Source organism: Periplaneta americana, chromosome 1 (genome assembly GCF_040183065.1).
Source record: "Periplaneta americana isolate PAMFEO1 chromosome 1, P.americana_PAMFEO1_priV1, whole genome shotgun sequence".
NCBI lineage: Eukaryota > Metazoa > Arthropoda > Insecta > Blattodea > Blattidae > Periplaneta > Periplaneta americana.
Window position 1 is genome coordinate 106,331,406 of NC_091117.1, and position 72,089 is coordinate 106,403,494.

Below are 72,089 nucleotides of genomic sequence, written 5' to 3' on the forward strand. Positions count from 1 at the left end.
GTACTTTAAGCCAATTGTTGAGTAATTGATAAAAAATATTAAGATTCTAATGTACTGGTAATTGAATTGATAAATAGTAATGGGAAATGGAAATTGGAATGTGGGAATTATTGATGGCGTAAATGGTTGTACTTTAAGCCAATTTATAAAAAAATTAATCTGGCACACTTGTAAATTAAACACATACATTCTTCTCATATTATTCCAATGTAATACATTTTGAGTGGTTTGTTTAGCGTATTTAATTTAAGCCATACATTATTACCAACATTAAATTCATCAGAATGTGACATTATTATGATTTAGAGCAGTAATTGTAGCAGATAAATCAACGTAGATGTATATGTTGTGTAATGCATATGTGTGCAAATATTATGCAAGCTTGCTGAATCACTTCCGGCGACGATGCAATTGCTGAGTAATGATAAAAGCATGTTCTTTAATCACCTGCAACGTGTCATATTACACAAATATTGCATGATGCAAATAATATGCAAGCTGTTAATTCACATCCGGTGAAGACGCAAGTGCTGAATAATGGCCACCTTATTATTATTATTATTATTATTATTATTGTTATTATTATTATTATTATTATTATGGTTCCAATTTAATACATTTTGAAGTAATATTTATTGGATTGATTAATAATTTAATACATTTTGAAGTAACATTTATTGGATTTATTTTAAGCCATACATTATTACCGAAGCAGTTCGTAATATAGTAATTGCTTCTTCTTCTCATTATTATTATTATTATTCGTCATAAAGAAGATTAAAGTGCGACGTTATAAATATGTAATTGAAGTTGGAGTAATTGAAGTTGGAAATGGGGGGGGGGGATTTGATAAAATTCTAATGTAATAGTAATTTAATTGATAAATAGTAATGGGTAAGGGAAATTCGCAAGTGTTAATTGAAATTGAAATGGGGGAATTATTTATGTATGTTGTAACGTATATGTCACAAGATTACGATTTTCGACAAGGTGTAACGTATATGTCACAAGATTACGATTTTCGACAAGTTGTAACATATATGTCACAAGATTAAGATTTTCGACAAATTGCAACGTATATGTCACAAGATTACGATTTTCGACAAGGTGTAACGTATATGTCACAAGATTACGATTTTCGACAAGCTGTAACGTATATGTCACAAGATTACGATTTTCGACAAGGTGTAACGTATATGTCACAAGATTACGATTTTCGACAAGGTGTAACATATATGTCACAAGATTACGATTTTCGACAAGTTGTAACGTATATGTCACAAGATTACGATTTTCGACAAGTTGTAACGTATATGTCACAAGATTACGATTTTCGACAAGCTGTAACATATGTCACAATATTACGATTTTCGACAAGTTGTAACATATATGTCACAATATTACGATTTTCGACAAGTTGTAACGTATATGTCACAAGATTACGATTTTCGACAAGTTGTAACGTATATGTCACAAGATTACGATTTTCAACAAGCTGTCACATATATGTCACAAGATTACGGTTTTCGACAAGTTGTAATGTATATGTCACAAGAATGCCATTTTCGTATCAGTTGCAATGTTTATCACAAAGAAAGCGGGTGTGAGACTAACTTGTTCTCCGATTACATATAACAGTAGAGAATCTCGATATGATGGTATAAATCATTTGGTACAATATATCCCATTCAAAAGTCGGAGGGGATGTGTGCAAAAAGGGTGTAAGAGCGTTGTTCGAACACAATGTTCAAAGTGTCTTATTGGATTATGTATAAAGTACTTTTACTCATATCATATTTTTAAAAATGTAAGTATGTGTTACTTATTTCTTACTCAGTGCATTGTATTTATTTTTAGGAATAAATATATACGCACAATTTTATGTTGTTACTATTTTCTTTTACCAAGCACATCCCCATCCCCAATGACTAGGTTCAGTTTAATCATTGACATTCTCACAATCATCCTCAGGTGTTATCATACAAACATGTAATGAATCCACCGCTCCCAAATCAATAAGCTACCACTGGAATTATGTCATATTCTTGTAACATATATGTTTAGAATAATCTCAGCTTATACACCAATTCTTAAGGATTATTAATATTTGAAAACCTATATACCAATTCTTAATATTGGAAAAGGATTACTAATATTTGAAAGGAAAGTGTTATAGGTTAATAACCCATTCCCCATTTGGAACTCTAAACGAACCCAACCCTTTGGTTATGTGAGATGGAAATGGATGGTTAAGACATAAAAGAAATTACAGTGCAAAACTATTTCCAAAAGGAACATTTATTACAATTCGGACATTCTTCATAATCAAGCTTAACATTCACCACGCTTCATCATGGTCACTTTTTTTTACACTCAGAGCATTTAAATTGTGCGATTTCTTCTTCTTCAGCTCAAACCGAGACTGGAGATGCAGTATCATCTAAATTAAAATAAAAAATAAATATTGTGAGACATTATTAACGCTATGGCTGCTATTACATTACCAAAGTTTTTTTGACAAAGATCTTTTATAAAATATGTGATAGTGTAATAGTTGTATAAATTCGAGCGTATTATTCATCATCTTGCCCCCCCTCCCACCGCTGTCTAAACTTGTTCAATGTCAATTATTCCAAACTGCAATACTTCTTTCATTACACTTCTAAATAATTCACCTCATCATCCTGCCATATTACCTCCAACCGATATGTTTGTAGCTCTATATGATACAATTACATATAACTCCTCACACATTCACACTTATACTGATATAATTAAGCAATTGTTACTCACCTTTCTTTTTCTGAAACTCCAACTTGTGCATTTTCTTTCCATTACCTATCTCCACCTGTCCTTTGTATAGTAGAACAATGTCTGACTCATCATTCACCTTATTCAACAATGTGTCCGACATACTGCTAAATCGTTGTGGTAGAAAAACTGAAAATTCCTCTAGAATTGCGAGGATTGTTGCCCCGTATCGAGTTCTTTTCTTCTCCATGCTTTTTATTAAATATGGTTTTCCAGGTGTTAACTCTCCAATATTGTAAATCTCGTTCACGTATTCTCCGGTTCCCAAACGTGTAAGCATCGAGCAGGAATCCATTTTGATTTACTACTACATATCAATTTCATAGCCTTAATATAGGTGGCTATTATGCTACATAATCAAAAACATGTTTTTTTATCATTATTCAGCAATTTCATCGTCGGATATAAAATTAGCAACCTTGCATAATATTTGCACACATAGCAGATAGCTATTATTTACTTGTAATCAATACAATATTTGTGTAACATAAAACGCTATGAGAACAATCGCCGGATGTCAATTAACAGCTTGCATATTATTTGCATCATGCAATATTTGTGTAATATAACACGTTCCAGGTGCTTCAAAAACATATTTTTATCATTACTCAGCAATTGCATCGTCGCCGGAAGTGATTCAGCAAGCTTGCATAATATTTGCACACTTATGCATATGTAATTACATTACACAACATATACATCTACATTGATTTATCTGCTACAATTACTATATTACGAAATAATAATGTCACATTCTGATGAATTTAATGTTGGTAATAATGTATGGCTAAACAAACCACTCAATTTTACTTCAAAATGTATTACATTGGAATAATAATAAAATGAGAAGAATGTATGTGTTTAATTTACAAGTGTGCTAGATTAATTTTTTTATAAATTGGCTTAAAGTACAACCATGTACGCCATAAATAATTCCCCCATTCCAATTTCAATTAACATTTTATAAATTGGCTTAAAGTACAACCATTTACGCCATAAATAATTCCCCCATTTCAATTTCAATTAACACTTGCGAATTTCCCTTACCCATTACTATTTATCAATTAAATTACTATTACATTAGAATTTTATCAAATCCCCCCCCCATTTCCAACTTCAATTACTCCAACTTCAATTACATATTTATAACGTCGCACTTTAATCTTCTTTATGACGAATAATAATAATAATAATGAGAAGAAGAAGCAATTACTATATTACGAACTGCTTCGGTAATAATGTATGGCTTAAAATAAATCCAATAAATGTTACTTCAAAATGTATTAAATTATTAATCAATCCAATAAATATTACTTCAAAATGTATTAAATTGGAACCATAATAATAATAATAATAATAATAATAACAATAATAATAATAATAATAATAATAAGGTGGCCATTATTCAGCACTTGCGTCTTCACCGGATGTGAATTAACAGCTTGCATATTATTTGCATCATGCAATATTTGTGTAATATGACACGTTGCAGGTGATTAAAGAACATGCTTTTATCATTACTCAGCAATTGCATCGTCGCCGGAAGTGATTCAGCAAGCTTGCATAATATTTGCACACTTATGCATTACACAACATATACATCTACGTTGATTTATCTGCTACAATTACTGCTCTAAATCATAATAATGTCACATTCTGATGAATTTAATGTTGGTAATAATGTATGGCTTAAATTAAATACGCTAAACAAACCACTCAAAATGTATTACATTGGAATAATATGAGAAGAATGTATGTGTTTAATTTACAAGTGTGCCAGATTAATTTTTTTATAAATTGGCTTAAAGTACAACCATTTACGCCATCAATAATTCCCACATTCCAATTTCCATTTCCCATTACTATTTATCAATTCAATTACGAGTACATTAGAATCTTAATATTTTTTATCAATTACTCAACAATTGGCTTAAAGTACATTTTTACCCCCCCTCCCCCATTTCCAACTTCAATTACAAATTTATAACGTCACTTCAGCCACATCCTGTTTAATATACAAGTGTGCTAGATTAATTTTTTATCCATTTATGTCCCACATTCCAACACCCATTCCCCATTCAATTAAATTACCATTACATTAGAATCTTAAGAAAAAGAATGTATGTGTTTAAGTGTGATAGATTAATTCTTGGACACTCGCCGGATGTGACCTTGCATAATATTTGCACACATAGCAGTTTTCAAACATGTATGAACTTGTGTCTTTCACCTGAGAACAATTGCCGGATATGACTCAGCATTATATTTGCACACATAGCAACATTGATGAGATAAACATGTATGAACTTGTCATACCACAACTTCAATTACATACCTGCACGTGTGCATGACGTCACACTTTAACCTTGAACGCTTATGACGTAATTTAAGTTACGCCCCTTTCCTACGTCATAATTTAAGCCCCCCACATTGAGGAGATAAACATGTATGAACATGTCATGCCATTACATACCCGCATGACGTCACACTTTAACCTTGAACTCTTATGACGTAATTTAATTGACGCCCCTTTCCTACGTCATAATTTAAGCCCCCCACCCCCTCCTTGGCGTCATACTTTAAGCCCCGCCCCCTCCATGACGCCATGCTTTGGCCACGCCCACTATGACGTAATACTTTGACCACACTCACTCAAGCCTGTCACTCCCCTTGAGCCTGTCACTCCCTTCAAGCCCTAAAGCCTATTTAGCCTGTCACTCCTCGTCATTTGTATTCTACTAGAAATAAAATTGTGTTTGAAAAAGTGAGTGAAGAAAGAATGATGCTGAAACTGATTAGAAAGAGAAAAAGGAATTGGTTGTAAAGAATGATAGAAGACATTAGGATATGTGGATCATATGCGGAGACTAAGAGGAAGGCAGAAAATAGAAACGATTTGAGATTGCTGGGTTTGCAATGAAAGACCTGCCCATGGACAGAACACTTATGTATGTGGGTATGTTCAGAATGCCTGGAATATCGTGTCTAAGAACAGTCGCTTTTTGCAAAGACTAGTCGATTCCATGCCCACTCGACTGCAAGATGATCGAGATAAGAGGAAGATAGACTAAATATTGAATTGTGGCTTTTTGTTTTGTTTTTTTGAACGCTTAATTGTTTGAATGTTTTAAGGCCGACGCCAGTAAATTTGTTTTGTTTATGCCACTAAAGATATTTTTATTGAGAATAAAATCTTTTTTCTTACCATTTGCAGCCACAATATCATAATGATGAAGTCATGGCATAATATATTAATGAACCTGATGTTAATTACTAAAATAATCGTAAAAGAGAAAGGAGCCGTTATGTATAGTTTGTCTCTCTCAAAAACATAACAAAAAAGAACATAAAAAGCACGAGGTTGTAGTCGAACGCAGGACCTCATGGATAAGAGGCCTGAACGCTACCATTACGCTATCGAATCACAGAGAGAATACTTCAATTATAACTGTAGATATCAGGCAACGTGGTCCAACAACATGTAACATCGCCTGTCTCCGAATTATAGCGAAGATACCCGAAGGGAACTTTGTTCCAGGAGAGCGGCCACTTTTTCTTTTGACAGCTGTACATATGTATATGTATTCTCATACTACCGTACTCTATTCTAAATAGCAACGTTGTTACCTCTACACATCTCTGCCTTTCACTACCTGCAGCGAGTCAACAATCTATAGTATGTACTATAGATTGTTGACTTGCAGATTTGCATGTGCAAAGTAAATTTATTGTATCGATCCCAAGTCTCGAAGCCTGATTATCTCACACCATTCCATCATTGGTTGGTCATTGGATGATGAAGTTATAATAATGTGGAACTAAACGGAGTTTGGAAAATTGAGTTGAAAGAATATGGAACAGTTATTTTTAACACTTTCTGACCACAAAATGTTCAATTTTATGTCTGAAATTGATACAGAAGAGGAGTTAGAACAAGCTGGTTCTAAGCAGGCGATAAAATAAAAATAAAATACCTTTCAGGTTCATAATATTCTGTTCTTTATTCAGTTTACTTTTCATTTTTCCTTTTCTGTACTTAGCGTTTAAGTTCATGTCTCAGATTATTAAGGTATTTACTTGAATTCGTTGCACATTTGCTTTCAGAATTCTTAAAAAAAAAAAAAAAAAAAATACTTCTTCGTTCTAATGAGCGAACAACAATCGACTGTATCTGAACACAAAACAAACCGTCGGATCAGATAGGATAGGGAATGGGCATGGTTCCATTCTCGATGCGGAGAGCTGTACTAGATGCTCATTATTCCACATTAAAGAACTATTGAAAATATAACGACGGCTTCGTTAGTGCATCATTACGGGTAATGACCAGTTCCCACGTGGCGCTAGGGAGCACTCTCCTCCTCATCATCCCTCTTAAATAACGAGTTCCTACTTCCGTTTTTTTCCTATCGCGAAACGTTTGAAGATCCAAGTTGAAGTCGTGTTGCACTTGACATGCTCTTGTTTCATATGTCACAATTTTAATTATTTTCTTTTCGTTTCTACTTTCGTTACATATAGCATTATGAGTCGCAAAAATCTTATTTCATGATTTTCACGGCAATACAAGTTTTAGCGTCCCTGATGACGAAATCGTTTTGGGCATGCCTTCTGTCTTTCTCTCTGAATGTTCGTCCGTCCGTCTGTGTACAGCGATTTTCCTAAAACTATCGGACGGATTTTGTCCATATGCAGTATCTACGAGTAATTTTTTGTGGGAATGATCCACATGAAATACATAAATTTTATTAAAAAATCATTAGTTTTATTTGAACACAAAAATACAAAATGACGATGAATCCGAAATCTTACTGTAATGATTACTTGTTTTCTTTCTTCCATAAGATGAAGGAATAAATGAACTACATATTAAATCCTATGGAACATAAATTTATCTACGAATTCCATGTCCTGATAATGGTTGTTTACTTGTTTAGTCAACAGACCAAAGACAGGTCTGGACCTCACAAGTGATACGAAGACGGTACCACTAGACCAGGAGATAATGGAGTAGGGTTGCCAGTTCCTTTCCCCTCCATTGCATACATCGCCGACTATATAGCTACATGTTACACTAATCAGACTTCAAATGTATAAAAACAACAAAATTGTTTTTCCTCTGACACATATTGGGTGGTATTAATAAAAACGAAGACCTTACTTTGCTCATCTTCCTCATGAGTAAAACGAGCTTGCTTTTTCTGTGAGGAAATTCTGAAATGTCGTATTAATAAAAACTATCGGAGCTTGCTCTTACGTGACAGACCTTGCTCACGGAGTTTGCTTCACTTAGCTTGGGAATTCGTATCAGCAGAGTCGTCAAACGGGTTCAGTCCAGCCACAACAAGCGATACTGCCACGTGTATTTCGATCGAAAAGATTAGTGATTGAGCTATGAGTGACACAGAGGAAGACGTTGGGAAAAAGGGAGAAGATTTATCTTTGTTTATGGATATCATTAAAACATTTCCAGTTATATTTAACAAGTCAATGTTACCGGAATCGAGGCAAAAGAAATCTGCAGCACTTGCAAATATCAGAGAGAAGTATGAAAAAGGGTTTGGGGTGCCAATAACCGAGGCACAATTAATTAAAAAAGTGTCCAATATGAAAACCAGACTCAAAAAGAAGACAGATCTCAAGAAGACAGGCAACAAGACCATAAAGTTGAATGACTGGGAAAGAAAGTTGTACGAACTGATGGAGGGCGAAATGAATCCTGTTATCAACAGGGCGGAAGGTAAACAAAAACATTATTTTCATTTAGAATAGTGTAATAATAATAATGGTATTGACTAATAACAAATATGACAATTATCACATTCCTTTTTATTTACTATTTTTGTTTAGAACTTTTATCATTTTTCTGCTTAGTTGTAAAATAGTGTAGGCTACTTAAATTGTGGAGGTCTTATCGACTTGGCAACTTCATCCCCATTTTTAATTTTCCTGCTGACTTTTATTCTAGGAGGCGTTCCTGTGGTGTGATGCTTCCTGACGATTGGTTAGGTGACGAAGACGAACCAGAAACCTCTGCTTCTACATGCACGAATACGACGGTGCCCCAGCCCCCACCCCGCCGGAGAAGTAGCCCAACAATACTACACCAAAAGGAAACAGAGGAAACTCGACACCTATCCTTAACAGATTTGCAGAGGCTGGTGCTCGTGGAACAATTGGCGGCATTAAAGGAACAGAGGGCGTATTATAAAGAAAAGAGCGAAAGACTGTCTGGCAACTATCAAAACACATCTGATAACGCACAGAATATTGATAATACTTCTTTATTTGCAAGTTACACACAAATGTAATTATCTGTTCAGTTTCATTTCTACTTTAAATTACTGTTAGAAAAATAGACATTCTTTTTATGTTTTACAGAATTTTTCATCATTGTATCATGAAGTGTTCTGTACATTTCTTATTCCTTATATCGGTCTAAATTCGATTTTTATTAGACAAAATATGTTCACAGTCATATTAATTACCCCAAATAAAAGTGCCAACACTTAATGACTATAATTATTAGAATAAAAACTGAGGCATGAAAAATCTGAACTATCTAAGACTTCCGAAACATTTTCTATTTTTTTAAGCCTCCGGTCTCTAACGATATAGGCCTAAGCGTATCCAAAAGGGTTAAGTTATATCGCTTTTCTTAATAGTTAATGTCACACAGAAACTTTATAACATTGTACTGTTTCCAAAGTACATTAAGCCCACAAGAAACTTTTTTTTTTTTTTGACTGGGAAATCGATGAATTTGTATCGGCAACATGGTTTCGTTTTTGAACACAGGCTACAGTTTTAGTTCTCTCTACCTGTCATTAGAACGAAAAACACAGGTGAAATGATCTCGCCAACAAGACGAAAGGTTGGGGGTTGACGCGATAATAACAAGCAAATTATAGCTTTCCCACCTTCAAAATCTTGCTTTTGAGCTTATTGTACACTGTACAGTATATGAATATTACTGATCTGATCTGATACCGGAGGAAACATGACTTGAACACTTTAGATTGTTTAGAATTTCCAAACCTCAGTCACAAAATTATTCCTTCATTAATAGCTTATTCCTCAAACCAGTAAGTAATTAAGTAGACCTTGAAGAAACACACAAAAATTATTATTAAAAGTTTAATCTCTTTTCTGGTGCAAATACGTAAGAATACTTCTAAAGAAATAACATTATTATTATTGTTATTATTATTATTATTATTATTACTATTATTATTATTATCTCAGTTAACTCATAGTTCTTTCATGCTACATAATTATACGTTGATACTCTAGAACTAGATTACATCATTCACCGCGTATTTTTACTCAGCGCGCTTATCAACATAACTCAATATAGGTCGCTACTTCTACCACGTGTTGCTGCGACAAAGACGAAACTCTAGCTATGTACATGTTCAAAAATGTTTTGACTGTAATTGCTATAGGCTATGCTTACGTACATGGAGACGAATATATAAACCGAAAAGGACGACACACCTTCAATGTCCAGACTACTTGCAACAGTAAGGAATTATTCACAAGTGTTGATGCTTCCTGGCCGGGTTCAGTACATGACTCGCGTATATGGACCAATTCAGAAGTCTACAGAGTCATGGCAGAAAATCGAGCAGAGGCCTTGTTGTTGGGAGATTCCGGATACCCTATTGCTTCTTGGCTTATGACTCCTTTCGCGATCCCAATACTCCAGAAGAAATGACATATAACAACTGCTTCACCAGGGAACGCGTCGTAATAGAAAGTTGCTTTGGACAGGTAAAGCAGCGATTTCCCATCCTGGGGAATAAACTCAGACTTCCAACACGGAAGATACCTTCAGTTATCCTAGCATGCTGTGTTCTCCACAATGTGGCTAAGTATCTTAAAGACGAAGATTTCGAAATTGACGATCAGGTACATGAGGAGGATGACGTCATCATTCAAGAAGATGTGGCCCCACGTGTAAGACAACGCGGACAAGAGAGAAGAAATGCGATTGCCGTGTCGATACACAATGGTCATTAGGCCAGCACTTGGTGAAAGTTTAAAACAAACAGTCCTAGTGCATTTTCTCGTGTGTTGTTTTGTGCAAAGTTAACTATAAACAGGTGTGGCGGAGATGTGAATAAAAGTATTTTCGTTGACACTATAGACCAGTGGTGAGTGTAGTGACCAACTCAGCATAGCCTAAAGCAATTATAGTCAAAACATTTTTGAACATGTACATAGCTACAGCTATGAGTTAACTGAGATAATAATAATAATAATAATAATAATAATAATAATAACAATAATAATAATAATAATAATGTTATTTCTTTAGAAGTATTCTTACGTATTTGCACCAGAAAAGAGATTAAACTTTTAATAATAATTTTTGTGTGTTTCTTCAAGGTCTACTTAATTACTTACTGGTTTGAGGAATAAGCTATTAATGAAGGAATAATTTTGTGACTGAGGTTTGGAAATTCTAAACAATCTAAAGTGTTCAAGTCATGTTTCCTCCGGTATCAGATCAGATCAGTAATATTCATATACTGTACAGTGTACAATAAGCTCAAAAGCAAGATTTTGAAGGTGGGAAAGCTATAATTTGCTTGTTATTATCGCGTCAACCCCCAACCTTTCGTCTTGTTGGCGAGATCATTTCACCTGTGTTTTTCGTTCTAATGACAGGTAGAGAGAACTAAAACTGTAGCCTGTGTTCAAAAACGAAACCATGTTGCCGATACAAATTCATCGATTTCCCAGTCAAAAAAAAAAAAAGTTTCTTGTGGGCTTAATGTACTTTGGAAACAGTACAATGTTATAAAGTTTCTGTGTGACATTAACTATTAAGAAAAGCGATATAACTTAACCCTTTTGGATACGCTTAGGCCTATATCGTTAGAGACCGGAGGCTTAAAAAAATAGAAAATGTTTCGGAAGTCTTAGATAGTTCAGATTTTTCATGCCTCAGTTTTTATTCTAATAATTATAGTCATTAAGTGTTGGCACTTTTATTTGGGGTAATTAATATGACTGTGAACATATTTTGTCTAATAAAAATCGAATTTAGACCGATATAAGGAATAAGAAATGTACAGAACACTTCATGATACAATGATGAAAAATTCTGTAAAACATAAAAAGAATGTCTATTTTTCTAACAGTAATTTAAAGTAGAAATGAAACTGAACAGATAATTACATTTGTGTGTAACTTGCAAATAAAGAAGTATTATCAATATTCTGTGCGTTATCAGATGTGTTTTGATAGTTGCCAGACAGTCTTTCGCTCTTTTCTTTATAATACGCCCTCTGTTCCTTTAATGCCGCCAATTGTTCCACGAGCACCAGCCTCTGCAAATCTGTTAAGGATAGGTGTCGAGTTTCCTCTGTTTCCTTTTGGTGTAGTATTGTTGGGCTACTTCTCCGGCGGGGTGGGGGCTGGGGCACCGTCGTATTCGTGCATGTAGAAGCAGAGGTTTCTGGTTCGTCTTCGTCACCTAACCAATCGTCAGGAAGCATCACACCACAGGAACGCCTCCTAGAATAAAAGTCAGCAGGAAAATTAAAAATGGGGATGAAGTTGCCAAGTCGATAAGACCTCCACAATTTAAGTAGCCTACACTATTTTACAACTAAGCAGAAAAATGATAAAAGTTCTAAACAAAAATAGTAAATAAAAAGGAATGTGATAATTGTCATATTTGTTATTAGTCAATACCATTATTATTATTACACTATTCTAAATGAAAATAATGTTTTTGTTTACCTTCCGCCCTGTTGATAACAGGATTCATTTCGCCCTCCATCAGTTCGTACAACTTTCTTTCCCAGTCATTCAACTTTATGGTCTTGTTGCCTGTCTTCTTGAGATCTGTCTTCTTTTTGAGTCTGGTTTTCATATTGGACACTTTTTTAATTAATTGTGCCTCGGTTATTGGCACCCCAAACCCTTTTTCATACTTCTCTCTGATATTTGCAAGTGCTGCAGATTTCTTTTGCCTCGATTCCGGTAACATTGACTTGTTAAATATAACTGGAAATGTTTTAATGATATCCATAAACAAAGATAAATCTTCTCCCTTTTTCCCAACGTCTTCCTCTGTGTCACTCATAGCTCAATCACTAATCTTTTCGATCGAAATACACGTGGCAGTATCGCTTGTTGTGGCTGGACTGAACCCGTTTGACGACTCTGCTGATACGAATTCCCAAGCTAAGTGAAGCAAACTCCGTGAGCAAGGTCTGTCACGTAAGAGCAAGCTCCGATAGTTTTTATTAATACGACATTTCAGAATTTCCTCACAGAAAAAGCAAGCTCGTTTTACTCATGAGGAAGATGAGCAAAGTAAGGTCTTCGTTTTTATAAATACCACCCATTGTCAAGTGAGATGCACTGCCCGATAAGTAGAGATGAAACAATTCCTTCCATGGACACGAGGTTGCTTACGCTTCACCATACAGTGTGGATGTCTCTGAACTCTGCACAGCGGTCAGATGTAAATAAGAGCTGGTTTCAGACATACAAAGTACAGTAGGTTTGGTGGAACATATACGTTGCGCGCTACCTGTTCGGAACATTTGGAGTGAAATATAACCAACATAAAGTTGTTACTTTTGGTAATCCTCTGTAGAGTGTACAATTCAACTTAAGCCTTCATATATTATAATGACTTAATATAGGCTATAAAGTAATGACTAGAGCGGTGCAGACGGAGCACATGACAGACAGAATGGCATCATAGAAGGGTTCCGACGTTACTCGGCGTGTTCCCTGTGTACAAGCGACGGTCATGTACACGATGTGTTGACGTACAGACGACACAATAGAAATGACACAGTTCCCTAACGTTTCTGCAATTAATTTTCTACAGATACTTTAATAAGATATCAAAATTGCAAAACTAATTAACCATTTCATCCTAAACAAATAATATATACTTTACATGTATGATTTCATACAGAACGCAAACAAAATCACTGTTTATTTGTAACAGGTTCATGATATTCTATTCGCAAAAGAACTTGAACTATTGTTTTTTGTCTTTTCTTTTCCTTACAATGAGTGTGAGTTATTAATGCACATGTTATACGTTATCACTTTTCTTCCAAATATTGTTACAGTGCACAACAAATGACATTTGTAAGTTATTAACAGAAAACGATTATCGTCTCTGATAGCATGGCCTTATATGTGGAGAAGCTTCTTTCTATGTCTGTTGAAACAACTGGGGCATACGTAAAATCCTGTGCAACATTTTTTTAAACTTCTGTTAGTTCTTCAAAGGAATCCTTATCTTCAGAAATACTGTCACTAATCTTGCAAAGTTTATAATATCCACCATTTTTTTTCAACATATTTGTTATTTTCGCAGATATTATTTTAGCAATTTTATCGTCTACTTGAGTCACTTTCTTCCAGATATTTAGCAATAGGAAAAACTGATCAACCAGTTTTGTGCCAGACTTTTGTAAAGCTGTTATGCAATCACGAATAAACCCGTAATTCGATTCAATGTATTCCAATTGTTGTTTTATGCTTGAATCAACCAACAGATGTTGGGCTAGTGGTATTGCAAATGCATCTTTCACATCAAATGATTGAATAACATTCTGGACCTGGTCGAAATATTTACAGTAATAAATGCAGGCCTTCAATCAGGAATCCCATCGAGTAAGTATAGGAGAAGGAGGAAGAGATACACCAGGACATATCTTCTTGAATGCTTAACAAAACGCATCACACATTTCTTCATGGAACACGGATGAAGAACTATGACCCTGCTCACATTTTTCGCCTTTTTTTTTCAACTCCATGAGGGCACGTTTGTGTACATTCCTATTTACATGTCTTAGAATATTACATGCTCTATTTACTGAAACTGATATTTTACACAATTTGTAGAATAGTTTATCTTCGCTGCAACAAAAAAAAATATCACCATATTCGGAAATAAGTCTCTTAAACTTCGCCGAACGAATTTTCTCCCCCTTAGGCATCGTAATACTAGAACCGAACTGTTCTCATGGTCCTTCAGTATTGACGTTTGCTTTACTAAGCTGTACCTACTGCTTGCAGCTATCCTGTGTACTGCAGAATCAGACCTCTGCAGGTACACAAGGTGAATTTACAACCCTTGCCCTGTTGCCGTTGTGTCGAAAAACTGCTCCCTTTGCACTGCTCTAGTAATGACAATAACACTGCACTGGAGGTTAGAAATCGACTCGCTCACTTACTACCGCATTAGATACGTATTAAGGTCTTGCCACACAGAATGCGGGCTACCGCAGCGTCCTGCGATCCTAGCACGCAGCGGGAAGGACGCTGAACTGTTTTACACAATATTGCAGCATCCCCGTCACACACGCGCCGTTCTAACGCAGCGGGCTGGAGGAGGACGCAGCGGGCTAGTTTCAGTTTGTGTTTCGAGTCTGTTGCCCGTTGCGTTCTGCGTTCTAGTAGGAACATGGAGACTGAAAAACTCATAGAAGAGGTACGGAAATATAAATTTTTGTACGATCCCGGACATCTCGAGTACAAAAACGTTGTGAAGAAGGCGGAGAAATGGAAGGAAATAGGATTTGCCTTGAAGTTAGAAGGTAAGTGTATTATATACTTTGTATTTCAACATAGTTTTATTTATGTCGATATTACGTAATTTACGTAACACAGAAAATAGGAATCCAGTAAAATTAATAAGACATTTAGCCTACATACTAATAAAAGGAGTAGAAATCTAAGAATTAGGCCTAATAAATAATTTACATAATAATAGAAGCAGAAATCTAAGAATTAATTATTATTAAGTAATTCACATAATCATAGTAAGAGATAGAAATCTAATAATTAATAAGTAATTTACAGAATAATTGAAGCAGGAATCTACTATGTATAAATATTTTTATAATGAATCATTATTGAAATAATTGACAAAATGTTGTTGAACTTCCAAAGCAGCACTGTTTGCTCTGCGGTTACTTAGTGTTTGAGAAAGCAGAATCCACTCTATGTTATCATAGATTTCGCACCGTCCGGACGCTGGTGGCACATATGTCACTCATTGGTTTCAATGCCTTATAACTTTTTTGTAAATTGATTTTTGACTTATTTCTTTTCAGATCTGTATAAAGTAAACTTGGGAGACACACCATGGAGAGATTGAATCCTGAACAGCGCACGAAACTGATTGAACTTTATTTCGAGAATCAAAGGTCCATCATCCTCACTCAGAGAGCATACCGTCGGCACTTCCATGTGCGCCACTGTCCTCATCAGACTACAATTCTGCGTCTGGTAGCACGATTTCGGCAAAATTATTCAGTCTGCGATCGCCCAAGAACGGGTAGACGACGTTCAGTTCGAACTCCCGAAAACATTGAGCGGGTGAGGGACAGCATTAATGACAAACCTGAAACATCAACCCGAAGACGTGCCGCTCAGCTTGGCATGAATCGAAGGTCGCTGCAAAGGATTTTAAGGACTGATTCGAAATTGTTCCCATACAAACTGCAACTGGTGCAGAGAGTGTCTCTCGCAGATGCACAAGCCCGTCTCAGGTATGCAGTTCGCTTCCAAAACTTGGCGAGGGAACAACAGGACTTTCTCCAGAATCTGATAATGAGTGACGAAGCCCATTTCCACCTAAATGGTGTTGTCAACAAACAAAACTGCCGAATATGGGCACGGGAAAACCCCAAGGCCATCGTTCCGCGTGATTTGCATCCAATAAGATGTACGGTGTGGTGTGGTGTAACCTCAGAACGGATCATCGGTCCGTATTTCTTTGAAGAGAAAGGTGCTGTCGTAACAGTAACAGGAGAGCGGTATCACAACATGATCAGGGACTTTCTCAGACCAGCTGTGGCGAATAATGCTGCACACTGGTTTCAGAAGATGGAGCCACTGCTCACACAGCACGTGAAACCAGAGCACTGTTAACAGAACTTTTTGGCGAGCGAGTGGTATCCCGGTTTGCTGATTTCAACTGGCCATCACGTTCCCCAGACTTGACTGTCCCAGATTTTTTCCTTTGGAGATATTTGAAAGAACGTGTATACGTCAACAAACCAGCAACCATCGAGCAGCTCAAAGACAACATACGGGCCGAGATTCTTGAGTTGCAGTCAGCAATTCTTCGCAAAGTTATGGACAATACACTAAAAAGAGCCACTCTTTGTGAACTGCGAATGGCGGTCATTTGAAGGACATAATTTTTCATACCTAGTGTTTTCACATTTCCCAACAGTGCACTTCTCATCTCAGACAGGAATAATTTTGTGCATGCTCAAACAAAAAAGTTATAAGGCATTGAAACCAATACGTGACATATGTGCCACCCTTAAATAGATAGATACACAATAGCCACTCGAAATAGAAACTGAGCAGAATCCACTCTATGTTATCATAGATTTCGTACCGTCCGCACGCACTAGTATATCGCTGTACGTGTGTGTGACGTCTTTGATCGCAGTCTGCTGCGTTTTTCTGCAACGTCCTGCCCGCTGCGTTAGCCCGCATTCTGTGTGGCAAAGCCTTTATAGCTCCACAGTTCAGCACTGTTGCTGTAACAAAATGAATTGTAACAAAATGCAAGTGTTCCCTCATAGTACCTGTGTCACGCGCCAACTTGACGTCACGCCAATATAGTCTATGAACAACTAACCTTATCTCCGTACGCTCTGGGGAAGAATACGGTCCCTAGTCATAAGCAAACGGAAATAGAAGACGAAAATTGTGAAAATAATGATGTGACTTGCCCATGGTTGCCAGGTTGTATGTTTTTCCCGTATACTTACTTTTTCTGGATGCTAATGTGGCCTTACGTTTTTTATTCCCCTGTACAACACTTTCTTCCTTTATTTCGAATTTGGCGCTTGGTAATAGTAAAATACTGTGTAACAGTTTCTATTATGTTACTTATTTTATCGCTGGGATTTAGATTTTGAAAATATTTTCACGTTGGCACTATTGCAGAGATCACTCCATTGCTTACAATCGATAGTTCCAGAGATCACTCATTGCTGCAGTCGATACTGCTATCGATGTATGTAGTGTCGATAGTTGATTACTGACTGCATTGCTAAATATGGTGATTTTGTGTCTAAGTGGGTCAAATTCTTCACATTGGTGCCTCATCAGAAAGTGCCAAATATTTCCCGATTCATATGTTTCATACTGAGCATACCTGAATCGAATGCTTTTGTGGAACGAGTGTTTTCAATGATGAAGAACAAATGGACTGATGTGAGGAACAGATGCTCACCAGAACTGATAAATTCAGAGCTTCAGATTGTTATACATTTTGACATGTATTAAAAATGACAGTAAATTGCTAAATGAAGCTAAATCAGTTTCAAAATATGAAAGTGTCGTAAAAAGTAGATACTAAGACACAAAAATGTGAGTGTATGTACAATGGTTGTATCTGTAATCCTTTAATATGTAATTTTTAATAGAAATTAAGAGTCAATAAAAATTTCGATTAAATTTTCCTTTTTTATTTTGAAAAGTTGGCAACCCTAGACGTGCCTCTGGAATAATGATCTAAGGAGATCCGAAATCAGGAAAATTGAAAATATGGACATACAAAGATAAAATAGTAGCTCAAAATGTTATAACACAGACAGAAAAATGATTTTTTTTTCTTAATTTCGTACAACGACAAAAGAAAAGCGTGACATAAATGTTCACCCCCTCCATCCTTTCCTCACATTCAAATCGATATTGAAAATTGAAAACTGTCCTTTAAAACGGTGTAATAGGTCAGATCATAGGCACTGCATGCCTAAACTGAAGACTTGTGTTCAGAAGCAGCAGTGTCTTCCCCCTTTTTGCACCCCTCTCTTTTGCAAGTGAGGCCACGAACTGTTGTAACCCTCCAAAGAGATCACGCACTGTGATAGCGGACCCCGAGGGCTAATCAGAATTGCTGTCATCTGACTCTGTAAGGCGAGAAGCTGTTTCACCATTGTGATCACCAATCAACACCTTTGAGTTGGCACTCAATCATCAACAGCCACAGCTGGACACTCAATCCACAGGGTGAATCATAAGTACAGAAGTAATTCTCAGCGATGTGTTTAAATTTACTGTATACATGTCTATCTGCCAGTGGTTCTCAAACTTATTAGCACTGCGGAAGCCTCTATATAGATCAGAATTTTCGCGGACCCCTTCAAAGTCGTCAGTGGAATGATGGGTAGTTAAATTTCGAGGTTAATATATTAAGTGAATGTGAGTGATAACATTTGCTACGTTTTCCAAATTTGAATTAATATGAACGATATATTTGAATTAAAAGTGAAATTATATGAAAAGTAGATAGCATAGTTCATATTTAAAAAAATACTCCAATTTTAATACATTCATTGTAAAATATTCTTGTATTGAAAAGAAAAACATTAAGTAGGCTTACATTTTTACAAGTTTCCCTACTTGATAGAGAATGATGGAACTTTTTGGAGCATAAAATGACTTTATATTTAGGATCAATGTTAGTTATCTTACAGCAGAGTCCGTATAGGCCAGCTTCTGTCTGATGCTTTTCCAATTCACTGCGGGCTAAAGCAAGGAGATGCACTATCACCTTTACTTTTTAACTTTACTCTAGAATATGCCATTAGGAAAGTCCAGGATAATAGATAAGGTTTGGAAATGAACGGGTTACATCAGCTTCTTGTCTATGCGGATGACGTGAATAGGTTAGGAGAAAATTCACAAACGATTAGGGAAAACATGGAAATTTTACTTGAAGCAAGTAAAGCGGTAGATTTGGAAGTAAACCCCGAAAAGACAAAGTATATGATTATGTCTCGTGTCCACACCTGTGGAGTAACGGTCAGCGCGTCTGGCCGCGAAACCAGGTGGCCCGGGTTCGAATCCCAGTCGCGGCAAGTTACTTGGTTGAGGTTTTCTCCGGGGTTTTCCCTCAACCCAATACGAGCAAATTCTGGGTAACTTTCGGTGCTGGACCCCGGACTCATTTCACCAGCATTATCATTTCATTCAGACGCTAAATAACCTAGATGTTGATACAGCGTCGTAAAATAACCCAATAAAATAAAATAAAATTATGTCTCGTGACCAGAATATTCTACGAAATGGAAACATAAAAATTGGAGATTTATCCTTGGAAGAGGTGGAAAAATTCAAATATCTTGCAGCAACAGTAACAAATATAAATGACACTCGGGAGGAAATTAATTGCAGAATAAATGTGGGAAATCCCTGTTATTATTCGGTTGGGAAGCTTTTGTCATCTTGTCTGCTGTCAAAAAAATCTGAAAGTTAGAATTTATAAAACAGTTATATTACCAGTTGTTCTGTATGGTTGTGAAATTTGGACTCTCACTTTGAGTGAGGAACAGAGATTAAGGGTGTTTGAGAATAAGGTTCTTAAGAAAATATTTGGGGCTAAGAAGGATGAAGTTACAGAAAAATGGAGAAAGTTATACAACGCAGAACTGCACGCATTGTATTCTTCACCTTAAATCCAGATGTTTGAGATGAGCGGGGCATGTAGCAGGTAATGAGCGAATCCAGAAGTTAGTTGGGAGACCGAGACCTTTGAGGAGGCAGAGACGTAGATGGGAGTATAATATTTGAGGGAAGTGGGATATGATGATAGAGACTGGATTAATCTTGCACAGGATAGGGACCGATAGCGGGCTTATGTGAGGGCAGCAATGAATCTGCGGGTTCCTTAAAAGCCATCTGTTGTTGTTGTTAGTTATCTTTAATCTCAAGTCTCTCACTGCGTTTTTCGATTTCTTTTAATATTTTTCTTACACCAAAGAGTATTTTAAATATCTGCTTCCACGTGTAAGTCGTGGGAAACGAATTAAATGATCCAAGACTCTGAGAGGTCCTTATGTTCTGCATGGACTTTCAGCCAAAAATAAAAGGCAGACATTCACGTAAAAGTTTCTCCAAACTCTGTCACAGAATTACTCAATAAGCTCATTTTCCTCTTCTTTGGTGAAATTATGATGATAAAGAGAATTTGAAGCCACATAGTATTAGAATTAGGAACCGGAAAATAATATCGCAATTCATTTTTACTCCGTTATTATGTATGATGACCTTTAAGCAAGCGATTCATTACAGACAAAACTTATAAAATGTTTGTGGTTATTGTATTAAAACTTACACTCTTACAGTATTTAATAAATTTAATAACACATAAAAGCAGTTAACAAAATCTAACGACTTTATAAGTTGTAGCTTACTGTACGTAATCACAACAGTCAATGCGCTTGAGACATTATTGTTACACAAAAAAAAATCCTTCTTACAGTCGTATGCTGTTTAGTAACACACTAAGAACGGGTTCACACAACACCGAATCGGTCATTTGACCGAATCAAGTATTGTACCTTACACCGCAGTGTCAATACATTTTATAATTATATGATTTTTCTCACGAAACAGCTCTAAACCGTGTGCGGCAAAATCTCCGAATCGATCGCTGACGACATTCGGTTTTGTCACCGAGAGAGTCGATACGGTTAAAAAAAAAAAAAAAAAAAAAAACGGTTAGGTCGTCAGTGGCGCATGTATTGTAAATCTTACTTTCCCACGGGCAAAACAACCCAAGGCTACCGTCCAGAGATAAAGCTCATTTTCATACACTTGTGTTGTTGCTAGTCACTTGCGTAATACTTAATAATATATGAAATAAACACGGAATTGTTGAAACTCTAGTAGAAATAATAAACTAAATTGAAAAGAACTAATCTTATGCAGATGGCTAATGAAATGTTTCATTCTTGGGTAGCTCTTGTATAATCATTGCCTAGCTTAGACTTCGGAGAATAACGGACACCACATCGAAACTTGTCAGTCAGGTAATTTACCATATATTAACACAGTACAGTAGTTATTACTTATTCAGTGATACAATTTTCTTCAGAACTAATGTTCCTTCTCATAGTTTTGTTTTTTTGCCAAATCCTCTTCCACTCTTCTTAACAGATAATCAAAAGTAGACATCGACATTCAAACATAGTTTTAAAATGTCAATTCATCTCTCAATTGGCACATCAGGGTGTGATAGGATCCCCAATGAAGCTTCTCTATCACAATAAGGTGTAACCAGTGTCTCCTATTGACACTATGACCAAAATGATACCAGTACATAAGGAGAAACGTATTCACGTCCATCTTGTGAGCTGGCGAATGCGTCACAATACGGTATAAAAGCCGAATCGTGTGAACACTAGCTACAAGTTGTATCGATTAGGTGAAATAGCCGATACGGTTAAAATACTATATTGTGTGAACGTGTCCTAAGGCTGTCGACAACAATTTTATTGAACGAATTTATAAGTTGTAGCAAGAAAGAGCAATGCGCTTGTGACATTGTTGCCACATAAAAAAATTACACTCCTTCTGAAGGAATAAAAAAATTTCCCTATCCAGAATGAGCTTGGGGAACCCCGGGTGTCCGCGGACCCCACTCTGAGAACCGCTACTATAAGCAATATAGAATTCGATGACCTTATACAATGATATATTGTTAAAAAATAAAGAATAATAAATTGAACATAATTATCGTGTTTGATTTCACAATATGTAGGCCTAATAATTTATCTGTATACTTGTACGTCTAATATAAATGACTAAGGCCAAGTGGTTCGTGCATTTACATATTCTTTTTCATTGGCTCTAATTAATGACTGATTAATCATCTTCACGAATCGTCAACATTTAAGCACAGTAAACCTGATTTTAAGTTGAATATATTTACATATTTTGGATTTCTTTTGGAAATGTATCATATTTTGATGATACTTGTATTATTATGGTATACGAGTATTTTCACGTTCAAGCTCATTAAAGCAGATTTTATGTTGCATTAAAATGCAGGGTATCTCATATTTTTATTATTAATATTTTTACTGCATATTTAATTCAATTTAATTTTTGTCACAACTGTACTGTAGACTCTACGTGAGAATAGACCTATTTTTTAGTGTTCGGGTGGAGAAAAACCGGGGTCTCAGTGACTTTCAGCTACTCAGTCGGTAAGGAGTGTAATTTTTTTATGTGGCAACAATGTCACAAGCGCATTGCTCTTTCTTGCTACAACTTATAAATTCGTTCAATAAAATTGTTGTCGACAGCCTTAGGACACGTTCACACAATATAGTATTTTAACCGTATCGGCTATTTCACCTAATCGATACAACTTGTAGCTAGTGTTCACACGATTCGGCTTTTATACCGTATTGTGACGCATTCGCCAGCTCACAAGATGGACGTGAATACGTTTCTCCTTATGTACTGGTATCATTTTGGTCATAGTGTCAATAGGAGACACTATGAGTTACTCAGTGTGTTCTTTGGAACAAGAACTTAACTACAAATATTAAATTTGAGATACAGAGCATCACACATTTTAGATCCTGTGTAACAGCATTGCGCAGAATGACGTTCAAATGTTTAGAGGGCGCTGTGTTTGTTGGAGGAAAATAATATTTTGTCACGAGGGAGATGTGTTATTAAGGACGCAATATGTGCTGGAAACGAAAAATCGACGTAACGTACGTTAAGTTGTTATCCGAGACAACGCCTCAATTATTGTAGTGTTTTCCGTGTGCCGAAAAGTTCTCACTCAGTTTGTTGTATTTGTTTCTCTTGTTCTCAAGTTGTTCAAATACTCCTAAACCAAAACCCAGTAAATGATCTAGACTAAAAGCTATACAAATGAATTTATGAGTGTCGTAACTACAGATGGTCGAATACTGTCGTTCAGTATGCCCCAGTATCGTCTTGCAACGTTCAGCGAAAATCCAAATTTTGAACACCCAAATGTTTTTGGCTTTTGATTTTTTTTATTTTATTTTCTATTTTTTAGAAATATTTTCAAACCCAACTTTTTAGTAGAAGATCTCAATTTTTAAACTTCCTTTTTATATTATTATGATGTACCGAAGTACATACATATGATATTTCCGTGCAGAAATTCTGCGTCATCATATGAAGAAAGATGAGTGGAACACATGTATCGACATTGTGCCATTGTCATACACATATATGACGCAAGTGCATGAGGGTAGGCCACTAGAGGGAACCCAAGAGGTGGAACGTGAACTGAAAGAATTCGATCCGACATCGGGATGGGAATCTGGTGTGGCTTAGTGGATAGAGCGTCAGCACGTAGAGCTGAAAACCCGGGTTCAAATCCCGGTGCCGGAGAGAATTTTTCTCTGTTCCACTCATCTTTCATCATATGATTCATTATCCATAAGTTTAATTAAGGACGATGAAATAAAAAATAAACGTGAATAATTTTAAAAGGAACAATTATTGAAAGTACAATTTTCAAATTTTAATGTTTTAGTGGTCCGGCTGAGCTACGAACGCATTGTATAAAACCAGTAACTTCTTTAAGTTTATCACGTGAGACTCTCACGGTGAGAGGGCATAACATTGATAAAAAGTGCTATGATCGCATTGTGACACTATTATTGAAAAACTGTCATTTTTTCGCTGATTAAATTTGAACTGATTGTTGCCAATATTATTCATATCCTTTTCATTGTGCTTTTAAGTTAATGTATTATTATAAAGAATTATGAATAAAATTAAAAAAACAAATATATATTATATATATAAATATAAATTAACAGTAATAGCTAAAAAGCCGCCCCCACAAATCTGCCGCCCTAGGCAGCTGCCTAGTCTGCCTAGGCCTAAATACGCCCCTGCACGTAGCTTAGCCATGTTCAAAGTAATTCTACTGAATTTCTGGGTTAATTACAAGGAATAAATGAACAAGAAATTAAGCCACGGCCACCTTGCTACAAAATATACGACGACTAAATAGCTTTTTGATGACTACAGAATGAATCTAGTAGGGTGTGAGCGGAAACGAGAACGGCAAAGTTAAAACTTGGCCAACTCTCACGTTCCCGTTTCCTGGTTCCGGCAAGCTTCTTGTTAATTGCGAATACTCACATTAAAATGCATTTATTTTAACAATTTTTTCCGTTCTCGTTCTCGTTGTCGTTTCCGTTTCCGGTTTATTGTGGACCAGCCTTTATCTGTACCACGGGTTTGCCCAACACAAGTCAGAAATCATGAGTACGCCAAAGATTGAACCCGGGTTTTTTCGTAAGTTAAATACTCCTAATGTAATAAGAACGTATAAATAAGTGTAGAAATGTATTATTATTATTATTATTATTATTATTATTATTATTATTATTATTATTATTATTATTATTGTATAGACACAGACAATACATTATCCTTTTTTTCTTATTGTTCGTAAAAACGTAATTCCGAAAATGTCTATAATTTTAAATGAAGTAGCCCTACCTCAATAATTATCATTACTATATTAAATTTCATTGTTTTCGAGAAGCTACGGTGACTCACCCTGAAATTTACGGCGACCCATAGATTAAGAACCCCAGGTATAGGCCTATGCTCTTTGTAAATTACTCTCCTATCATAGATCGAAGTTAGCAATTTGTAAAAACATATACTTTTTTGTGTAAACCGTTGTTCATTCGCAAGCACCCGTGTGCCAAGACATGTTTTACGTTGCCGACGTACCTCTGGTACAATATCTCGGTTTTTTATCTACTGGCGTGGACTGGAAGTAGCAAGAGGACAAGTGCTACTAAGCTGAGCTTACGTATGTTCAAATTCAGCTTGGCCCACTAAAACTGACAATATTCAGTTCAGTTTTCTATCAAGTATAATAAATGCGTGTAACCATGGCGACATGCAGGTGGATTCAATTTCTTACTCAATAATTGTTTTCAACGGTCTGATGGATAATTACAATTACTATGAATTTAAAACGTGGACATTCCACTGCGTTATAAATAAGACTTTTTGTCATTTCAGCTGTGGTATAATATATTCGCCACGCGGTTGAACGGACACGAATCTACGTGGAGTGGCCTTCATATTAATAATACCTCTAGCATTCCACCGACGCTGATAAGATTAATTATATGGAGGTATTATGTGTCCTGGCTACCTGCATTTCCTGCCGACCCGGATATCGATACAGAGTTTGTCTATTAGCAAATCACATCTCTTCGCAATTCACGAAATTACACGTAATGTAGGAAAATATCCTTACGAAAAAAACCTAACCACATCCCACAACAGCTGAACTCCTTCTGAAACTGTGAAGTGAGTTTTTATTTTTATTTTATATTTCACAAAGGCCCCTCGAGCAGAAACTCATAATTAGGACAGCACATATCAAATATATGGCGGATATATAAAATATACAAATACTAACTTATATTTAATATTTATATGAGAATATTTTAAATAACTACGTTAATATGTTAGTCTATTCATATTATTTTATGTGCAATAACAATTTACTATTAACGTCTTAAATACTTATAAAATTTAAAAGACTGTTTATTTTTTAACTTACTTACACACTTACTTACTTACTTACTTACTTACTTACTTACTTACTTACTTACTTACAAGGAACCCGGAGGTTCATTTCCGCCCTCACATAAGCCCGCCATTGGTCCCTATCCTGAGAAAGATTAATTCAGTCTCTATCGTCATATCCCACCTACCTCAAATCCATTTTAATATTATCCTCCCACCTACGTCTGGCCTCCCCAAAGGTCTTTTTCCCTCCAGCCTCCCAACTAACACTCTATATGCATTTCTGGATTCACCCATACGTGCTACATGCCCTGCCCATCTCAAACGTCTGGATTTAATGTTCTTAATTATGTCAGGTGAAGAATACAATGCGTGCAGTTCTGTGTAGTGTAACTTTCTCCATTCTCCTGTAACTTCATCCCTCTTAGCCCCAAATATTTTCCTAAGCACCTTATTTTCAAACACCCTTAACCTATCTTCCTCTCTCAAAGTGAGAGTCCAAGTTTCACAACCATAAAAAACAACCGGTAATATGACTGTTTTATAAATTCTAATTTTCAGATTTTTTGACAACAGACTGCATGAGAAAAGCTTCTCAACCGAATAATAACAGGCATTTCCCATATTTATTCTGTGTTTAATTTCCTCCCGAGTATTATTTATATTTGTTAAAGTTAACTAATACTAATAATACTAGACTATGTTGTACTTATGCTATAAACACCTATTAAATTGTTTTTAAATTGTTTATTCTGATACTAAGGAATATGAGTTCTATAGTTCTAAAACGTGTCTTAGCCCGAAAAATCTAAAATTCAGATAAGTACACTACTACAGTCTATGATCAATACACAATATTCAGTCACAAAATGATGTTCCAAAAAAATTCTTCTCCCACTCAATTTAATAGGAGAAATATGGTTGATGTTTCAAATTGTGTCTTATCCTTCAAAAGTATGTTCCGTAACTTGCCTACTCCATACACCATAGAAGTGTTGTCAAAAAGGGGTACAATATTCTTTTATATTGAGCCTCAACTTATTCGCAAAGAGAACGTCATTAAAGAAGCAAAATTAAATGATGTTAACAACCTTCTAACAAAGCATTTCGGCGATGGATGGAAAAATCAGGCCGGATTATCTGTCTACATTAACCTCCTGAATGCAATCGTGCTGATGAAGCCCAGAATGTTGCATCCGATGTTGACTGTTGTGGTGAACCAGAGTCTGAATCAGTTCATTGTGTTTAAGAACATTTTAAAACTTTTTCATTATGAGTGTATTTTGAATTTGTTTGCAAGCTTTCAGTTTTTTACTAATCATTAAATTAAACTACTTCATTAACAACGTATAACTTTTGATTTTAGGTCTTGTAATGCAAGATTTAATTTACATCGACTTTCTAATTATGAGAGTATAGTATTTTGAGTTTTTTAGTAAGCTTTCAGTTTTTTACTAACATTCACAAACTACTTCATTAAAAAAGTATAACTTTTGATTTTAAGTCTTGTAATAGAAAATTTAATTTACATCGACTTTCTAATTATGAGAGTATAGTATTTTGAGTTTTTTTAGTAATCTTTCAGTTTTTTAGTAACATTCACAAACTACTTCATTAACAATGTATAACATTTGATTTGATGTCTTGTAATACAAAATTTAATTTACATGGAAGATTTTGTGTTTTTCAAAATCATGTCTTATTCAACTATGTTGTTTCCAAAACTTGCCTTCTCCTAAGTATAGTTCCAGAACTTGCCCTTTCTAATTTTAACGTTTACATAAAAACCTCAATGAACAAAGTAGCCTCTATTCCTGACCTATATATTATAAAATATTTATTTCTAAGAGTGAAATAATTCGTATTTTAACATAAAAAATGGAAGAAATGTTTTTCTTGATTTGTGAAAAAACATCAAACGTTGGTAAGACACGTTTCGGAACTATATGATTCAAATGCAAACAAGACGAAGACCATGGATAACGAAAAAAAAAAAAGAAAGAAAGTAAACGTGCGAATTCTAAATGAGGCAGTAGAGCAAGTGGATAGCTTCGAATACTTGGGGTGTGCTATAAGTAGTAAAATGAGCTGCTGCCAGGAAGTCAAAAGGAGGATAGCAATGGTAAAGGAAGCTTCTTCTTCTTCCTTTTTTTTAAAGAAACATCTTCTAAGGACCTCTGGAAAAAGAACCAAAAAAATAGACTAGTGAAGTGCTTCGTGTGGATTGTGACATTGTAAGGGCAGAAACATGGACATTACGACGAAGTGAAGAGAAGCGACTAGAAGCATTTGAAATGTGGATATGGAGAGGAATAGAGCGTATGAAATGGACAGACAGAATAAAAAATGAAGCTGTGCTAGAAAAATGGGTAAAGGAAAAATAATACTAAAACTGATCAAGAAGAGAAAAAGAAATTGTTTACAAAGCAACTGGCAAGATAGTCCTCTGCCCTCATACACATACCATGCGAGTCGAAGGAGTAGTTATAATACGTAATATAGGCCCAGCAAAAAAAAAAAAAAAAAAAAAAACACACTGTACAGTATAATAAGTTTTTAATTAACCACCTATGCTTATCTTTTATACTGTTATAAATTTTTTACATTAATTAGTCTATCACATTAACGTTTTCGATACTTATTTGTATCATCATCAGATGTATGTACATGATAGTGATTAAAAACCTAGCCAATTGGCGTGTGTTTCGTGAACTTCCATAGTATGTATGTGTGCATAATATACTTGTTCATGGTTTCTATTGTAATATGTGATATACTATTAACTAATAACACTAAAACTCTTTTAAATCTAAAATCAATGTCTAAAATACGATTATTTAAAACACTTGTTTAAAATACACATTGGTTGTTGTTATTTCACTTTGGTTCACTTCTGTGATTTTGGTGTGTTACGATGTTAAATGGGGCGATAAATTTAAATTGTAAATTTTCACTAGTCTCACTTTTGTTGCACTGTATGTTACTTTCACGTAAATCTTAGTCTTCTATATCTATCATTTGCTATTGGTATTTTCACATGCTAACGTTAAAGTTACATAAAGTGAAGTTCACTGATGTACAGTTTTTACGTTAATAAACTCAGTCGTCTGACATGTTTGATTACAATTGTGGTATGATGTCGATCCCCGTGTCCCAGTAAAGCGATGCATATGGTCGAACTGGTTGACGTGATGTGTTCTCGGTGGCTGCGTGGCTGCGTGTACATTATTTACACTATACTTACAGTAGGCCTAATAAAGTATTAGTCACAGAAATAAACTTGTCTTTTTTAATTTGGTTATTTTACGACACTTTATCAACTCCTATGGTTACCTAGCGTCTGAATGAGATGAAGGTGATAATGCTAGCGAAATGAGTTCAGGGTCCAGCGTCGAAAGTTACCCAGTATTTCAAAATGTGTCGAGGGAAAAGTTATTTTGAAATAATAAAATTAATAATAAAGAAACAACTTTTAGATAACAATATATTCTTAAATATAAATCTAACCCCTGTGCAAATAAAACTCGTGTTCTTGGGAAAAGTTGAACAAATAGTAACTTGATATATAATTTCCAAGAAAGAAAGGTAATATTATACTTGAAATAAAAATAACTCTAGTATTGTATTTAGTATGAATTTAATATTAGTAAAACGCCAAAATGAAAATTTTCTACGTTAACTTGATAATAAAAGAGTAAACGGAATAAAATGAATTGAAATGAAATATCATCTAACCATAAGGAGTTAAAATATATCGGTCAAAAATATGATAGTAATTTAAATAGTGTATTCTACATATCTCTTTTATTTTCAATTTGAATTTAAACATTACAGTTTTTAATATAAATACTTCGAAATCATATCATTATAAATTTTTAATCCACAAAACATATATAATTATATATTTTTTTTTTCGTGCAATAAAGTTAATAACATACATTAAAAAATTTGTTCCAATTGAAATTCGTTTTCGACATTGCAATGACTTCACGTTCTCCTGACTCTCCCAGCTTCAGTGCTAGTACGTAGGAAATCGCCAACCAGGCCTAGACAAACAGTGCAAATGATAGATCCGATAGATGGAAAAAGTAAACAAGTCCTTGTCTGCGTCCAATATTCCGCTATTAACTGTATCTATTAATTATTAACCTGTATCTCTCCTAGTGGGACCCGAAGTTCACACAAGGAGCGCACTCATTTGAGTGACTTGGTGGCCGGAACTCTACAGTTTATTATTCACTGTTGGGCGAATGATCTACGTAAAGATTAATTTTTTGGTCCTACAGATTTATCTGTTATAGTTATCATTGTTTATTAATGGATTGCCCTTTTCCAATTTTGCTCCGGTCTTCCTCTGCTAGTTTTTGGTGGAGTCTTTCATCCTCAGAGTATGTCCTATCCATCGCTACTTTCTCATCTTAATTTGTTTCGCAACTGATTTTTCTCCACTAATAATTTCTCAAGTCCCGCTCCGTGGCATCGTGGTCTAAGGCATCCTGCCTAGGACTCGTGTTACGGAATGATCGCTGGTTCGAGTCCACATGGGGAAAGAAATTTTCACATGAAATTTCGGCCAGTGTATGGGACCGATGCCCACCCAGCATCGTGATGCACTTGGGGAGCTACGGTAGGTAGCGAAATTCGGTTGCGAAAGTCAGCTATAACGGCTCGGGGGGACGTCGTGCTAACCACACGATACCTCCATTCTGGTTGGATGATCGTCCACTTCTGTTTCGGCATGTGGGCGTGAGGCCAGCAGCCGGCTGGTCGGTCTGGACCCTTCACGGGCTTTAGCGCCACGGATTATATAATAATTTCTCACAATGCAGAATTACTTATTGCTTCAGGCCATATTGTACCAAGTATCCTTCCCGAGCAGCGATTTACGAAAGCCTGTATAATTTATTAGTAATTTGATTGCTTACTTTACAAGTTTCGCAACGGTAAAGCAAAACTGACTTTGCATCACACACGCACACGAACGCACGCACGCACACACATACACACACGTTTTTCATTTCAAAACTTCACAGTTTAAATAACTAATTATTTAAATTGAATTCAATGTAAACAAGACACACGGCAATTTAGATATTGGGGGGGGGGGGAGTTCGAAACTAGGCTTATTTGCATTTTAGCTTTCACCCCACAACCCCAGCCTCCACCATTTTGAAATTTCAAGTGTCACCCTTATATTTTTGTACTTAAATATGAAAGAGCATTCAATTGCTTATACACCTCATCATTTATTTCATATCTTTTGTTTTATATCGTTGCCTGGGAAACCTTGATTATTGTTACTGTTGATTAGAGCTGAAATTCTAACCAAGTTTGATTAAATTATTGTAAAATGGTGTATACTCTTCAAGAGAGAACAAAAATAATATTTATTTATAAAGCTGAAAACCATTGTGCTCATAGAACTGCTAGAGCTTTCAACTATAGGCATTCTGAGAAAAACGTATGTCACCGATATGTCATATTATTATGTAACACGGAAATTTGAAGAAACTGGTTCTGTATGCAATAAAGCAAATGGCCAACTTAGAAAACTTGATGAAACTTCACAGATTGAAATACTAGGCTATTTCATTAATGAATCCACCACCTCCATTCCAAAAGTAGCTGCTGTAACAAAAATTTCAGTCACCGGCGTGGTTCAGTCGGTTAAGGCGCTTGCCTGCCGGTCTAAAGTAACGCTTGGGCGCGGGTTCGATCCCCGCTTGCGCTGATTACCTGGTTGGGTTTTTCCCGAGGTTTTCCCCAACTGTAAGGTGAATGTCAGGTAATCTACGGCGAATCCTCGGCCTCATGTCGCCAAATACCATCTCGCTATCACCAATTCACCGACGCTAAATAACCTAGTAGTTGATACAGCGTCGCTAAATAACCAAATTTTATATATATATATATATATATATATATATATATATATATATATATATAACAAACATTTCAGTTGGTTTCATATATAAAGTGTTGAAAATGAACAAATTGTTCCCCTACAAAGTAAGTCACCAACAGCTCAGCGAAGACGATTTTGATAGAAGGGTAGAATTTTGTGAACGAAGGTGATCCATATTTGACACAAAATATTTACTTTAGTGATGAAGCGACTTTTTTCTTAAATGGATTTGTCAACAAACACAATTTTGTAGGTACTGGGACATTGAAAATCCTCATGTGTTTCGAAGATAATACCCAGTTTCCTCAGGAGATCAATGTGTGGGCTGAAAATTTTGGGAATGATATTGTTGGGCCGATTTTCATTGAAGGAAACCTGACTTGAGAATTGTATCCGAACATATTAGAAAATGTAATTGATCCACTTATCGTACTGTCGCTAGAGAACCAAGCCAATGAAGGAAACATGGTGTTGGACGAACAAAATTTGCATTTTCAACAGGACGGAGCTCCCCCACACTATGCAGAACCTGTGCAACAATGGTTGGATGGAAGATTTCCTGGAAAATGAATTGGTAGGAGAGGTGCTGTAAAATGGTCGGCGAGATCTCCAGATATGACGCCGCTTGACTTCTTCGTATGGGATCATTTGAAATCAGTTGTTTATACTCCTCTGCCTGAGAATATTCAAGAACAGAAAAATAGAATAACCTAAGAATGTAATCGGATTAGTAAGGAAACACACCAAAACGTTCGCGAGGAGTTCCAAAATAGACTGTATTACTGTTTAACCAACAATGGAGCACATTTTGAACACTTGCAAAATAAACTGTTTCTTGTCAAGTTGCCAGGCAAAGAAATGAAAGTCCTGTATATATACCTTAATGTACAGGCTTATAGTTTAACAAACACTCCATTTGCTGTTCTAAACCGTGACTTAACGTCATCTAGGGTTCCTCCGCCTGTAGTCCTTACCCTACCTAGATATGCGAATGTATCAACCTTTTCAGTAACTTCAACGTTTACTTATAATCCTGTACCAACTCTTAAATTTAATCGTAGTTCCTTAGTTTTCTCGATATTAATTTTTAATCCAGTTCTAGCTTCTTCAGTCTGTATGTAAAATATCTTTCTTGACATGTCTTTAAAACTCTAAGAGAGGAGGCAGATATCGTCGGTATAATCTAGATACCTCAACCTTTTACTCAAACCCCTATGCTGTCATATGATACTGCTTTATGTTAATCACCTTATATGCTTCTATTACCCCTTTCCATTCGAATGAGTTCATTTGGAATCACTAACATTTCTATAATCTCTGACTCATATGATTTGCCTGAGATTCCATTTGGTATCCTCAGAAGTAGTTTCGTTCTTTACCGTTAGAGTACAGCACTCGTCAGTTCCTTGGCCAGCTGTTATTAGAAAGAGGATTGCTCTTCTTTGTTTGCTTCTCCATGGTGCCTCTATGACCTTGTACATCTATAATTGTGGTAAAATATAAACAAATTAAAGTAAGAAAGGGTTAACGTTTCTGAATGAATAACCTGGCACTCGCATTCTCTGTATATCTCCTTTATTAAATTAATTTGTTCCGGTATTCCATATTGTTTGGAAACGTTCCACAAAAACCCGCTTCTTACAGAATCAAATGTCCTTTCAGAGTCTGTAAATGTGGTATAAATAGATTATTTTATGAAACTGCAATTTTACTACTTTTTAATTCATTCAGTAATTTGGTACTGCAAGTTTTCATTCTCATTAACATCATTTTTTTCCTTTATGTTGTAGAATAGTTTGAGACCATGCGATAAGTAGGCTTGTAATGTTGGTGACCGAGTACAAGTGTTGACTGCAGCATGGTACATAGGCCGGGAACGTGAGCTAGTATAAGGACATCGACTTGGCTCTACGATCGATTACGCGAATAACAAGGTAAACATAAACATATCTGGATAGCTCTGAAAGTAAATACATGCTACATAGCATTACAAACATATGTTTTTATATATATTTCGTTATGTGCAGAACAATTATCATAGAATTCACTCGCATTCACTTCATAACACTCACCAAATTCTGCTGCAAAAATATGCAGCCGAGAACCTTTAACCTTCGACAATCCCTTATTAATCTGTCGTAAAAAAAGCTTGGTTTCTTTTTCGATAATAATCTAAATTGGAATTTTCAAGTTAAAGAAACAATAAAAAAATCTGTTCCTCCATTCACTGTTGGAGTTGCTTAATAAACTTCTTGCCCCAGCAACTAAAACTTACCCTCGTACAAGCCCTAGTAATGCCGCACTTCGATTATTGTGACGTTCTGTTAAGTGACCTAAGTTTTGAACCAGGGTTTAAGCTAGAAAATAAATGATTGTCGCATAAATGCACAAATGAAAAGTTATATTTGTGCAAATTACGAAATGCTTGTGCAGTATTATGAATAATTGTGCAGAAAGATAAAATTAATAAAGTATGCAGAAACAAAAAGTTACAGTGTGTAATTTGTTTCTTGGAGTTTTATTACATTCAACCCATTTTATCACACTATAGATATATTTATGTAAGTAAATCTTTAGAGTAGGTATGTTTAGAATCAATTCCTGCTGAATTTACTTCACATTAAAATACATTATTTTATGAGCACTCTAAACATTGAAATTCTTACTAGTAAGCCCTTCAACATTTATTGTTAGCAGAGTGCTAACTCTTTTTACTGAAAGGCGGTTTCTAATTCCAGTTTTTACAAGATTCATGCAACTAAATCCTCGCTCACAATTTACAGTATGCAATGGAATTATATAAATCAATGAGAAGAAATTGTTCACTTAACTTAACATGAATTGCACCAACTCTTTGAAATCAATTCGTGAACATCTATAAATTACTCAATACCTTTTTGAACATGCCCATGCCATTGGAATTTCATTTAATTTCAGATTAGTTCAAACACGCCTCTGATTTAATTTTCTCTATTACCATCTTCGTTTCTGAAGTCTAATGTGGTTGTCGCATTTTTACACATTTACATTCAAAGTAAATCGAGTAGCAAAATGTAACAAATGCAACTGCGGCTTAAACCCTGTTCTGAACTGTCAGTCAAGTTTCAGCGAGTTCAGAATATGTGCGTCAGATACGTGTGCAACATCCGACGATATGATCACATATCAACATATCACAGTCCTTCGCAAGTTTTTCGTGGCTCCGACTCAAAGAAAGTAGAACTTTACACTCTTTGTCTTTACGCACACCTCAACACCAAATTACCTTTCGTCTCGTTTCTCTTATCTATACTCTAACCACGACGTAAATGCCAGATCATTTATCTGTGGCACGCTAAGTATACCTCTTCATAGAACATCTTGTTATTCATAATTATTTACAGTATCCACTTCGTGACAATGGAATTCCTTGTCACAAAGTAGTAGGGGCTGCAAGACAATAAACGCTTTTAAAAATAGCTTAAAGACTAACCTTCTTAGCAATTCACTCTAATTATATTGACTTAAACGGTCACTGACTACATGGTAACTTCTTTCTTTAGACATTCATCCTGATAGCGCTGTATTTCACAATTGTCTCATAATAATCTCTTCCTATTATCTAACATTATTTCAAATAAATTAACAGTCTACGTATTTTAGTTTCTACAGAGTTTGTATTGTTTAATTAATAGTTCATAGTATTTTACTGTTTAATTCGTAAGTAACTCTTGTATACAATTTACTTTTATCGAAATGAAATTGTTATATTCTTTGTAGCTTGTAAGTTCATTCATATGTATGTATAATTTTTGCTGGTTGAGTGGAATAGAAGGCCTTACGGCCTTAACTTTGCCGGCTAAAATAATAAAAAAAAAAATAATAATAATAATAATAATAATAATTATTATTATTATTATTATTATTATTATTATTATTATTATTATTCAGCACTGTTTACGCATGCTACAGTAGTGACTGGCGAATGGAGTATTCAGCAGATACACTGTTTACCATGCTCCGGTGTTGACTGGCGAACTTAGTATTCAGCAGGTACACTGTTTACGCATGCTACTGTAGTGACTGGCGAACGGAGTATTTAGCAGATACACTGTTTACCATGCTCCGGTGTTGACTGGCGAACTTAGTATTCAGCAGGTATACTGTTTACGCATGCTACAGTAGTGACTGGCGAATGGAGTATTCAGCAGATACACTGTTTACCATGCTCCGGTGTTGACTGGCGAACTTAGTATTCAGCAGGTACACTGTTTACGCATGCTACAGTAGTGACTGGCGAACGGAGTATTCAGCAGATACACTGTTTACCATGCTCCGGTGTTGACTGGCGAACTTAGTATTCAGCAGGTACACTGTTTACGCATGCTACAGTAGTGACTGGCGAACGGAGTATTTAGCAGATACACTGTTTACCATGCTCCGGTATTGACTGGCGATCTTAGTATTCAGCAGGTACACTGTTTACGCATGCTACAGTAGTGACTGGCGAACGGAGTATTCAGCAGGTACACTGTTTATGCATGCTAGAATACTGATTGGTGAACGGATAGTAGGGCCTAAACTTGAAACCACCGTAACGCACCCTATCGGCCTTCAATATTACAAGCCTAGTAATAACTATTTCATTTACGATTCTCAAGATATCTTTATTTAAAAAAATATATATATCATTATTCGGCCTTCCATAACAAAATTTCGTACAACAATCTACTTGTTGAATTTAATTTAATGTCTCTTGCCAATCGTAGATTACTTGCTGAGCAACTTTTATTATATAACATATTCAAAGGTCTACTGGATAATAGCGAAATATTATCACAAATCCAGCTTAACGCTAGAACATCACATTTAAGATATCGTCAATTGATGACGTAGCTGCAATAAGGGCCCATAGCCCCATAGGTCCTTTCTCCAGAGAATGTATAAATCGATTCTCCGTAGTTTCTTTGTTATACCCACAAAGTTTCGTTGACAAATTTTGAACAGTAATGCTGATAAACCTGCTTATTTTAATATATGTTATAGGCCCTGCACTGTTTTAAAAATTTCAACTCTAACTTATATATCTCAGAACAGCATTTTGGAGTATGGGCCCTTATTGCAGCTACGTCCTCAATTGTTATATTATAAAAAAACACTATAGCACATAAAAATTCACCAGTCTTAAAAATGTGTTCAAAATTAAATGAAATATGTAAAACATGGGATCTAGATTTCAACATTTCTTACATGAAATATAAACGTTTTCTTATTAATGTACGGAAGGTAGTTGATTTTAAATACTATTGCTATCTATTTGTTACTCTGTAATTTGCCATTTATAGCTACATTTTACACCTTTTGTTTATGATATCTGTGTTTATCAATTTTTATTTTTTATTTTTATTTTGTATTTTCCATTTATATCTATATCTATGTCTTTTATTTACGTAGTATGTTTTTGTATGGTTTTTTCTCATATTTCATTTGTATTTACACTTGTATCTTACATTTGTATCTGTTTCTATCTCTTTTTTTTCACGTTATCTCCAATTTTATGTTTCTTCCGAGGTTTTCCCAGCCGTAGGACTGATGCCGGATGGTCTATGGCGAATCCTCGGCCTCACTTCATTTCACCCCCTTTGGTCTGATTACCCGGTTGGGTTTTTTCCGAGGTTTTCCCCAACCATAAGGCAAATGCCTCATCTCCTTTGGTGAATCCTCCGGCCTCATCTCATATCACCAAAATACTGTAAAAATTGTAGAAAATAGCAAAATTGTAAAATTGTAAAAATTGTAATTGTAATTGTAATCTTGTAAAATTTTGACTTGTTCTACATCTTAAAGCTTCATTGCTAATGGAAGATCTATGAATATAATAAATATAATGAAAAAAATTAGCAAATATTTGTACTCTATATTGTAACTGGGGCTTTGCCCTGTTATAGACATAAATAATTAAATAAATAAATAAATAAATATTAGTTCGGTTTATCATGTGTAATTAATTTACATGATTTCTGAAGATATTCCATGCACTGCATATTTTATTCATTTCCTACAAGTATTTTGAACTTATATGTTTTAATAGACCCTAATATTTACTTCAGTGTTAGTTGGGAAGCCGGAGGGAAAAAGACTTTTGGGGAGGCCGAGCCGTAGATGGGAGGATAATATTAAAATGGATTTGAGGGAGGTGGGATATGATGACAGAGACTGGATTAATCCTGCACAGGATAGGAACCAATGGCGGGCTTATGTAAGGGCGGCAATGAACCTCCGGGTTCCTTAAAAGCTATTTGTAAGTAAGTAAGTTATATTTACTTCTTGAGGTACTTCGTGGTATGCATACAAAGGTTCGAAATGCAAAACTTGTCTCCTCAAATTGAAGAGTTAAGGAAATGTTATTTGTCTACAACAGCGATGTCATCCGTTCTATTACAGTACCTGCTGTGCTTCAATTTAATTCCAGCAACAGCACGCGTTCAACGTTTACCTCCCTCGCTACATCTCTCTGATGTGCAGTTTTACGCTAAACGTAATAAAGTAATAGAAATACAGTGCCACACTCGACCTCATGCTAAATAGTAAAAAGCACTGAAGTCATCCTCAATTACTCCAATTTGTTTCTGAAATGTAATCAATGTCCGGCAGCACGTATTGGTGTGAACAGTTTTCTCTTTCATGAAACTTAACATTTCTAGGCTCAGGAGTCCATTAACAATCATTTACGTTCACTTTTAAGGAGCTAATATTATCTGATATACATAGGCCTAATAATCTAAAAATAAACGTGAAACGTCTGCAAGTGAGAAAAATGAACTCTTGTAGTTTAAGTAAATGAGTTTTCACATTATACTCATTCAAATTGCAATATATAAGCAATGAAATGAAAGCTTATAAAATAATCACCTTTTTGTTTTTTATTATATTTTTATGTAGGCCTATTGACGTACCAGTGTTTATTTCTTTCATGCTTTGTGAGACAGTATAAAGGAAGTAGGCCTACACGCTGTTTCCTCTTAGAAGAACATACTATGTTATTATTTAACTGAAATATTGTTATTTTATAAATAAATTGTCATAAAATTATAATTAAATATCACAAATACTTCAATTTTCTGATAAAGTTTCTTCGGCTCTGAACCATGGATTGATTTCGCTGGCATTACCATCTTAATCTCACTCAAGCGCTAGATAACCATAGCAGTTGATAGAACATCGTAAAATAATCCAATAATAATAATAATAATAATAATAATAATAATAATAATAATAATAATAATAATAATAATAATTGTATTTTATTCCTTTGTCTTTTACAGAAATTATATAAATTAATTATAATTTATTTATTCGTGGCGATTATTATTATTGTGTATGACGTATCTCAGGCACTTATCACATAAATTGTCTTATTTGTATGATTGTAATTTCCCCTACAAGTACAATCCCTTCCTTACTGTAACACTTTCTACATCCCTGCCTGAACGCTAAGTAGTCTTTTAAAGCCGAGCACATGGAATAAGTTCAAAATCATAAGATGCCGTGCTGATTTCGTGACATCACTGGTCTACAAACTCAACAAACCTAGAACATTACAATTGTAATAAATAGTGTAACATCTTACCATAGCAAAGTCCGAATGCGCACCGTATAAGGAACTGGCGGTAGAAGGAAACTATTTTGTCCCAGTGGTGATAAGTCGCTCTAAAGAGGGATGAATTACCAGATACGTTCGATCTGATAGGTGTTTATTTAGGTACCTCCGAACCTCAACATCCAATGTGGAGGGGATTCGTCTTGTTGGAAAATGAATCCCTCGTCAGTGAGTTGTGGCATTAGCCAATTTTCCTATATCAACATCTATAAGGTCGATGGATTGGTCGTGCAACGGACGAAGACAGCATTTTTTCCACAAGGCCACCCCGTTCACCGGATTTCACAGTGTATGATTTGTTTCTATGGTGTTTCGTCAAGGACAATGTTTACATACCTCCACTTTCAGCGACGTTGACTGAATTGAGGAGGTGCATTAACACAGCAATCAGGAACGTCGCACAAGACATGTTTGAGAGGGTTTGGCAAGAACGAAATCACTGCCTGGACGTCTGCTGTATTACACGTGGGGGTCACATCGAGTGTACCTAAGGTCAGTAGATATAAAACTTCAAACTTCCCTCTTTCAAATGGTGGTAAGATCATGTATTTATGTTGAATATTGGTGAAAATATAGCTTACTGAAATCGTCTAATAATTTGTATCCACTGTATACTTTATAAGAGAAGAATGAATGACAAAAAAACGTAAGAGAGGATTTCATAAATGTCAACATGGAAGAGGTAGAAACAGAGATATATGACGAGGTACGGTGCTAGCGGTTTTCGGAATCTAATCCACATACATAACCACTACATATCACTCATGTAGTTCGATGTAATTGAATATTTTATTGAAAAGTACAGTAAATTTCATACGTGATATTGTCAGAACCAATTTGTCAACAGTAAATCTCACTAGAGGTTTTGATTTATCCAGAGAAAATCAAAAATCGTGTGGGACTTAATTGATTATTACATGATTAGAAGAAAGTACATAAAGATTAGACTATAATGTGAAGGGCCAGCAGGACCAAAGGTTTGAGTGAGAATAAACCATACCATACCATAAAGATTAGAACAAATAAAGTACTCTAATACAATAAAATATTAATAGACTTACTAAAATTCTATTTCACTAATGTTAGCTTCACCAAAACGTTTGAACGGAGCCGCCATTTTCAGTTGACTATCTATAAAATTATAAATTATAGTTTATTTAACGAGGTTATATCGGCAACTGCAGAGGTTATATCAACGTCGCCGATGTGCCAGAATTTTGTTCCGCAGGAGTTCTTTTACATGCCAGTAAATCTACTGACATGAGTCTGTCGCATTTAATCACACTTAAACGCCATCGACCTGGGCCGGGATCGAACCCCTCAACCTCGAGCATAGAAGGCCAGCGCTATACCAACTACGCTACCGAGACCGACTTGACAATCTATGCGGTAAATAAATCACAATCGCAAATCATGTTTTATAGTACCGTAGAGATTTGCAGTTTGAAATGTTGGTAAACAAAGAAATAAATGACATGAGGAGGTGATAATAACAGAAGAAAGTATATAAAGATTAGAAGAAATAAAGTACTCTAATACAATAAAATAGATATTAATTGACCTACTCAAATTCTATTTGACTAATGTTACTTTCATCAAAACGTTTAAACGGAGCCGCCATTTTCAGTCGACTATCTATGTTGAAAACAAATGACTATCGCAAAGCATGTTTTATAATACTGTAAAGAATTTGCAGTTTTGAAATGTAGGCAAACAAAGAAACAAATGCTAGGGAAGTGATCAAAACAAACAAATACTAGGGAAGTGATAAAAATGAACAAATGCTAGAGAAGTGATAAAATTGAAGCGATAAACAGCCATGATTGATTGAAACACGTCCTTTCGTACCGTTTTATTGGTCGAAAGTAGTATGACGTAGTAAAGGTGTAATAGCCAATAATAAAGTACGATAGAACATCAGAACTGTTGACTTAGAACGAAGTAGTTGTCATTAACCACAATGCGAGTTAATAACTATGAGTAACATAAACTCCATTTATAATGTCAGAATAGAACTTGCTACGTTGTTTCATATATTTTTCCGAGAAAACTGGTGTATTTGCTGCGAGTTGCGATTCATAAGATATTAAAGGAAAATTATACCTAATAACAAATTTCTTAAAGGCTTTCAGAAATTCAAATATGTACGATCTCCGTGACGGATACTGAGCATTCCAGACATTTTTACTTAGCAAAATAGACGCTTTAGGAAATATCACTGAAATCACGAAATCAAATTTCGTGGCAATCGTCGTCAAGCGCTCGCTAGGCTACGTAATTATTACCGCATTGGCATTGTATTTTTGGTTCAGAGAAAATAGCTCGTCTTTACGAAAGAAACGTTCAGCTCCCATAAAATTAATTATTGCTTTCATAACATTGCTTATCAATTTTACGAAAAAAAATTATCATCAGAACCATGGGCGACTAGAAACATCACTAGCGTCCACCGATGTGGAGTAACGGTTAGCTTGCCTGACCGTGAAACGAGCGGGCACGGGTTCAAATCCTGGTTGAGGTTTTTTTCGGGATTTTACGTCAACCCATTAAGAGCAATTGCTTGGTAACTTTCGGCACTGGACCCTGGACTCATTTCGCTGTCATTATCACCTTCATAGCATTCAGACGCTAGATAACCATTGATGTTGATCGTCTGGCCGCGAAAGCAGGTGGACCGCGTTCGAATCCCGGTCGGGACAAGTTACCTGGTTGAGGTTTAGTCCGGGGTTTTCCCTCAACCAATACGAGCAAATGCTGTTTAACTTTCGGTGCTGGACCCCGGACTCATTTCACCGGCATTATCACCTTCATTTCATTCAGACGCTAAATAACCTAGATGTTGATAAAACGTCGTAAAAAACCCACTACAAAAAATACATCACTAGCCAAGCGAAAAGCACAATCGACCATATTGAAACAAAAGAAAATGCGAGCGGGGTTTTAGTTAGTACATAGTATAGGCTACATGTATTTATTTACACTGCAAGTGGGCAAGCACCCGGTGGCAGTTTACCGAAAACCAATGGTGGCGTTGCTGTCTACTTTGACGTGTGTATGTAGGCACGCCGAGGGAGGAGAGGTGCGAGCCGATGGAAGTACTGTCTCTTCCAAGAAGATGAACGAATGAGGACATCGCTGTGGAAATAAAGAACGTAGCAAGAGAAAAATTCTAAACTAATTAAACGCGCAACATATGTTTACGAATGAAATAATAATACCGTGCGATACAAGACACGTATTCACATGCAGTGGAACAAAATAAAGTCGTAATGTAACTATCACAACGCTAGACTGATTCTATCGATGTCATTTCTCTTCCGACTGTACTCTTGAATATCATTCATGTTATCTCATGACCTTTCCTCTCGCCCGCTCTTCCTTATCGCAGTGTTTGATTCGCATTCCTTCCGTCGGTAATCCGTACTTGCGAGATCTATATAAACAATATAAGCAATACAAAATAAAATTACAATACACAATACAATTATGCAATACAAATACAATAAAATACAAATACAATAAAATGTCTCCTCTCACATTATTTATCCCCTCATCTAATCCACTCGAACCTTGTCGCATTCCTCGGCCTTATGTCGCTTAGCTATCCCCTCATCTAATCCATGAAACCTTTTAACTCGCAATATGTACGCAAATAAGTTGCGTTGCAAAATGATTCAACCCCTATACTTATGGCAAGTACGGGTTTCCGATGTTAATCTAGGTTCTAAGGGCTTGAGGCTCCAGGTTCTATTCGGGCTCCTCAGTAGATGATGGAACCTTACCTGCAGGGCCAAGGAAGAATAGCCCACCTGTCAGCGTAGGATTAACGTCAATCAATTAGTCAATCAATCAATCAATCAATCAATCAACCATCAATCAACCAATGAATCAACACCCATTCGTCTGTCTGTGTGGACAGTGAACATGGAATGGACCGAGCAAAACACGTTGCACTTTTTGAAATTATACGGAGGTAAAGAAATTTTGTGAAATGTCAAACACAAGGAATTTTAACAAAAGTTTAAGGAACGAAGCTTGGGAGCAGCTGGTGACCTTCATGTTACGACTGAGCGTTGCGGACCGAGAAGCGCAGCGATCCACCGCTTGTCGGTATTTCTGCGTAACAATCAAAGGATCCAGAGCTCTACAGTTGCAGTATGTGTTATAGGTCGCGCCAGAGATTTTGGCAGATGGATTTTCTTAACGTGAACTGGAGAGCGAGTTCCTCACTGCTGCAAGATCGGCTGTTATCTTTGTCGCAGTGGAATGGGTAGGACATAAGAGTAAACATGCACGCCCGAGTATTTGTGCACTCTGGATAGTCACCTCCAAAAACTAAACAAATATTACAATAGTCTATATGTGTCTTTGGTATTCCCAAGAAACTTGTTCGATTAATTAAAATGTGTCTCAATGAAACTTACAGCAGAGTCCGTATAGGCCAGTTTCTATCTGATACTTTTCCAATTCACTGCGGGCTAAAGCAAGGAGATGCACTATCACCTTTACTTTTTAACTTCGCTCTAGAATATGCCATTAGGAAAGTTCAGGATAACAGAGAGGTTTTGGAATTGAATGTGTTACATCAGCTTTTTGTCTATGCGGATGACGTGAATATGTTAGGAAAAACTCCACGAACGATTAGGGGAAACACGGAAATTTTACTTGAAGCAAATAAAGCGATAGATTTGGTAGTAAATCCCGAAAAGACAAAGTATATGATTATGTCTCGTGACCAGAATATTGTACGAAATGGAAATATAATATTATATATATATATATATATATATATATATATATATATATATATATATATATATATGTGTGTATAAGGAAATATGTTAATTCTTAGTCAATAGATAAGACTGAGTTTTACGAAATACGAACATTAAGGGATGGAAAATGGGAGGCAGTAATGATCAAAATAATTATACCGATTTATTTTTTTTAACCAGCAGACGTGCAGCCTTTAAATTTAAAACAAAGATTCACTCATAAAATTGGGTTAGACTATTCATCTCATCTCTCAGAATTGTTTCTAAAATATATGAGGAAAGTAAAAAAATTCAATTCCATGTAGGGTACTCCCTTGAAATAACTTTATTTATTTTTTTTTTTTTTTTACTTCCCAACAGAGAGGAGAGAGAAAGAAGTCGACGATTTTAAAAATTCACTGAACTATATTTAACTAGAGACGTAAAATTTAAAATGAAAGTTACTCTCTACAATATTGGTTAAACATTCTTAGATTTTTTAAATACCATATCCTAAGATACTGATGAAAAGGCAGAAGGGAGTGAGAAATCTCATGTCATCCGATCTCGATGAAAGTCGATATCTGGGGATCTTTGCGATCAAAGAATACGAATAAGGTATTATTTAGTCCGAAAAATTAAATTAGATATCTTAGGGGTTTTCGAGGCGAAAATTACGAATAATAAGTACAATTTGTGCGAATTCAATATGGCAGTTTCAGTAATATGAATTATATTTAAAAAAATTAAACATCATATATCGCACAGGTAACACATGTACAGTACTTAATGGGGTATGTAACACCTTTTGATAGTAGGCCTATACATTTAGTACAATCCAAAGTGTAATTTCTACATATTCTGAAAGAATGTTGTGCTGGAATTTAATATAGTCATCAGCCAATACCTCTAGATTAATAAACAACTCTTTAGAATCCATAAAATACAGTATTTATTGTGAATGGTAATTATATTTTTCAATTGGTGCAATGTGTGCAGGGAAAATTGGTTTCTCCGGTATTTTGTACGATTTCGAATATTTTAAAATGCTTTCTTCTCTGTTCTATTCACAATGTGCGTGTGAAGAAATTATTTATTGCCCTTGTAATATCCATTACGATCCTATTTATTATACTCTTATATAAATCTAACTTCCGCAGCATGCAATTTTACCCAATTAACCAAATTATATTTTGATTATTAAGAAGAATCGTAATTTTATTAACTTGAATTGTCGCACCACCAGTAGACGATCCCTAGATTATTACTGGACAAATCTTGTATATTGATCTGGTAAGGGTAGGATTATATATATATATATATATATATATATATATATATATATATATATATATATATGCGCAATGCAATGCTTTTTTCCTTTTAATTAAGAATTAATTTAATTTAGAAAATGTAGGAGACGTATTGTAAAATCATTGCGAACGGAAGTCATTTACATTTATTAAAGGTATTCTTTGAGTAGGACTGTACCGTGGTGTGTTTCATAATAAGGATAATTGATATGAGCTGCTGTTATGAAAATATGAACGACTCAGAATGTTATCGCATCTCATTCACGCAGCTTACACAAACAATAATGGCTCGCCTAATGGAAATGTCATCAAGGTCATCTGCCAAAATCGGTGCCTCCGACTATAACGCTGACACAAATACGTTGGTCTGCGCATGCTGACGTCACACTGGGATGTTAATGATTGCAATTTGAATTTTATTGTTTCCGAATTATTATTAAATTCAGCAAACCATGCTGCACCAGTACCATGTTCATGCTTTATACTTATTTATGTTTATTTTATGTTCAACTTCATTATTATTATGATTATGATTATGATTATGATTATGATTATTATTATTATTATTATTATTATTATTATTATTAGCATCATCATTATCATCATTTATATTCATACGACTATTTTATTGACTCTGATTATTTCCTGATTTATTATCATTATCATCATTTATATTCATAGATCATTATCATCATTTATATTCATAGGACTATTTTATTGACTCTAATTATTTCCTCATTTATTGTAGTATTCAATGAGATCCAAAATTGTAACATCTATGTTAATTCACATTCGGAAACCAAAATCACTGTCCATATACAAAATATTACTGCCAATAATACGAATAATCAGCAAGTATGAAGTTATTGGCATGTAAAAATATCTCAATAATAGGCCTATATTATTATACTAGCAAGTATAAATAATAATATTATTTGTATACATACTGCTGATGTCTACACTTCGCTCAAACACACGCCATAATGAATTACTTATTAAAAATTAAATACACGCAAACACTAAAAAGTAATTAACACTTCTTAGAAACACAAAATTGAAGTTACTCTCAAATTCTCAATTGTTAATTGAACATAATTCAGTACATCGATACGAAATGAGTTTAAATCACCGCCAATTACGGTGGTCAACTCCCTAGATTTTAACTTATTAAACAATAAAGTACTACAATAATTACGCATATCATATTTCCTCTGTCTGTGACTTTCTATTCTTACAGTTCTGCATTACGTGTATTAAAATCATGACAATTTACTCGTAATATTTTATTACATTCAGTTTCGTCATGCGTAAACAGCATTAAACATTTATAAATAGAAGTATAGGCTGTACAAAGAAATACCAAGATTCTGTATTTCTAAAAAAGGAAAAAAAATTACAAGGTTTTGTACTTTAAATAACAAAATCGTTCTAATAACTCGTTTCTGAGCAATAAAGACTCTGCTAATATTTACTGCATTTCTCCTTAAAAGGTACCATGGTTAGAATGAGAATAATATATAGATGAGAAAGAATGTACATTCAACGTAGACTTAAGCTGTAAAAATAGCAAAATTCACGGTATTTAGTTTTTTTTTAATAAAATCAATATAGGCCTACCATTGTAAAGTGTTGTCGACAAAAAATTCAAGAAACCTAATATTATCCGCAGATGTAATATAACAATTATTAAAATTGATAGATGGATGGACGGACAGGCAGACAAACAGACATATTTATTCGTTCCATAATATCTTACAGTTGCTTTAGAGTATGGAATAAAGAACATGTCAAGTTCTTTCGTTTAAAATATAAAAATGCAAATATGAAATATATACAGGATTAATACCTTAATGACAATAACATATTATACACTAGAATATATTTACCATTTCATAGTATTAAAATATTTACACTACCAATATGTGAAATGTCAAGAATTCATCTACAGAATAGAAAGTGCGAGATATTAAGTACGGTAATTTTTAGTTTTACTTTAAATAATGCAGGATTTTGATTATGACTCAATGTCTTGAAGACTACTGAAAATTTTTATTGTCATGCAAGGTACTCCCTTTGATAGCATGATAAGTTTGATGATGGCGTTTGAAAATCATTCTTTCTGCAGGTATTTATGCATGTATGGCTAAATTAGTTGGAAAATGTATTTATTACATTAGAGGAAATTTATTGAAGAGTATAATGTACTGATTTGTTAAAGTCAGAATCTCTAATTAAAAAAAAAATTGGTCTACACGATTCTATAGCCTTTGCTGCAACTATTATTCTAATTTCTCTTTTTGTAATAATATATTTTTACTATCCCCAAAATATTATTTCGTAGAACATAATGAAATAAATATAGGCAAATATATTGTCTTTAAGATACTCCTATTTACGAATTGTTGTAACGACCTAATTGCGAATCATGCTGAGATACGTTGGGGGGTTATTTCATTAATATGATGGTTGCAGTTTAATGTAGACCTATCATTAATATGCAAACCAGTAAATTTGGTTGTTGATGTTTCTAGTAGAGGTATATTGTTAATAGTTGTGTCTCATGTTTCAGAGATTAAATTTGAAGAGGTTTTAAAGTGAATTATGTTAGTTTTATTAATGTTTAAAGCTAGTTTATCGGTTGTAAACCAGTCATAAATATTAAGGAAAATGTTTCTGTTTTATATTTGAATGTGGCAAAGTTGCTGTCTGTAATTATGATACTTGTGTCACCTGTAAATAGTATAGGATAATCTGTTCCTTTTATTAAGGGGCCAAGATCATTTATAAAAATTAGAAGAAAGAAGAAGTCCTAATAGAGATCTTTGCGTGACCTCAGTATGAACATTTCCCCATGTTGAATTAGGTTTAAAGGTGTCACTGATTGCGTTGATTTCAACTTTTGTTTTCTCAAATGGAGATATGATTCAAACCACTGTTATGCTATGCCTTTAATAACATAGTATTCTAATTTTTAAAGTAGAATTTTATGATTAATACAATCGTAAGCTTTGGACAGATCACAAAATATCCCTCCTACTTGTAATTTCCTATTAATTGCTTCCAGAATTTTATCAGTTAAATTAAACGAAGCTTGCTCACTTGATGTATTCTTTCTGAATCCACATTATTGTTCTGAAATGAGAATGTTGCAGCAATTAAGATGTTGATATACTCTTTTATAAACAGAGTGAACAATAAGTATGGAATATTTCTAATAACTTCTTAAATTTTACAAAAAAAAAGTTTTATACAAAAAGCTGTTGGAGATAAACCATACAATATGATACCAGTGTTCGAAAAAAGTTAGATTTCAGACATAAAGGGTGTGACAGTAAAGTTAATTTTTTCTTAATGATACTCTATATTAAAATTTACATATTCCGATTCTCCATTAAATGTTATATTTGAATGCATACAAATTTTACCCACCGAGTTAGTTCTGTGGTAGCAAGTTCTACATCCAGACTAGCCGGTCCGGGTTCGATTCCCGGTGGGGTCAGAAATTTTCATGTAAATAGTGATAGTGATTCATCCGTCGGGTGGGGACGTTAAGCCTGGCGGCCCCCTTGGTGCTACTCGGCAGAGTAGGCTACGTGCCGGCACCGGATTTCCCCTTCTTCCTTCCTCACCATCATCATCCTCACCCATTCCCTACACTACACTTACACATACACTCACCCTAGGAGCCTACACGACATAATTCTTCATAGCTACACATCATGCATAACGTGGCCCGCCAAAGTGGTGTGCAATTTGAAAGTTGTAGGGCTCTGAGTTCTGCAGTCACAACTGGCCTATGTCTATGTTCATGATACAACGGAGTGGGCTATGGAAATTCAGCTCTCCTTGGCAACGGTTTTGTTGTGAATTGTTTTGTATCTTTTCTGACGAGAAATAAAAACTGTTCTTGAGTTTCATTTACTCAGTATATTGTATTCTAGCTACAATATTGGTGACCCCGACGTGATATGAACACACACGAAGATACAGAGCAAAGTTCTTTACCAACTAGTAGTGGTGACAGAGTCGTTGTGTGTGCACAACGTATTGAGAAGCCTCCTCCATTCTACAAGGACGATCCAGATCTATGGTTTGCAGTAGTGTAAAATGCTCTCAGTTTCGCAGGGATTACTCGAGATGAAGCAAAATTCCAATATATAGTAAGTAACACTGATCATACGTTTATTCCAATTATAGCTGATTTAATTAAATCTCCACCAGCCACCGGCAGGTATGACGCTATTATAACACGTATCATTGCCGCTTTTGCAGAACCAATCAACAAAAGACTCAATACATTATTGAGCGGCATACCTATAGGAGAGAAACGACCGTCGCACTATCTACAAGAGCTCAGAAGTTTAGCTTCCGGTCATTTAGGTGAAGAAGTCCTCAAGTCACTCTTCTTAGCACAACTAGCACCCACTATTAGAATGTCTTTGCTTTGCAGAGAAGAGGATAGTTTGGACAAGCTAGCATTTTTAGCTGACAAGATGCAGGAGACGAACGTTACAACTCAAATGTCAGTAGCTCGGCAAGAACCCTTTACATTATCGACTATTGTTGACGAGGTTACGGAATTGAAAAGCAAAGTAGACGAGTTATGCAAATTGTCAAAGTACAAATCTCCTTATCTTAAAAATAACGGCGGGTCGTCATCCGATACCCAACGAAGTAAACTTTACAAACAGAAGAAAGATAAAGTTTGCTACTATCATTTTAAGTTTGGAGCTAACGCGAGACGATGTGTACAGCCTTGTTGCTGGAGCTTAGAGAAAAATTTGGAAAACTAGTGACGTCGTCTGGAGTCGAGGCGGTCCATGACGAGAGATTTAAAAATCGTCTCATTGTTACAGACAAGATTAATCACTTGAACTTTCTCGTTGATACGGGAGCTGATTTATCTGTTCTTCCCCGTTCTAAGGCAAACTTCATCGGTAAGCAACCAGCTGATTTCAAACTATATGCAGCGAATGGTTCAGTCATAGATACCTATGGCGAGAGGTTCATTACACTGGACTTTAATCTAGGACGCCAATATCCAGGGAAGTTCACAATTATTGCTAACATTTCTCAGCCTATACTTGGAGCTGATTTTTTGAAACATTATGGCATTCTAGTTAATCTCAAGCAGCGAAAGCTTACAGACCCTTCAACGGCCAGAGCTACAATTGGCAAGTTAACCACAGTTGCTTTGTCAACATTTTCTACGATAGCTAGCGGAAAATACGAGCTGTTATTGCGAGAATTTATTGACATAACTAAGGTTCCGCCATTTATTGGCCCAGCAAAACATGGTGTGGAACATCACATCAAAACGAAGGGCTCACCTATCAAAGAACGTGCTCGACGTCTTACATCTGAGAGGCTTAAGGTCGCTAAAGCGGAGTTTGATTACATGCTATCTCAAGGTATCTGTACTCCCTCGAGCAGTCCCTGGGCTAGTCCTCTTCATCTCGTTTCTAAAAAGAACGGAAGATGGAGACCCTGTGGGGATTACCGTCGTTTAAATGCTACAACTATCCCTGATAAGTATCCAGTTCCTCATATACATGACGTAACTCAACGGCTAGACGGTTGTACCATTTTCAGTACTCTTGACCTTACCAGAGCCTATCACCAAGTACCCATAGCTCCAGACGATCGCGCCAAGACAGCAGTAATAACGCCCTTCGGTCTTTTCGAATTCAACGTCATGACCTTTGGATTACGTAATGCTGCGCAGACTATGCAACGTCTAATGGATAGCGTACTTCGTGGACTTGACTTCTGCACGTGTTACATCGACGACTTATTGATAGCATCGAAAGACGAGGGGCAGCATGAACAGCACCTTCGTCTTGTTTTCCAGAGGTTGCGTGAACATGGACTTTCTATTAACTTATCCAAGTGTTCTTTCGGCGTCAGTGAAGTTAACTACTTAGGCTACACAATCAATGAACATGGTGTTAGGCCGCTTGAAGATCGTATTAAGGCAATTGCAGACTACCCCAAGCCTAAGACCATTGCCGACTTGCGCAAGTTTCTCGGTATTATTAATTTTTACAGACGTTTCCTCCGCAATGCGGCGCAGATACAAGCCCCACTACATATTCATCTTCACGGTGCAAAAAAGAATGACAAACGTCTTATTACGTGGGATAGAGAGGCTGAAGAGGCATTTGAGCTATGCAAACAACAATTAGCAAAAGCAACTCTCTTAGTTCACCCACGGGACAATGCTACTCTAGCTCTTCGCACGGATGCTTCTGATATTTCTTCTGGTGCCGTGCTCGAGCAGTACAATTTCGGTCGTTGGGAACCTTTGGGTTTTTTCTCTAAGAAGCATACCAATGCGGAAATTAAATACAGCACATATGATCGTGAACTGTTAGGAATTTACAAAAGCCTTAAGTATTTTCGTTGTATGGTTGAAGGACGAAGACTGATTATCGTAACTGATCACAAACCATTGATTCACGCTTTTAATCAAAGTGCAGACAAAGCTTCGCCTAGGCAGCTCCGTCACTTGGATTTCATTAGTCAATTTACGACGCAAATCGTCCACGTTAAGGCTGCAGACAACACTGTAGCAGACTGTTTGTCACGTATAGGTGCCATAGACATGCCGACGCTAATATCCGCAGAAGAACTCATAGCTGCACAGACTGCTGATGAAGAACTTCAACATCTTCTTCAATCTGATTCGACCAGCTTAAAATTAACAAAAATTCCGCTGACTGAATCAAAGGAAGAAATTTATTGTGATGTTTCGACGCAGGTCATTCGACCTTACATCCCATCTTGTCTTCGTAAGAAAGTTTTCGATAACATTCACAACCTGTCTCACCCTAGCGGTAAAGCAACTAAGAAACTTATACAGCGCAAGTTTGTTTGGCCTAGAATGAATAAAGAAATTATGCTGTGGGCTCGTATGTGTCTTCAGTGCCAGAGAAGTAAAATAAGTCGTCACCACAAAAGTGTGCCCCTACACATTCCTATGCCGAGCGCACGGTTCGCTCACGTACATATAGATATCATTGGTCCGCTTCCAGTAGTCAAAGGTTTTCAGTATTGCCTGACAATGATTGATAGATTCACAAGATGGCCTGAAGCGGTCCCGATATCTGAAGTTTCTGCAGAGACTATTGTAGACGCATTCTGCAGGACTTGGATCGCAAGATTCGGCGCACCTGCCTCTATTACAACAGACAGAGGATCGCAATTTGAATCAGCTATTTTTCGAGCGTTTTGTAATCTCATTGGTTCTACAAAAATACGCACGACAGCCTTTCATCCCGCCTCAAACGGCATGATAGAGCGTTGGCATTGATCATTGAAAGCCGCTATCATGTGTCACATGGGATCTAAATGTTGGATCGATATCTTACCGGCTATCCTTCTTGGATTGCGCTTCAGCATCAAAGAAGATTGTGACGCTTCGCCTGCAGAAATGGTTTACGGAGCGACACTAAGACTTCCGGGAGAGTTTTTCGTCGACGATCAAACCGAACTATCGCAGCGAGCCTTCGCTGAAAAACACAGACAGTTAATGCGCACTGTCAGATCGACTCCCGCTGCTCACCACTGCAACAGAAGAGCTTTTCAGCATAAGACATTATATACGTGTACGCATGTCTTTGTTCGTGTGGCAACTAAAGGATCCCTTGTACCACCGTATGAAGGACCGTATAGAATTCTTCGTAGGATATCTGACTACGTGTTCGAAGTCGATATTTACGGGAGCCCTAAAACCATTTCCACAGAAAGACTTAAGCCAGCTTTCTATGAAGTTTTCTCTGAAGATGATGGAAACAAGACCTCCGATCAACAACGACCAAGTTCTTCAAGCCCCCCACCATTCAGAACTTATCCTGGTGCAAGAAAATTTCGTGACTCAGCGTCACTGGGAGGGGAGTACATGTAGGGCTCTGAGTTCTGCAGTCACAACTGGCCTATGTCTATGTTCATGATACAACGGAGTGGGCTATGGAAATTCAGCTCTCCTTGGCAACGGTTTTGTTGTGAATTGTTTTGTATCTTTTCTGACGAGAAATAAAAACTGTTCTTGAGTTTCATTTACTCAGTATATTGTATTCTAGCTACAAAGTGGGCCACAGTCCTGCCATCTATGTGCAGTATGTGGAACCCGAATCATGCAAGTGAAGTGAGTAAGCATTAGATACACAGATAATATTAAAATGGATTTGAGGGAGGTGGGATATGATGGTAGAGACTGGATTAATCTTGCTCAGGATAGGGACCAATGGTGGGCTTATGTGAAAGCGGCAACGAATCTCCGGGTTCCTTAAAAGCCAGTAAGTAAGTAAATAATGTTCCTAGTTGTTTTGATTTTATTAGTCAAGTTTAGAATAAATTGTTAAAGTTAAGTTACTTGGCTTTTAAGATTACTTTCTGTTTCATTGAACTAATAAAATTCTGGAAGCAATTAATAAAAAATTACAAGTAGGAGGGGCATTCTGTGATCTCTCCAAAGGCGTCGTTCGTATTAATCATAAAATTGTACTACAGAAATTAGACCTATTAATTTGCGGTCATTACTATTTCTACTTTATATATATTGAGTTCTCTTTGTATTGCATGAGATTCTTATGTCTTGTGTAATCCAATTATTTTTAGATGTTTGAGAATTTTTGTGCTTTACAAGAAAACTTAGTTCAAAGATATTTAAGAATGTATTATGAAACGCATTGAATTTACTTTTCATATCTTCATTGACATATACTGATTTCCATGTTTCATTTTTTAATTTAGCTTTAAAGTCCTTTAAAGATTCTACATTTATGATTCTTAACCTAATTTTAGTCTTGTGTGTTGATTCAGCAATGTTATTGCATATTATTCTACGGTTGCCAGAAATCACATCGTCACTGCCACTCTTTCTTGAACTGAATGTGGTATCCTTCTTTGCAACATTAGGCGCCAGCAAATATTTAAAGTTTGTAGGTGACATTCTGGTAAAATTTTTATAATGTCCACCAACTGTTTTGAACTTCAAGTCAGCCAGAAAATTTGAATCACCACATTTATTTATACTTGTATATCATATGTAACTATGTTTGCCAACATTGCCTCTGTTTCTGTTTCTTTTTGCGCGCAAAATGCAAATAAATATAGGCTGCTGCAACTACGTCCATGATTGAAGGTAGGAGTATAGGAGTACCTGAACTGGCGGACGCTGGTAGGTTAGGGTCCAATTTTACCAAACTTTGTTACAATAACGCTAACAGCATGTTCACTAACGTGTTGTTAAAAATTAAACATCCTGTTAGTGTAATAGTGTTTCACCAACCATTTGAGGTAGTGTGGTTAGGTAACATGATGTTAAGAGTAATGTAACAGGAATCAAAGAAGCAGTGATTGTATGAAAGTTTACTGAATGTGCCTTTAGTTGGTGTAGTCATTTGTTTTAGCGGGGAATTGTATTTTTTACATTATGGAAGTATTGGAGACTAACATAATTACAATGGAAATCGAGAAAAAGAAAGTGTAAGGAGCAGTAATTTTACCTCATATGAGAAATATAATTATTTCAGTAGATCCAGCAATTATATGAATGTAATTGAACTCAAACGTAGTGATGGAACTTTCATTAGGAAAAAGGAACAAACATGGGGGTCTTTAACCCAATATTTTCAATCGCCATTTGGATGTGAAAACGCAAACTATGAAACAAATCAATGTTATGAAAATATTAAAAGAAATGCTAAAACGGGTCATGCACAAGATACAGTGGAACATTTGAACACTGACGGTGGTACTTTCACTCTCAAAGTTGATATTTCTACGAAGATTCTTTCAATTATCCAGGATCAAATAGAACCAATAAAAAATGAAAATAATTGTGATGCTGAATAAGCGTTAACATTATTTTCATATCTCATACAGGGACATCATTTTATTTTTACTTCAATTTTTATTGTAGGCCTACCTGAGTTTTTGAATGTACTTCACTCCCACCCCTTCTACGAATGAAGTTCAACCGTCTTCCACACAGATCCAAGTCATAGTAGCCTTACCGTCACAATACGTTCCGAAAATATGTTCGCGTTTTCCAATGACGAAAGAGCTTTCAATATTGCATCATTTTCGCAAAGGTACTGTCGTCCATTTGCCTACGTCGCATTCCGGTTTTCCCCACCAGCTTCTATTCGCCTCTCGGTAAAGGCTAGTGGCTGGGCTGTCTTAGCTCTTTTCTGAGAACATTAATTTCTGTTAGGAATTGGACATATACGTTATATTATACCCATACAACTGTTTACTATAACTTAAATAACAGGCCTCGTTAAGTAATTAACTGTCACGTGATTTCGCTCCTTTTTTCTACGATCCTGCGACATAATCACTTGGACGGACAGTAGATAGAATGTCTGAGTAATTTTATCTTTTCGGATCGAGCAGAAGTGAATATTGAATTTACAGTACGTAAGGTACTCTTTTATAGAGTAGGTACAGAATTATTTCAACATGAGTTAGGCCTACTAGTACGAAGGACGAAACTGGTAATTGGAATTACATACATTAATCGAAATGAACCGCCACCATTTTGAAAAATGTGTTTAAATATCCATATTATGATTATTTTTCAATTTAACTTCATTCTCTATAGTGTACGCTAATGTGCTATAGACACTCTAATATACACTGCAAAATGAATACGTCCGCATGGATAGCTCAGTTCGTGAGTAAAAACACTCATTGTTAATACTGTACTGTATTTTGATTAAACAAAAACCCAATGAAAATTATCAAACTCAAAAGCTTGATATTTTCTAGTTTATGTAAATGGATGAATTACTTTTCTTCCCTCCTATACCTAGTAAAGTGATTTGTTTGTATATTACGCCATCGAACTCCAGTCATGGAAGGGGTTAGCAACCGTTGATTCAAAGGTATAGGCAGGTTAATATCAGAAATGTTAGTAAAAATAAAATGATGTCCCTGTATATCTAACATATCTTCACACGTTATTAGTCATAATTACATGTGAACTCTTAAATCAGCGAAATAAAGAAATATCGTTTTGAAAATCTGCAATTATATCTGAGTATTAATACGAAATAATAATCACAGAAATGCTTACGTTAATAAACACATATCTTCTCTTTACTGTGGATGCAGTGCTGATATTAATATGAATAATTTTAGTATTTATGAACGTATCTATTCTGAATAATTAAAAATGCTGAAGTAGTGATTGCAGCTAATTGTTTTCACTGCAAATATATCTCGATATAATAATGCGGCGTGTAACATATGTTCTCTGGCAGCCATTATTCACGCTGTAACAGGACGTTAAGGATTTAACTGAGGGAGTATGCTATGTTAATTTAACAGTGGGTTTAACATGATGATAGCAGTAACAACAGTTGATGAAACATCACTTCCGTTAAGTTTGTTGTTAAACTGCCTTAACGTAATGTTAAATATTTAACAAGGGTTGGTGCAACCGGGCCGTCGTGTTGCGGACTTCGGCCCGGGTTTAAAAAGTTCATCCCGCAACGTAATAGCGCAACCACCGTGCGTAGCATTGCCCAGGCGCGGGTCGTGGTTGCGCTACGGGTTTCGGCGTGCATATCTGTACGAGGCTTAAGATGCAATGTTTCCTCCCTCAACCCCTTCCACTACCCCCTGCATGACAGAGGAACGATGGTATCTGTGGCGCTTGTACCTTTGCAATGTCTGTATCGAAGTCGTGTTATTCCGTGTCGATTGTGAGAAAAAGAAACTTCCTTTCGAAATGGGAGGAGACATTTTTGTTTGTGAGTATGAAATAAATATTAAATGCGTCATTTGTCGCAAGGTTTTGCGTGGCCTTTCGAAACCAATAGCCTACAGAACGCCATTAACCTATACCACATGTCACTTTCAATATTCTGATTTAAAGGATACGCTCTAAATAATGATGATGATGATAATAATAATAATAATAATAATAATAATAATAATAATAATAATAATAATATCATTATTATTATTATTTTACAATCTGTGGTGAAGTTTTCACTCACTAAGGAAAACTACCACGTTCAACACTTATCAGTCCATCCAAATATGGTTGTTCTCTGAATCCTAAGGTCCAAGGGTTGTTGTTATCGACAGATTTTCGTTCTTACGTAGAGCCGCTATACTAGCCGGAATGGAATCCGGTTAACAATGAATTTATTCTACCACTGTTCAGAATCGATTCTGAACTGCCTGCTCATGCACAGTATCTCCGTATCTCATTGTGCGTTCCGACAAGACGAACTGATTCTGAACTCCCAGTTTCCTGTTCCAACGTGCTTTGAAACTCGTTCGGAAAGAGTGAAATTTATTGGTTCTAGATTAAGAGCAGGAACTGGGAATTCTGAACTGCTGACGTATGCGCATAATCTGAAATTGAGGTTAAGACGCTTCGAGACTGGACACGTTAAAATTAAAATATAGTTGATCATGAGTAATTTGGAAGTTGATAGTGATATATCTTACGAGGAATTAAGTTCGGAAAATGAAAATAATTTTAATATGAGAAGAAACTCAGAAGGCCGTGAATGAACAATTCAAGAACGTTCCAACAGCGTAAAATCCAGAACTAGTTCTGAGAACGTACTCAATTGGCGCATGCGTCGAAAGATGTTCGGTATTAACTCCTTAACGCGTTCTGAATTGCTTGCTGGAACAAACCTAATAATTTTTTTAGAGACGAGAATTTCATGCACTATAAAATCCCAAAATATGCATTCATGCAGTACCAAACTATGAAACATGCACGATGAAGTCCACACCTGTGGAGTAACGGTCAGCGCGTCTGGCCGCGAAACAAGGTGGCCCGGGTTCGATTCCCGGTCGGGGCAAGTTACCTGGTTGAGGTTTTCTCCGGGGTTTTCCCTCAACCCAAGTTGAGCAAATGCTGGATAACTTTCGGTGCTGGACCCCGGACTCATTTCACCGGTATTATCACCTTCATATCATTCAGACGTTAAATAACCTAAGCTGTTGATAAAGCGTCGTAAAATATTTTTTTTTCTTTTCCTTCTTCTATCCTGATTGCTGAAGCTAAAATGAGGGACATAAAATTCGAGAACTGAGGTGTCCACTCAAAACCATTAAAACATGCACTCAAACTGAATATAATGTACATTATATGCATGATTAAGATAAAAATTGCTTAAATATGAATTAACTTATGCATGTTTTTATCCCCGAAAAGGGCAAAACATGCAAATATGCACGGAAAAAGTGCACATATTGGAACCGGAAAGTAATGAAATGGATAAGTACTAAGTTTGAGCTATGTCCTATGTTACTATAAAAACATGCATTTGCATGAAATTCTCGTCTCTACTAATAACAATCGTTTGGAAAAATTCTTTCTTTGTTCCACAACTCACCCCACGCCCCGTCGTTGTCATCTTGTCGTTACCTTTTGAGACTCATTTGGTCACAGTAGAAGGGATTTCGTGTTAAAATGAATTGTTGCAAATTGTCCATTAAGACCGTATTAATCAGTAAAATTCTTTAAATTGAGTAGACCTACGGACGAGAGAGTCGTTCTAAGTATGATATGAAAACGCTGATATTAAAAGGGATACGATATAGATGTACGTAGGTACCTAACAATCATTAAAGGAAAAGAAAGACCAAGAAAACTACAACTGGAAGCAGCAGCAGAGCCAGAGTTTGGCGTCACTTTTAATAATAAAATTAAATTTCGGCTGAATAAATTTCTGATTGTTTTACACAGAACTGAAATATGATTTTCGGCTGAATAAATTTCTGCTTCTTTTAGACAGACTTGAAATATGATTTTCGACTGAATAAATTTCTGTTTTTTTTAGACGGTTTTGAAATAAAATTTTCGGCTGAATAAATTTCTGGTTGTTTTAGACAGATTTATATCTGTCTAAGTAGAAAAGAAGAAAGTAACTTATCATGTGAACAATTTTATACTAAATTTCAATTTCTAAGTAATTTACGGAACTGCACAATTTCATTTGCGTCGTTCTGTGAATCCAGTTTCAGATTAATTGTTGTTGTTGTTGATGTTTAGTCAACTGTCCGAAGACAAGTCTGAACTTCACCAGTGATATCAAGAATGCATCATTTAAGAGGCAAGTAGGCCAGGAGATAATGGAGTAGGGTGTCCAGTTCCTTTCCTTCTCCATTGCATACATCGCCGACTAGCTAAATATTACACTAGTCAGACTTCAAATGCATACAAACAATTGTTCTTCCTCTGACACATATCAAGTGAGATGTACAGGAATTTAGATTAATAATGTTTTAGTCGGTTATTTAACGACGCTGTATCAACTACTAGGTTATTATGGGTTTGAAGATAGCGAGGTGGTATTTGGCGAGATAAGATCGAGAATTCGTCATATATTTACCTGATATTCGCCTTACGGTTGAGGAAAACCTCGAAACAAGCCCAAGCGGGAATCGAATCCAGGCCCGAGCGCAACTACGGATCGGTTGGAAAGCGCCTTAACCGATTAAGCTACGCCAGTGGCTATTAATAATGTTGCTTCAGTACTAAGTTTATCAGAGTATTTCTCTAAAAAAATTAGGTGCCACTTCAGCAAACTAGGCACCTACTGTACTCTGTATTTTAACAGTTGCGCACTTTGTTGCTGTACGTACATCGGAAGTCTGAGACTGTCGCCATTATTACGTTTGTTCTGCTCAGTGATTGGTGGGTCATTTATTTCAAACTTCCTGACCAGTCGACTCACCAGACCGGAAACACAGAGCGGAACCACAATACCACCAATCAAACGAAAGAACTCCCCCAGGAAATAGCGTCACGTGTGGGGTTGGAATGGGGCTGCGGAGATGAGGGTGTCTTGATATAAAGAAATATTGTAGTTACGTTTTGCACACGACATGGTTTATGCTTTCATGATTAATATTATGGCGTGATATGAGCGCCTCTCGTGGTAAGAAATGCTATCATCCATCAAGAATATGGCGACGAGGCGTCTCCTTCCTTCTTCCACTGAAAGAAACATTACTAATCAATAAATCGTTTTTGAGCATTTATATAGTGATGTCAGAGGCGCCCCCCGCTGCGCTCCAGTCCCCGCGTGAAATCAGCATTTTCTGCTGAGCTATCACCAGTAAGGCACGTGAGGGATGCAAGATGATTGATCCACACGCAGCCCACTCCATGCGAGCAACGCAGGCTGTCACTATGAAGATGTGTTTAGAATATTAGTGAGTTTTCAGGGACGTTGTTACAATGTAGATAGAGGACTGTTATGAACACAATTCCGTATTGTAGACCTATTGGGTTAGTGGTCCTTACGACCTTAATTCTATTACGTTGCCAGAAGAAAATCATTTGACACACTTATAATTATTTTAAATTACAAGTAATATCTTATAATTTGGCGTATCAGAAAACATATTGCTCTTCATTCAATTCCAATTTTATCTATTTCGTTGAAAGTACTACAATTTCAGAAGGTGTATGTCTCCCTATCTAATACATTAGCTTATTATACAAATCTAGCTTTTAGGTAAAGCTCCCTGTGAAGAAGACTTGAATAATTTGAAGGGAAAAACTGTTCCGGGGCAGGGTATTGATTCCGGGACCTTTGGCTGAACGCACCAACGCTCTTGCCAACTGAGCTACACAGGAACTTCACCCGACACCGTCTCACCAAAGTTTCCGGGATCGATACCCGGCCCAGGAACAATTTTTCTCTTGAAATTATTAAATTAGCTTATCATTCTGGTGGTTATCTTCCGATAAGTTTAATGGTATATCAGTATACTTAGTCAGTCAAATGGCATCTTAAAAACAAATTTTGCATTATATAATAATTTGGTTTTTAATGTTGTCTAACATTGAGTAGAAGATCACTACAGATAATTCAATATATAGGCCATAATAAATTTGCAACAATAATCATATTATTCGTCGAAAGAACTTAACTTAACGTGTGAAATTCAAATTATAACACCATGATAATATATAGTGTAATAACTAAAACTGAACATAATAAGAAAACCAATGTGTAACTTAATATTCATGCTCAGGTTGTAAATTGAATGTTATTGTAATTACAACCACAGTCCATGATTTTACTTCAATATCATATTTATGTTTTATTTACTTATTTCTTTTGCTAATAATTGTAACATAAAATACAATATAAGCAGAAAAACTTTAGTTTGCCCCTCAATGAGTAGAACTCGTGCTCAAGGGTGGATTCCTGAATTGAAATTAAGAAGTATATAATACAATTTATCTTATGTCTACTATGCAATAAGAATATATAAATTTAAATTTACAAGTTTTCAATTTTTATAAAATCCATACATAACTTTTTAAATTTAATACTAGAACTATTAGAATTGACAAGATTAGGACATTTAAATATAAATTTGTTACATATTCTTGGGCCTAAATTAATACTCTTATTAAATACTGTAGCAATGTTACATTTTGGTTCATACAGTCTTAAAGAATTCATACCTTTTGTTTCATAACTATGAGAATACAATTCAAAATTATTTCGATTTTTACGTATGAATTTTATTAATACAATATAATAAATGTGTCTTATTTTAAGAAAATTATAGTTTAAAAACAATTTTTGAGATGGAAAATCAATTGGTTTATGAAGATATATTTTAATTATTTTCTTCTTTAATTAATAAAGTGGATTAAAATTGGATTTGAATAAGCTACCCCAACCTATAATTCCATACATAATTAACTTTCTAAGTTTGGGGATATGCAACGAAATACTGATTTTTTTTCTCAGTGTTCTGTATACTTTGGTTTAATATTACATACTTGGGCTTACAAATTACTTTTGAATCAGAAGAATTTTCATTTTTTTTACGCAATATAACTCTGTTTAAACTAAATGTATTTTCGTACTAAATAGAGTAGAAATACATAATTTTCAATTATCCACTGGCATTTTTTTCTATTCATTACTTATATTTAGGTAATTGTGACATGCTTACCACAAAATACTTTTGAGCGCTACAGTACCTACTGATGAAATGTTGAAACTAGGCTTTTTCGCAGAGTGTAGACCAGTTGTGGATGAAAAGAATATAAGTATACATTCAGCTTGCAAAAGAAGCTCTTGCATTTTTATAAAAATTGCGACCATACATATTATGCAAAATAAGCTTCTCGTCTGTGATTTCCATCAAAACAAAGACGAGAAATCTCATTGAATTTGAAAGTGATATCACTGTGTGTGTATAGAATACAGAGTCCAGATTTGGGAGCTACTTTCTGAAAAACAGGCACAATTGTCGCATTGTATATGATATTATATGATGTATTTATTCACCCATTATATTTCCGTAAGACAGACCTGTTACAATTCTACATTACCCCAGATCTGCCTTACTTTACAAATTTAATCACATATGCAAAGTCTTACATTATCCTAAACACTAGTCCAATACACTTTTTTTTTTCAACGTAACACAGCCAATTAGCTATATCTAAAATACAACCCCTCTTCTAAACATATCATATACCACATCCCTATTCTCTAAGCAGGAAAAAACCACGCGCGCGCACACACACACACACACACACACACACGCACGCACACTCACTCACTCACTCACTCACTCACTCACTCACTCACTCACTCACTCACTCACTCACTCACTCTACAAAATCAATTTAACACGCCATTAATTTTAACTTTCTCTTCCCATTTCAGCTTCTCTGTCATTAAAACGTTCCTTATTGTTTTAAGTCTCTTATATTAGTTGTAATACACATTTTCTTATATGCTACATATCTATTCACACAAATTTTTTTTTATCTAACCACTTTTTCCTTATAATCTCTGTTTCTTGACATTCTAATACCGGTAGTATATGGAACGAGTCTTCTTCCATGCCGCAAAGGGAGCACATCAGTGTATAACTACTTAAGTTTTCTAAATATTGTTTATGTTCTGAACACACAATAAACGTATGTTAATAAGCGTCTTTTGTTTTAGCTTGTAAATCATCTCGCGAACCCCCTTTGGGTAGCGACCCCCAGATTGGGAAACCACTCTGTAACTTATTTGTAAGGGTTCTAAATTTCATTGTTAAAGATGTGTATTTCCATCGAAAATCTATTTTCCTCAACGAAACAAAGCCTTTGTTATTTTCTCATACACGAAGAATTTATTTGCATGACAATATGTAGGCCTAAACGCGTCTGTAATTAGCAGAATAAAGTGCATGTGAATAGATACTACTCAAACAGATTCCTGTTAACCAGTAAATGTATTTCAAATGAACGAGCTTCAGTGGACTGCGCACACTGGATGAAATTTCTTACTTGCTACATCCCGTGCCGGATATCACATTCCAGGAATTTCGCTCACGCCACCGAACTCGGAGCCCTATTAATATTTTCTCTGTATAAGATTTGAGACATATCTACAGAAATAATGTTAGAGGCGTAGCACAATGTTATTGAATATCAGACGCGCCCTCGCTGATTGCCAGGGGAGTAAACACGTGGAAACAGTGATCGTGTTTCAAAGCGGCACCACTTTGTGCAGATTTGTTGTGATAAACACACCCAAGTGGTTTACCTTCTTCAAAGAAGCAGCGCTCTGATAGACACCAGTCATGTTTTGGACAATTGTTGCCAATTTCCTTGAAGGAGGAAGTAGAATTCAAGTTACATCCAATCGAATAAGATAATTGTCTAAATAAAATTTGTTAATCTTAACAGTATTGACTTTTTTTAACACAGACAGAATAGAGAAAGTATTGTTTCATATTTTTTCGCTTGAGTTGGTAGACCTATTTTTATGTTTCCATTTAGATTGAAGTCTTTTCATCTTTTCTCTTTGCTCTCTAACGCCACTTCGAGAACATCTGACTGTTACACAGAACATTCTATTCTTATAAACTCCCAGCTGCGAAATGAAAATAAATTTGATCTGGATTTGTTATGCGTGAACTCGTTTATTTCAGTTTCGAGTACGATTTCCCTCTCTGATCTATTGTTCAACTTCCTCCCTGTGAACCATTTTGCTCTAAGGATATTTCCACATCACATCAAAAAAGTAAGTTACACTTGCATGTCCAGAAGTTGCCACGTGACATTGTGTTCTGTTCTAAACAACAATAGGACATCGCATGTTTTCCTCAATTCTTCTATTTCAGAGTATTGTTTATTGTACGTTCGCTAGGAGAAAAACCAGGGGAAGGGGTGCAATAAGTGAGTAACCTACCGAAACAGTGGTTGTTACACAACTCGACAGGCGCCTAAGAAAGAAGCGTTGCAACATCTACTACAAAATGTCACTTAAACGTCCGACTTACGATCTATGTTTAGTTTCACTAATAACATTTGTAATTTTTGTTAGCCTATTATTATTATTATTATTATTATTATTATTATTATTATTATTATTATTATTATTATTGTTATTATTCATATTACTATTATTAACCCGCCAGAGAACGGGTCATGAAAAGTTACGTAACTGCACGGGTTGGGTCTTTCAGACACATTTTATAAATATGAAAAGAAGTACAGTGAAACCTCTCCTTACGGACACCCCCAAGATACGGACACTCCTCATATACGGACAGATTTTTATGTCCCAACTGAAATAATATAGAAATAATGATAAATTTAACTCTCGTTTACGGACACTCTCAGACACGGGCACGGACAGCTGTTTCACAGTCCTAAAGCTCCTGACTGCGGACAGAACTTCGATTTCAAAACCTAATATGTTACAAAAATGGAAAATTTAGTTTTGAGAACTGTACACAAATTCTTTAACATGAAAAAAAAAAAAAAACAATAAGGGTCTCGTAGGGTACCCCTTGTTAGCTGGAAGCGGGTGGATAAACAAAATCATAAAATTTAACTTGTCTGATGGATCCAAGGTTTCCGCGATCATGAAATTATATTCGACACATGATTGGGTTAATAGGATTATTCTCTTCACTTCAATAGCTGTACTGTTTCAAGAGACATGGCACCTGAACGTAAAAATTAATTTGAAAACTGTAAATTACAGTAGTGCATAACTGTAGACCTAGAATAAAATTGCATGGTACAGTACTGTATTTTCCTTTTCGGTCTTATCTACTGTAGTTCAAAGTTGCAAAGAATTTACTGTAGTACGTAGACTGTATTTAGAATTAAATACAGTAATACATTTCATTTAAAGCGTGAAGGGATACATAATGCATATTATAACTTTACTGTTAGATTGGGTAGCCTCCCTCCCAATAAAGGACACCTCCCAGATGCGGACAGATTGTTACGTTCCTTTGATGTCCGTAAATGAGAGGTTTCACTGTATATTTATGTGAGTCATGTAATAATAATTTTATTATTTTATACAATTAACATAATAAATTTGTGAATTTCACAAGTTTCAGAATAGTAGGATAACCTATAAAAATTGAGTAATATAATATACTTTTTTTTACCAATACAGCAGTTCACAATCTGTACTTTGTGGTTTTTCTTGCACTGCACTTAAAATGATGTCCAATGGCGGGTTATGTGATTGTTGTAATATTCATAAATGGTGAGTCGTAATATATCACGTTCGAAATCAACAAATTTCTTGAAATTCGTAACTGTTTTAATGCAATCTGAGTTTTCTTTTCTATATATTGATATATATATATATATATATATATATATATATATATATATATATATTGTTATATTGATAGAAATTATTTTCTTCATTAATGATCTTGAAACAGTTTCAGCAATATTGGTGAATCATATTTGCCTTCTTCAATGAAAAATAGGTACACATTTTTTTATAATATGTGTACCTTGTCTCTCTAATGAATGATCTCTTCCAACAGGAGTAGGACCGGTCTGCATAGAAACTCTCTGTATGTATAACGACAGGAGGTTCGGGTTCAAATCCCGGTCGATCCACATTGAATATATCACTTGTATTTGGCAAGCCCGTGGTCCAGACAATCCGATTTTTCTCCGGATACCCGGTTCCCCTGTGACATCCCAGAAATTCTCCATTTGCGTTATCGTTCATTACGAGAGTAATATAGACACAAGTGACTCACTCTGGAAGGCCGCTTACGAACTACATAGACTAGCTTGTCGATACTAGCGACATCTGTGAGCCACACTCGTATAGTCGGGACTAATAGCGGAAAGTTAAAGGCCCTGCCATTGCAAGAAAAAAAAAATTAAAACGATAACTCTGAACCAGGATTTTTAGAAAACATACAGTGTGCAAAATTATTTGGAATCCTATTTACTGTGTAAAGGTGAATTTGAATGGAAATGTGTACATATTTTTCTAATTCAGACTTTAATTACTTAATCTGCATTATAAATTGGATGGTGTTATGCATCATTTGATCAATTATTATCCTTCTTGTCTTTCTCTTCCTCTGTTCTTCCTTTTCTTCTTTCTTTTGTATCTTATAACGCCATAACCGCCATTATCAACATGATCGTTATTATCATCTTGGTTGTTAATGTTACTCCAATTTTTCAAATAACATAGAAGTCTCGTTGTCAATCAAAGCCCGCGAAATTAGCGAGTTCAGAAACTCATACTGTAAGAGAACGAATGGAGATATCCAAGTAGCCCAAAAGAAACTTCAGAGTATACTGCTCTATCGATATAGAAGAAAGTAAATGTCTAGCTACGTAGATATAACACGCGGAGTAAGTCCCCTGCAAACGCCAAGGATTATGTTTAGGTAGAACATGAAAGTCAAAGAATATTATGGACAGTAAAAAATCGATCTATGGTAATAGGTATTTAAGAGTTGTTAATTAATTATAAAAGTTAGTCTGTTACAACGTTAATACAAATAAATTTTATTTCCTAGAATATATATCTCTATAAAATACAATGATATAGGGATAAATGAAAGTAAGAAACAGATAAATAAATAAATAAATAAATAAATAAATAAATAAATAAATAAATAAATAAATAAATAAATAAATAAATAAATAAATAAATAAATAAATAAATAAATAAATAAATAAATAAATAAATAAATAAATAAATAAATAAATAAATAATTAATTAAATGAATATTTCATTAAACTCCCCAACAATATCGTTAACATTTGCGACTTTTCAAGGCATTGAATAATATTTACTCTGTCAAACACTCAGGCGTGTACGTGTTTGTGACATGATACTTTTATGAGGTGGCTTGAATTATTGTCACAACAGACCCCGTTATACTATTTTGCTACATTCTTCAGACTCAGACACATTCTACTAAATAGGCGGAGCAATGTTTGGAGACGAACATTTCTGTCATGAGAGGTCCGAGCGATTAGTTACCGCTATAGAAGTCTTGGGGGTAGCGAAAGTATAGAATATAGGGGAAGAAAACATCGTGTCAAGTGTCAGTAAGCGGCCATAACTTGGGAACGACACATCGTACAGCGTTCGTTTTGGTGACAGTCGATGCAGAATGAGAACAATTCTGTTACAATACCGATTTCTGAAGTTTAGAGAAGACTGAACAAAATAAATTTTAAATGGTCCTACTGAAGATCTAATATCTGTGAAATGTCAAAGCATATGATTAGGCTTCATAATTCAGCTACCTATGAGCTGGAATTAAGTTGTCTGTTTCGAAGTTTATGTGACATCACAGTGTAGGTATAGGTAGGGTACCATTAGGCCTACCATGAAAAGTCTGAAAATTATAAAGAATTAAGTCGACGTTTAGCATGGATTTGTGCACCATGAGTGTCAGTTCCAACATCCAAATTAATAAATTAAATAATCACAATTTTAGAGAATTTCTAGAAAAGTAGTCTACATAGAAAAAATAGTGTATTTTCAGTGGCGAGTGATATACTCAATAACCTGATGAAATGTCTGACAATAGGAATATCTTTTATTATTCTTATGCACTAATAACGTCATGTGATACTCAAAGAAGATTCTCATGACATAAAATACATTTTAGAAAGTTCAAGTACAGTAACTTAATGAAGTTATTATTAATTGCAACGATCACTATGGAAATGGACATCACTGCTCTAGCACGGGACTACTGTATATGCAATATGCTTGTTAGATTCTAGTCTCACTTCAGTAGTTGGTTGCACCTTGTTCAACAGTGCTCCACTGTATTGGGAGGTGACTGTATCCCACGATCACGAAGCAACGCGACGGCCTGTTTGTTTATAAAAATTAAATTACGGTTTATTTAACGACGCTCGTAACTACAAAGGTTATATCATCGTCGCCGGTGTGCCGGATTTTTGTCCCGCAGGAGTTCTTTTACATGCCAGTAAATCTACTGGCATGAGCCTGTCGCATTTTAAACACACTTAAATGCCATCGACCTCGGCCGGGATCGAACCCGCAACCTCGAGCATAGAAGGCCAGCGCTATACTAACTACGCTACCGAGGGCGACTGTTTGTTTATATCTTTATTCATTGCATTACCTGCGTTCGACCTACTATATAGGTTACCCAATGTGTCTTTAACTTCAGTCTTTATATAGCTGGAATACTAATGATCATGTCACAGACCTATCTTAGCCAATGTAAAGTTAGTCAGTGATAAATCAAATCTTGTAAAAATAGAACACCGTAGTCCCAGTCTATCTCAGCGAATCCCTCAGACGTATTCTGTGCGGAAACATTGCGGCTCTGTCAACGTATACAGCTTCTGACGCTTTTTCCTTGCCGTGGTTACGGGACCGATCTGACCGGGGAGAGCGACTGCTTCGGCCGAGACAGAGCGTTTTTTATTTGCTGCGCGATCTTGGAGACTCTCTGTATAACACGTTATTCGTAAAAAAAAATTGTTCTTGAACTGTTCTTAAAATGATAATGATTACATAAATTCTTATTCTTTATTTTTTGCCACTTTTACTTTTATTTAGTGTGTTTACGTAAGTTATATGATATATGTAATGTTTGCTTTTTTTATTCTTTTTTTTCATTTTATGTATTTTACAGTTACTTAATCACAGTTATGATTTTTTCTTCTATCCAGTTCTCATTATTTGTTACACCCGACCTCAAACATCTTGCGTTTTCGGATGTGACTCAGTTACAATTTTATTTATACAACAATTTGTAATAATTATGTATTTGAATATGAGATTGGTAAGCAATTTTTTAATTTTCAAGAATATTCATTCACGAGTCTTACAATAGTATTGTAAAACCTTTGTTAATGTATGTAATTTTTGCTTTCAATAATAAACAATCTTGTATCTTTTTAAAAAAGTTTTAAATTCTTAAGATTCTTAAGGTTAAATTGGTATCTCTTAGAATTACTTGTAACTAAACAAATCTACATTATTTTTTCCCTGTCTAGTTTACTACTACTACTACTACTACTACTACTACTACTACTACTACTACTACTACTACTACTACTACTACTACTACTACTACTACTACTACTACTACTACTACTATTATTATTATTATTATTATTATTATTATTATTATTATTATTATTATTTATAGATCATATCTTGATAGATAAACGAAGACATACTAGTGCAGGAGACATTCGGACCTTCAGAGGGGCAGACTGTAATTCTGACCATTATTTGGTAATTGGAGAATTAAGAGAAACACTACCAGTAGCCAAGCGAGTAGAGCAACAAGTTAATATTACTGGATTCAATACTCCGAAATTAAAGGACGAGGAAAATAAGCAACATTATCAGGTCGAAATTTTTAAATAGGTTTGCCCCTTTGGGAAGTTCCGATGAAGTTGAAAAAGAGTTAGATGTTAATAGCGTGTAGGAAAATATCAGAGATAATATCAAAATTAGAGCTGAGCAGAGCATTTGTTATCATGAAACTAAGAGAAAGAGACTGTGGTTTGATGATTGTTCCATGGTAATAGAAAAAAGGAAACAGGCACAATTGAAATTCTTACAGAATCCAGTCTAGGCGAATAGAGATAATTTTATAATGAAAGACGGGAACAAAGTCATAAACTCAGGAATAAAAAGAGAGATTACTTCAAGAAAAAACTGAATGAGGTAGAAACAAATACTAGATAAAAACATTAGAGATTTATACAAGGGCATAAAGGAATTTAGGAACGGATATCAGGCAAGAGTAAACGTGATCAAGGATGAGAATGGTGACTTGCTTGCAGACTCTCATTCAATCCTGAACAGATGGAAAAACTATTTTGGACAACTACTAAATGCACATAGGCCAAATAGAAATGATCGAGACGAAATTCAAATACAAACTGCTGAGCCGTTTATACCAGAACCCACACTCTCTAAAGTCGAAATTGCGATAGAAATTCTGAAAAAGTACAAGTCTCCAAGGTCGGTCAAATTCCAGCAGAAGCGCATTATCTATCGAAATTTACATGCTATCTGGGAAAAGGAAATTGTATCAAAACAATGGAAGGAGTCCATAATTGTACCTATTTTTAAGAAGGGGGACAAGACTAACTGTAGGCCTAGTAACTTTCGAGGAATATCACTTTTGTTGACGTCGTATAAAATTTTGTCCAATAATGTTTTGAGAAGATTAACTCCGTAGTATGTAGATGAAATTATTGGAGATCATAAGTGCGGTTTTAGGCGTAATAGATCGACTATTGGTCAGACTTTTTGTATTCGAAAGATATTGGAAAAAAGTGGGAGTATAAGGCTATAGTACATCAGTTACTCATAGATTTCAAAAAGACATATGGCTGTGTTAAGAGGGAAGCCTTATATAATATTCTTGTAGAAGTTGGTATTCCGAAGAAACTAGCTCGATTAATTAAAATGTGTCTCAGTGAAACGTACAGCAAAGTCAGGATAGGCCAGGCTCTGTAGGATTCTTTTTGAATTCCCTACGGGCTAAAGCAAGGAGATGCACTATCACCTTTACTTTTTAACTTTGCGCTAGAATATTCCATTAGAAAAGTTCAGGATAACAGAGAGGGTTTGGAATGGAACTGGTTACATCAGCTTCTTGTCTATGCGGATGACGTGAATATGTTAGAATAAAATCCACAAACGATTAGGGAAAACACGGAAATTTTACTTGAAGCAAGTAAAGCGATAGGTTTGGAAGTAAATCCCGAAAATATAAAGTACATGATTATGTCTCGTGACTAGAATATTGTACGAAATGGAAAAATAAAAATAAGAAAGTTATCCTTCGAAGAGGTAGAAAAATTCAAATATCTTGAAGCAACAGTAACAAACATAAATGACACTCGGGAGGAAATTAAACACAGAATAAATATGGGAAATGCGTGTTATTATTCCGTTGAGAAGCTTTTATCATCTAGTCTGCTGTCAAAAAATCTGAAGTTAGAATTTATAAAACAGTTAAATTACCGTTTGTTCTATATG